Below are 72,089 nucleotides of genomic sequence, written 5' to 3'. Positions count from 1 at the left end.
CAGAAGAATTCTATTTTTGTGGAACCGCGAGTTTGCAATATAGGTTGGTGGCAAAACCCAACACTCGGAAGAGACACGAAAATACACAAAAACAGAGAGAGAAACCCAATCTTTGAAAGCAATCAAGATTGAGAGATAACCTTTACAGAGAGACAAGCCTGTAAAGAGATAGGAGTGATCTAATAAGGTGAGAGACTGCAAGGAGTGATTGTAATCTTTCTTCCCACTTTATAAAAGGATTAGCTCTTGTGGAAGTAGGCACCATTGGTAGAACTCACGGTATATCTTTGTGTTGTGGTATGCTTTTACTGCTTTACACTATTATCTGTTGTTAATAGTTGTTCAACGAGTTGGGCATGTAAGTTTGGTTGTAGGGAATATTTATATTGTTGTCTGGAGTTGAATTGAGTTCAAATACAAGTTATCTATGTAGTGGGGATCGATTGGTATCGGTGTTTAACCCTAACAAGTGGTATCAGAGCCAGGTTAGATTAGCCTAGGGTGTTATCCAAATCTTGGTCGGAAGGTGTTTGACAAAACTCCTGAGAGAAGATTTGAGTTTAAATAACTTGTAGAGATGGACAATTCCGTGAACACTCGCATGACGAGTCTGAATAGGAAGAACTACACCATTTGGAAAGCCAAGATGGAAGACTTGTTTTATTGCAAGGACTTGGCACAACCCATTGAGAATGGAGGAGAAAGACCGGAAACGGTTGCTGCGGCTGAGTGGAGCAAGCTTGACAGAAAATTAATTGGGTACATTCGACAGTGAATTGACGACAATGTTTTTCACCATGTATCCCAAGAGACTACAGCTTTTGGCTTGTGGAAGAAACTCGAAGACCTCTATGAGAGGAAATCGGGCAGAAACAAAGTGCTAGTCGTTAAGAAGTTTGTCAACACGAAGTACCAAGAAGGTTCTTCAATGTCTGAGTATCTTAACAAAGTACAGAATACCATCAATCAAATGCATTTGATGAAGATTAATTTGGGAGACAAAGTTGAGGCTTTGTTTCTATTAGGCTTTCTACCCGAAAGTTGGGAGACGTTAGCAATCTCTCTACACGGAGCAGCCAAGGATGGAATCGTTACCATGGAGATGGCTACCGCATCTTTGTTGAATGAGGAGACTAGAAGGAGTTCAAAAGGCAGCTCCTCTCACTCAGAGATCCTTGTCACAGAGAAATGGGGGAAAGGTAGAAACAGAAAACCATCTTGTCCTAGATCGAGTTGATAACAGAAGTAAATCTAAGGGTGAAGCTAGAACTCCTAAGGCAGAGATGCAATGTTACTATTGTGCCACCAAGGGTCACTTTAGGTATGAGTGCAGAATACTGAAGAGGGATGAGAATAATAACTGTGTATATGAAGACATGGTGCAGAAGAACGGAAACACAGGCATAGATATACTACCACACTAGTCGACGATCTAGTGGGAGTTATGTCAAATTGTGGTGTGTGGTGTCTTAGTACCTCAAGCCAGGATACAGAGTCGGTGATAGATACAAGAGCATCCTATCATGTCACACCATACAGGGGATTCTTCACTACCTACAGCTGTGGTGAATATGGTGAAGTGAAGATGGGTAACAATAGAGTCTCGAAAATTATAGACATTGGTGATGTTCATGTAGAAACCAATGTCGGCTACACCTTGACACTCAAGGATGTAAGACATGTCCCTGACATTCGGCTAAGCCTAATTTCGGTTAGGAAGTTAGATGACAATGGCTTTGTAAACTTGTTTGGTAACGGGGTATGGAAACTGAGCAGAGGTTCCATTGTAGCAGCCAGAGGGAAAAAAACTTGCTCTCTTTACAATACACAGGCTAGTTTGTATAAAGCAGAAGTGAATGCGGCAGAAGAAGAAGCTTCCTCCGAACTGTGGCGTAAGAGACTGTGTCATATGGGCGTAAAAGGGATGGAAGTTCTTGCTAAGCAAAAGGCATTGCCAGACATCAAAGGTACACATTTAAATACATGTACTCACTGTTTGGTAGGAAAACAACACAGAGTATCTTTCCAAAGATTCCCGTCTCACAGAAAGGACAATGTCCTTGAACTAGTGCACACAGACTTATGTGGTCCTATAAAAGTGAAGTCCCATGGGGGAGCTTTATACTTCGTGACCTTCATTGATGATGCGTCAAGAAAGGTATGGGCATATAATCTAAAGACCAAGGATGAAGTACTTGGCATGTTTGATAAATTTCATAGTATGGTGGAAAGAGAGACAGGGAAGTTACTGAAGTGTATTCGCTCAGATAATGAGGGTGAGTACATTGGGCCATTTGAAGAGTATTACCAGAGTCATGGGATTATGAGCAGACCGTTCCCAAGACACCGCAACAGAATGGAATAGCAGAGAGAATAAACCGTACCATTATAGAGAGGATGAGATGCATGCTGTCTCACTCTAAGCTACCTAGAACCTACTAGGTAGAAGCAATGCGTATAGCCGTGCATGTGATCAACCTATTGCCGTCAAAGCCTCTGAATAGTGACTATCCAGAGAGAGTATAGTCAGGTAGAGATGTTGATTATGGATACTTGAGGGTATTTGGGTGCAGGGCATTTGTGCATATTCCGAAGGATGAGAGATCCAAGCTTGATGACAAAGCCAACTAGTGCATTTTTCTGGGTTATGGAGATGAAAAGTTTGGTTACAAACTCTATGATCCGATTAACAAGAAAGTAATCCGAAGTCGAGATGTTGTGTTCTTGGAAGACCAAATCATAGCAGACTTTAAGGAGGGTGAGAAGCTACATGCTTTCACTAATGATCTTGTTGATTCAGAACCAGAAGTTTCTACTGTGGAACGTGCAGAAGGCATTGAGAATGCAGAGAACCATGAGTTTGAAGCACATAATGATAATCCTATTACTCATGATGGGATATAACCTATTGGTATAGAAGATGCAGATGAAGTGCATGAACCACCACCTGAGCAAGCAGAAGTGCATCCTCCTGAGGCACTAGTAAATGGGGCAAGGAGGTCAGACAAAGAGAGACTAGCTTCAACCAGGTATCCACCACATACGTATGTTTTACTATCTGATGGTGGAGAACCTATGTACTATCAAGAGACACTTGAAGGTACAAACAAAGAGAAGTGGTTGAAGGTCATGCATGATGAGATGGATTCTTTGCATAAGAATCTCACTTATGAGTTAGTTGAGAAACCGACAGGAAGAAAAGTTCTCAAGAATAAGTGGATTTACAAAATCAAGCATGAGGAGAATAATCCACACCCAAGGCACAAAGCTCGCCTTGTTGTGAAGGGATTTGGTCAAAAGAAAGGGATTGCCTTTGATAAGATTTTATAGTGAAGATGACTTCTATTCGGGTGGTATTGGGTATGACCTCAAGTATGAACCTAGAGGTTGAGCAACTAGATGTCAAGACAACTTTTCTTTATGGAGACCTTGAAGAAGATGTCTACATGGACCAGCCAGAGGGGTTTGAGGTCAAAGGTAAGGAGCACCTAGTATGCAAGCTAATAAAGAGCTTATATGGGTTGAAGCAAGCACCGAGACAGTGGTACATAAAGTTTGATTTCTTTACGGCAAAGCAAGGATACAAGAAGTCTACTTCTGATTATTGTGTGTTTATTCAAAATTTCAGATGGGGATTTCATAGTGCTCTTGTTGTATGTGAATGATATGTTGATAGTTGGCCCAAACATCAACAAGATATTTAAGCTGAAGAAAGACTTGAGTAAATCCTTTGAGATGAAGGATTTGGGTCAAGCAAAGCAGATACTTGGGATGCGGATCACTCGTGATAGAAAGAGTAGGAAGTTGTGGCTTTCTCAATAAAGCTACATTGAGAAGGTGTTGAAGAGATTCAACATGGATCAAGCGAAGCCAGTCAGTTGTCAACTTGGTGGCCATTTCCGCATGACCAAAGAGATGTGTCCAAAGGGTGAGCATGAGCAGAGTCAAATGGAAAAGATTCCTTATGCATCCGGAGTGGGCAATTTAATGTATGCAATAGTGTGTACAAGACCGGATATTGCATTCGCCGTAGGCGTTGTAAGCCATTTTCTGTCAAATCTGGGGAAGGAACATTGGGAAGGTGTTAAGTGGATATTGAGATATCTCAAGGGCACTTCCAAATCGTGTTTGTGTTTTGGTGAAAGTAAGCCCTTACTTGAAGGCTACACTGATGCAGACATGGCAGGTGATATTGACTCAATGAAGTCCACCTCCCGTTATCTGGTTACTTTTGCAGGAGAAGCAGTTTCTTGGCAATCTAAGTTGCAAAAGTGTGTTACCCTCTCCACTATAGAAGCCGAGTATATTGTAGCCACTGAGTGTTGCAAAGAGATGCTATGGATGAAAAGGTTCTTCGACGAACTAGGGCTAAAGCAGAAACAGTTTGTAGTTCTATGTGACAGTCAGAGCACCATCCATTTGAGCAAGAATCCGAGTTTTCATTATAGATCCAAACACATGCACGTGCGTTATCATTGGATTAGAAAGTACTCGAAGACAAGCATTTGTGTATTGAGAATATTCATACCGACAAGAACGGGTTGGATATAATGACCAAAGTCTTACCGAAATGTAAGTTTGATATTTGTTGTGCTACCGCTGGAATGGTAGCAGACTCCTCCTGTTGATTTGGAAATTGCATGGAGGTATCCCCCTCACTGTTTGGGAGAGGGAGATTGTTGGAGATATCCCTCACATGAGGAGAAAAGGAGTTCAACCTGCGTGGAGAAGCTTGAGCGCGCACGCGCTCAGATTAGTCTTGCTCAAGGCGCAACCCGCGCCCATGCCTTGGTTGACCTCCAATGTTTTTAGCGCGCGCGCCCGCGCTCATGTCTAAATTCAGAAGAATTCTATTTTTGTAGAACCGCGAGTTTGCAATATAGGTTGGGGTTTTTGGCAAAACCCAACACTCGAAAGAGACACGAAAATACACAAGAACAGAGAGAGAAACCCAATATTTGAAAGCAATCAAGATTGAGAGATAACATTTACAGAGAGACAAGCCTGTACAGAGAGGAGTGATCTAGTAAAGTGAGAGACTGCAAAGAGTGATTGTAATATTCCTTCCCACTTTATAAAAGGATTAGCTCTTGCGAAAGTAGGCACCATTGGCCGAACCACGATATATCTTTGTGTTGTGGTATGTTTTTAGTGCTTTACACTATTATTTGTTGTTAATAGTTGTTTAGCGAGTTGTGCATATTAGTTTGGTTGTAGGGAATATTTAGATTGTTGTCTGGAGTTAAATTGAGTTCAAATACAAATTATCTGTATAGTAGGTAGGGGTGTAATACGGGGCGGATCGGGTCAACCGCGGGTCAAATAGTGATGGGCCGGCGAGAGTGGGTCTAGGGGATACAAATCCAATGGTCCCCGACGGGATGGGGCGGGGCGGGGCGGGGCGGGGCAGGGCGGGTTGAAGTGTCATGTCTTAGTACCATCACCCGACCTGTTGGGTCAGCTTACGGAGCGGGTCATCCGGGTCGGGTGGAAATTATCATTCTAACCCAAAAAAAACTTTTTAATTCTGCAAGTAATATATTTCTAATTCACAACATAGAGAAAAAAAATGGAATCAATCAATAAAAAAAAAAAAAAAAAAAAAAAAAAAAAAAAAAAAAAAAAAAAAAAAACTTGAACCCAAAATCATATCTGTAAATTTGAAAAAAAATTCCCGTGATTTACTATTTGTAAATTGATTATTTTCCATAGCATGATAAAATGAAGATAGGAGCGAGGATCTATGGTACAAAACAATAAAATATAAATTAAAAGAATTCGAAATTAATACAAGAATGAATGATTCATCTTTTCCGAAATTTGAAAGTTGAATTTGAACTTTTGATATTTGCCCAATGTTCAAACTTGAATATGTGAAATTGATGTTGAACTCATAAGTTTGTATTCATCTCTCAAATTCCTACAAAAGTGAAAAGAAAATATAAACAAAATACAAAAATATTAGAGTTAAAGTCTTGAAATTGTGCGGGTCAACGGCTTTTGACACGGTCGGGTCGGGCGGTTTGACTGGTCGGGTTTGAGTATATAACCTACACCCGTAGCCCGACCGCGTAAAAACAGTGGCGGGGCGGGGTGGGTCTTTTTTCGGGTCAGTACGGGTTTGGGTGGCGGGTGAAAACTGGGTACCCTACTGGATGATGGGTCAAACGGTTTTTTTTTACACTCCTAATAGTGGGGATCGATTGATATCGGTGTTAAACCCCAACCATCACAAACATAAGTGAAATTTTTTATAACAATTTCCAACCAGCCGAATTTAATTTCTTCGGCAAAATAGAAGTGTCAAATACATGTTTGAGAATCGTCAAAGCAATCGATCAATAATAGCCTACCACCAAAACAACAAATACAAATCCACTGTAGATTTAACAAATACAAAGACGGCGCTATAAGTTATAACTGAACCAAGCAACCAATTCCAACCAAAAAATGGGAAAATACACTTGTAATGTGTGATACTAGAAATGCCTATGGTGATGATGCTGGTGCCTGTGTTCGTCCAATCCAAAGCACTGCAAGAGAGGGTAACAAGCAACAAAGGCGCATCTCCCAAGTCCTCTAAAGATCCAAGAAATTAAAATACAAGGACAGCAACAACAAGCCACGAAGGGGTTATCGTAAGAGCTATCATTTTCATGGTGGTGGTGGTGATGGTCGTGGTGTCCCATTTTCCTTCAATTAACTGCCAAAATCAGTAAGTAGATAAATTGAATTGAAAAAAATAATCCACTTCCTAGTTGCTACTATGCACTTATGCAGGGTGTACAAGAGAAAAAAAGCTAACTAAAATTTCCGAGGTTTGACACAAATAGTTAGCATTTACAGGGATTTGAGTTGTGATTTCTGGGGAGAACGATATTGTTGTCATGAAGTTCAATCATATGACTATTTCCCTTGCCAAATTGTGGAGGGTTGATCCTGGACATGCATGGGTGCCTACTGCCTACCTTCCAGACTTTGGACTGGTTCGAGAACCCATAGAAATTACAGGTCACTTAGAAGTTATAACTCCTCGGTATACGGACAAAAAAACAATCTACCTCAAATTTTCGATGGATTTACATATTATAGACTGTAAACTATTGCAGAAATTCTTCAGCAATTTTTGCATCATGTTCAAATCTTTTTGCAATCTATATATGACCGTATTAGTTGTAGATCATAATCCTACCTAATGGTTTGACACACTCGAGGATATTTGGATAAGCTAATAAGTTGACAATTTGTGGTCACGTACTTAGTTGACAATTCATGACATCTAGTTGATATAAATTTGGACATTGAATAACGAGATGATGAAAAACCGAACTTATTAGAAGCAATACAAAATAATCAAAGACAAAAATCTACCGAAATTCAAAAAGTCTCAAACCATTATTACCTTTTTGATACTTCTTGCAGCTGACAGTTGATTTGGTTACGAGAAAATCAACAAAAACCTTTTTTCTGAACCTCCAAGAACTTGGATGTTTGTTATGGAATTGGTTGTTCCAAGCTGGGCAAAGTTGAAGCAATCAGCCAACGACGAGTTTCAATAGTACAACAACTGCTGTCCATCAGGTACGCGGGATTGCGGGACCCAACAATCAATAATATGGGCCCGTGTGTTAAATAAACATTTTGAGGCTAAGGATGCAAGTATGCAACCATTACAGGTCACTTCCAACCAACCATAAGAGCATTCCCAATGTAAGTGAATATGGTGGGAATGTGACAATATTCACTTATTTATGGTTCAAAATATTTGTCCAATTTAAATGTGAATATCAAGGTGACTATTTTTTCAAGTCAAAACGAGAGTAAAACCTTCAACTGAGATAGTGATTGAGTTGTGAACTTCGGACGGGATATTAGATTCCGTTTCGTATGTTTTTTTTAAAAAAAAATCGGGTTTTTTTTTCAGACCGTGTTTTTTCGATTTTTTTTTAATTTCAGATGGGATGTTTAATTCCGTCCGGCGCGTTTTTTTCGATTTTTACATTCAGACGGAATCCAACATCCCGTCCGAAATTAATATTCACTTTTGCATTAGGCAACCTCACCTTATTTTTCACCAAAACGGTGGTAAAGAGTATAAATTAAGCCTATGTGGAGGTGAATAATATTGACATGCATTGGTAATGCTCTATTCCCAATGCGAGTCATTATTTTCCCCCTCTTTTCACCTCCACGTAGGCAGTATTTTCCATATTTTCTACCGTTTTGGTGAAAAGCAAGGTGAAATTGCCCAATGCAAAGGTGAATATTAATCTCGGATGGAATTCCGTCTGGACGTAAAAATAAAAAAAAAACCGGACGGAATGAAACATCCCGTCTGAAATTTTAAAAAAAACGAAAAAAAGTCGAAAAATCATGCGAGACGAAATGAAATATTCCGTCCGAAAAAAAAAAACCCCCACTTTTTTTTAAAAAACACACGAGGAATGGAATCCCATCATAAGTTCACAACTCAACCGCTATGTCGGTTGAAAGTTTCACATTCATTTTGACTTGGGAAAATAGTCACTTTAGTATTCACCTTTGCATTGGGCAAATGTTTTGAACCATCTTGAGGTGAATAAAGTCACAAACCCACCATAATGACTTGCATTGGGAATGCTCTAATAAGTGAAGAATTTTATAACACCCAACCAACCAAATTTAATTTCTTCAGCAAACTAGAAGTGTCAAATACATGTTTGAGAATAGCCTACCCACATTTAAAAAGACGCGCTATAAGTTGCAACTAAACTCACACAAAGGACAATATTTAATCACAGTTCAAGCTGAACTAGCCAATATGCTACATTGGAAATTTCCAAAACTGTTTCTCTTCATTTCTTCTCGCTGAGTAAAGTTCTACATCACATACAAAATCCTGTCATTGCCAAGTTACAAAATTGGTTGAAAATGATTCCAACTTCCAAGGCTAAAAAATAAAATGATTAATACATCAAACATTATTCACAAACTCAAGATCTTCATAGCTTCACTAAGGTTATTCAAACTTCTTCAACCTGCATTCCAATGACAATTTCAATCCAACAGTATTACAGGAATGTCATAGACAATAAGTATTCCAATGACTAAATGAAATCTAGGAATGGATGTTGCATGACTGTAGAGGACAAGTGCCTATATGTCTTAATTTCATAGCATTCATGACCTGTGATTCAAGTGGAAACTATTGTTACTGAGTTACTGAGTTACTTTTTTTCTGTAATCCAACAGTATTACAGGAATGTTCAAGTTCAGATAGGTTCTAGGACCTGGTTCTGATTGCGATCAGTGCATATTCCACATTGCGAATCCACATCTCACTACTTCAATTATAAAAAACGTTGCAGAATCTTGTCTTCTTCTTACCTGAGGGAGGCTCATCAATTCAAGAACAGCCTTCTGTGGTGTCAGTTCATTGTCAACTATCCGAGCAACGGCAGTTAAGACCGGCATTTTAACATTGTATTTCTGCGCTAATGCGATCACAGCTCCAGCTGTTGATACACCTTCCGCTACCTACATCAATACAGCACTAAACAATCAAAACAGAGAGAGCAGACTTGAAGCAAACTCGGGAAAATAATTTTTTAAATCACCTGATTCATGGAACTCAATATATCATCAAGCTTTTCTCCTTTTCCAAGACGCACTCCAACTGTTCTATTTCTTGATAGATTTACAAAACACGTAAGCATAATGTCTCCACTTCCTGATAAACCTGTAATTGTTGCTGACTTTGCTCCCATCTTCATATCTCATATGAGAAAGCAATTATAAGATGTCTATTCCAACAATATCAATTTCTAGAAAGCAATGGAGAGCAAAGAATTAGACTCAAAAGTCAAGACGGTCTGGAGGGATACTCAAAACCTGAAGAAACAGCCACAAAATCAAGAAGAAACTCAAACCAAAACTTCTACATTTTGAAATGGACGGTCTTCTGTTTTTTTGTTTTTTTTAAAGTTATTCTGAATTGCAAGGCAAGAAAAGAATTTGAAGAGAAACAGACATGAGATTCCTTCCCTTGTATGTGTATGCGTTGTACTTATGCTCTTTCATTAATGAAATATTACGTTATTATTTGTAAAACACACCAGTCTATTAACATGGACAAAACATCTGGGTGAGAAAATTCATGATTAGTGATCGATCAACCTTTTCAGTAAACTGTCTTTTATGTAACAGGACCAGCCCAAGTGGGAAGACAACAGCATATGAAACAAGCACTTAAGGTAGAAGATATTAACAACAAACTACAAAAACGATTGGGTGACATGGCAGAATCCGTTGCATACGTTCAAAGATCACGTTATGGCATAGTCTTTAAGGGCATCCTTTTCTCAATTTGCGCCTTTTCATGATAAACCAGACGCCAGAAAAATTAGACTTGCAAGGTTAACAAACATTGCTTCCTGCCTAAATGGGCGGTAGTCATCATCATTCTCATGCATCGCAATGCAAATCTCTATATGATGTTAAACTATTCCCACCAGAGTTTGACAGTTTGACCTCCTATTAGGATAGTTACCTGCAAATCCTAATTCAAGGTACCACTGTTGACACAACGAAAACATAGGATGAGAAGGATAAGGGTGAACAAACCATGTTGGATATGAGTCATTTAATAAGATTAAATATCTGCAAAATTGCGACTAGAATGGTTAAGAGGATGCAGGGAATGAAACAAGAAAACGTGAAAGGCCCTGGATTTTTGTTTTTCTTTTTTTTTAATTTTTTTTACATGGTAAATGCCAAGTATTAATAGAGGGGAAACGAATAGGGAACGACAAGGAAACAAGAATTGCATGATATTACTTGAAAGTTACACTAACAAATTTGACTTAGCCATAAATTTGGAGTAACATCTGAGGAAATGTGTTTTCAATAAAAATTCAGTTAGGTAAACAACTTTTACCAGCAACTCAGGATTGAGTTCTGGTGGGAACACAAACAAGTTTTCCAAGAAAACGACTAGTTGACTGGGAAACTGATTTCCAGGTAATTTTCAAAGAGAAGATTAACAAGTAGTATTGTATTATTCCGAAGTACACATCAGTATATTCCAAGTAGCTACAAACAAATTAAAGCTAAAGAATGGTCTGTAAGTAAATTGATACAAATACCTTTGTTGCTAGCCATCGTATCTCTGAACAACCTTGTGCAACAAGTGCTGCCATAGAATTATTTCCAAGCTCCATACCCTCGACAATACCAGCTGCTATGGCAAGAACATTCTTGAGGGCACCCGCAATTTCAACCCCTGTAACATCACTGGAGTACGATAGGTTATAAGCTGAACCACTGAAGTAGATATTTCCAAGAAAATTAAACTAACTCTATCCAACACAAGGATATACTCAAATCTATATAGAAAATTTTAAGTTAAAATTAAAATGGAGAAGTATAAACATGAAATTGAGACATGTACGGAATTGATATTTCTAGTAGATGTCATTGCAGTGAAAAGTTCGTCTCTAAACTAATTTAACTACACAAACACCCATACATGTGTTTGTCATTTCTATGTGAAATTCATAACTACCCTCCCACCTACTGTATTCATTAAAACTCCCTTCAGAAAATAACATTATTTTATTCAACAGTGTTAACAGAGACAGTTACCTAGATGTGCTTATCCTCAGATGCCGAGAAGCTAATAACTGCTGAGCAGCACTTGCAAGGTTCTTGTCTTTAGATGCTACCACCATTGCTGCAGGAAAACAAACCGGTTACAAGGAAATCTTTTCAAGGGGCTATATAACATGCACTGGTGACTAACGGGGCTTGAAATGCACGATGATGTAAGAAAAATATTCCAACTTTTTCTGAAAACATTATTTAGGCAACCTGTTGGCAATTTCTTCATCAACTCCAAGGCAAACGATGGACCAGATAATGCAACAAATGGTTGTCGAGGGTTTCCCAGTGCTTGCGGAATAATCTGAGACATCATTCTCAATGTATTCAACTCGAGCCCCTTACTGAGTGATATGAACGGCAAGTTCGGATCAACATGCTCTGAGATGCTCTCAAGAAAAGATGAACTGAACTGCATCAAGACAAACTGATTTAAGATATAAAATCCTCACCATGAGCTGATTTAATGGAAAATAGTGTCACACGAGATTGTTGTCAAGGATGTAAAGGAAATAAATGCCCAGTTGTCCAGAATTATCTTTTGTAACAGAATCACTGATGTAACATCAACAAAAACGTAAAATTGAGACCTGCACAGGTACAGCATGTAAGCAAAAATCTGCACCCAGTAAGGCAGCTTTGGCATCACTTGTTGCAACAACATTTTCAGGTAGCTTGTGTTCTGGGAAGTATTTGCTGACGGAGGGGGAGAGGACAAAAAATAAACAAACAAAAAAGTTTAATGAAAAATGACTATAACATATGAGACCCCTCCTCTAATAACACCATAAAACTGACGAACACCCTGTTTAGAGTTAGTAATTGTCCATTCATCAATCAAAAACAAATACGATAATAGCCATACAACAACACCTGAAGCCATGATGCCCCTATGACCACCACAACAGCACCATGACCACAAGGTTATATTAGGAAGAAGAGCTTAATTTTGCTTTTAGGAAGGTAAGGGATTTTTCAGTGGATATATGGAGTATCCCAGAATAAACATAAGCCAGACTAGGTCAAATACAATTACTAAAACCAGTCGTTGACTAGGACTTCACTCTATATCCAATACTATAGTATAAACATTACATGGAAATCTTTCTGTTGTCACCACAAAATCTACAAGGAGGATCTAGGCCCCCTCAATATCAAGATTTAGTGGGTTTAAACAGTTGTAAAATCTCTATATCAAAGTGTCATGGAGCAATAGATTCAAGGATTCCCTTGAGTAGAAACTTTCCGGTTTATGGAGAGAAGGGGTCAACAGAAAAGCAGATAGCATCAACAGTGATACATATAGAAGCAGATTGAGATACTTACCAGTTGTAATGATGTTGATTAATAGAGCCACAAACAAGAGGATCACGTAGAAGCAACTTAACCTCCATTTCAGACTTATTATTTGCAACATGAGCAGCTATAGCGGTACCAAACGATCCACCTCCAAGCACTACAACCTAATAAAGATCCTCACCTACATCAATCACAATGCACAAAACATATATCCAAACAAAATGTAAATAAGCAAACCAGTGGAAAAGTCCCACCGGTGCAACCACAAGTTAAAAGCCTAAAACACAACAATGCACTCCAATTTCATTTTGGAGCAGCATACAAAATATCTTTTCCTTTTCACAATTCATCAGAATAAATCTTCACATTTGTAAATGAAATTCATTATTTTTAGATTTTGAAGCACTTTCAATACCATGGATTAAAAGATTACGAAAACGTCAATAATGGTCTGTCCTACATATTTGTGCCCTGTCAAATTATACCCAAGACTGCACTAGTAAGTGCAACTCTTTAAATGGTCTCCAACATTAACATTCCGTGTGTCTATATTCAAGTATTTAACAATGCAATGTAATTAACAAACTACATTTAAAACACTGACTGGTTTCATCATAATTCTAGACATTGGCAATTGGACTTTGGGGGAAAATGATGAAAGCAGGAAGAATAAATTAAGTTGACCTTTTTGGTGCGCTGGAGAACATCAGTCTTGGACTTGGAACGCCAAGAACGAGACCACCTCACTAACTTCTCCCAAGCAACTCTTACAATCTTACGACTGTCTTTACTACGACTATCCGAAACTCTAACAATCTTGTTAGACTGAATGGAGTCACAGTAGTTTTCAGTCTTGTCAGTTTCTTGTTCTGGCGGGAAGTCTATACCCATAGGATTAGTAGAACATGGACATGGTTTGGTGGTAGAGAATAAAGGGATAAGTTTGGGGACTTTTTGGTGGAATCTTAGAATGTATGGCGCGTGTGCATGCGTTTGAGAAGAAGAAGAAGAGAAGAGAGGGTTGATTAGAGGTGAAGGTTCCAAGTAGAGAGCCGCCATTATTAAGAAGATTCTCTCATAGAAGTAGTAGTTTGTTAACTCAACACAAAACTTTTTTCATGGATAACTAACCAAGTAACCAACTGAACGTGCGTTCTGACAGCGCAGTAGTCTGTGTTGACTGTGCAGCCTTTTTTTAACTCCTCGAAACATTTCCCTGTGCAGGTTACACTTGTCACTCTTAATAGAAATCAGCAAGGTTACATTGACACTCTTCGAAACACTTGTCACTCCTCCTCGAAACATTTGTCACTCTTAATGGAAATCAGCTAGGTTACATTGATACTCCGTATCGGACACTGATCAAAATTATCGGACACGACAAAATATCAAAATTCGAAATAAATTACATGCAATATATGTCCAATACGGACACGTGGATACATATCTGACACGGATTTTTTTTCAAAATATGGCGTCTCCATGTAACCTAGGAAATCTGGAACCGGCTAGGTTGGGCTGTGGATTTGATGCAGTTCAACCCACTTGAGGAATTTTGCAGTGTCTTTTCGTGATGGAATTTGGACAGCCTATGACTATATCCAAGCCACACAATGCAAAGTATTTTAAGATCATACTAGGAATGCAGAACAAAATCGCGTTGGAGACTGATATCTGAAAGTGCTTCTACAAGAGTTTCATGGATTCCTGAAGATGAGTAGGTTCCTTCAAGACCAAGAGCACGATCTTTTTTGACATAAGAACAGGGACTGCTTCGATAGTTCAAAGTCTCATTGAAAACAGAAGGAGAATTGCTTAACTCAATTAACCAACATAATTTTCTAAATAGATCTTACCAACTGAGACGAGCGTAAGAAAAGCCTTATCTCCATTTTAAAGTACAATATACAATATCACAGAGCCCAAACATCTGAAGCAACATACAAGTTATTCCTGCTCCGAAATGAACTCACAAGTCTACAGAATATATGAGAGTATGAGACCAAAACCTGAAGAACGGGGCAGCTTAATGAGTTCTTGCCACCTGTTTCAAATTTTTATTGGCTTTCAACCGACCACATGACTAGTATTTAACCCTAAATTGAGTAATTTGTCTTCAACCGTCTTCTTCTGTCTTCACATACTTTTTCTCAGCTCCTCCTTACATGTAAAACATGAGGTACAACCGTACAACAGAGCATAGACATCATCTGGAACGAATAAGAAAGGTCAAACCACTAATTGCCAGACAACATGAGCAAACGAACAGACATCATTCTCGTTTATCCTCCAAAACATCTTCTCCCAGTCCAAACACATGCTCTGCAGCAGCAGGTACCTTTCTTTCTTTCCGCTCCACTGGGATGTCCCCCGGCAATTTCATCCCACTGCTTGTCAGTGAGATACCCTCCTCGTCAAAGTCATCCCCTGTCTCTTCTGTATATGCATATCTGCAGGGATTCATAGAGACAATACCAACAAAATAAGTTTCTTATTAGCCATCAAGACAACAAGGAAATTAGAATGCATTTGTATTGATGTCATTGATTATTCATAAGTATAAACTTGAAATTTTCAACAAATAAACAACTGTTTGTTTGTTACAGGAATTTATCATTCAGATCTTTATACAGGATCAATGGATCATCTAAAGAAGATGCAACAAGTACCTAGTTGGATTTTGTGAAGGAGCCCAGAGGATGCAAATGACCACGAGGAGTAGATATGCTAACACAGTCCAAAATGCAGAGATGATCCATGCTCTCCGCCAAAGTTCACTCAATGGATCAGTTGCATTGAAGTACAGCTGCAACAACACAAATAAGGGAGGTTAAAAATATTTACATCAATTAAAAGGGGAAAAGAATACATGACCTTGACCACTTGACACCCATTATCTGAAAGTCCATACAACAATTATTGAATCTAGTTATGCATATAAAAGTGTATTCTATAAAAAAGTTGAAATATAAACAAAAAACTTGTCAAGTTTCAATAGAGACTGCTTACTGCTTAGCCATTGATGCACAGAAATTAAATGGTGTCCAGAATAAATGTCAACTTCAATATAAAAAAGTTCACATCTTCTAGAAGACAGCTTTTACATATCAAACAGCCTGTTCTAGAAAACCATGGTCTTAGTTGATTATGTATAAAAGAAAAGAAGTCTTGTGAGATGAGCAAAATATACAACTTACCTCATAGCCAATCCAAGCAACAGAGACCAACACAGATATGGCCAAAGAATTGGTGAACTTGCGATAAAGCTCTAGTTTAGCCAGGCTTCTCCTCATCTGTAGAGATAGGATAAGATCAATCCAAAGACAACTTAACTGCCACACAAGACTTCAAGTGCAGGATTGATGTGCATTGTATTTTTTTTCATACTTATCAATAATATCTAATTTACCTTATTTTAATTTTGTATTCTTATCAATCCAAAAGTTACATAGCAAACCAAACATAATACGAAGCAAAAGACTAGCATAGCTATTTATCCGACAAGAGAGTTACAATCGCATCTGAAGTCTTGATGTGTACATTGTATTACTAAGAAAAGAATGAACAAATTTATGTATATCTTCGCAAAAAAATAACAACCAGACTCCCAAAGCCTGCAGTTAAAAGTTAAGATCTCAAAATAAAGTGTACAGCTGAAATGACGCAAGTAAGAAGAATATATGCCTACTTATAAAAACGAAAATGTGCATCAATGCCAATATGTTCATGTGAATGCTATTCCTCACTTGAAACTTTTCGCATTGCTTTCATACATTGATCTACTTTCATTAATTATCTTAGTATAATTAGAAGAATAGCGACCCAAACATATTAATCTTCTGAACACAGTAAGTTAGAGATTATAATAACATTTCCAGTTTCTAACGATTTTATGATGACCATGTTAGGAATTAGAGATCACAGTAATCCCGACTAACGACAATTATCCTCAAGATCTTGGAATCAATGACAAAACAAGAATACCAATACAACCACTAAAACAATAATGAAATAATAAAGAATAAACGAACACAAGGAACTTACGAGGTTTGGCAATTGCCTACGTCCACAAACGCACCAAAATCTACTATAATCAAAGAGTTGTTTACAATGTCACGAGCCTCACACAAACACCAATCTTTCTCTCACACGCACACTTTTGGCACTATCACAATGCACTCACAAATTTAGCTATTGCCTTACACTAATTACCACTCCAATAACTCGCTACGCGCCCCGTACACTATAAGCTCTATTAGTTGTGTCTTATTAATTCTCAAATACCTTGGGGTATTTATAGAGAACGTGAGGAACCAATTTACTTGTTCATCACCGTTTAGGAGAAGTAGTGCTGGTGGGTCCATGTTTCCAATTCAGATTTGGAAACTAACCACGTGGTGATCATGCTCCATACTTAACAGACCAATCTAAGAATATGCATATAAAGTGAATCAATGCTAAATGTTTGTTGACACAGTATTCTACCACTTTACCTGAAGCTTTTCTAGAGTTTTTGACAGGGATGAGAAGATCCAAAGGATAAAGCAGGCATCTAAAAGAGCCACAGGAAGCACTAGAAAGAGCTTTGCTTTACCCGAAAAGTCATTGATATTTCCCAAATGTTCAACAAGCTCAAGTGCCTCTGAAGCCACAAAATAGATTACTCCAAGAAGAAGTACTTTTGAGGTTATCCCACCAAGGGTTGGTCTTACAACCCCATAGCCCATCGAAACCACTAAAAGTAGAAGACGAGAAACAGTTTTCTTAACCGCACTGGAAGTAACAGCCCAAATTGTAATGCCCATTGGTCTGCTCCCGGTAGAGTTAAAGTTTGCATATTCAAAGTACCACAATGCCATCTCAGACATTCCCAGAGCAATAACAGCCGTAATGTGGTAGTGCAGTTGAGGTACATCTTTCCAAAAACGAACAAACTGAAGAAACCAGATTAAACCAAGTACAAGGTAAGCTAAAGACATGAAACCGTAGAATGTCATCAATGGTGCCATCTTTCCAGGCAAATACCCTCCCGGGTTTCTCCAAACGGTTCTACCACTGATTGTCGTGCCCTTTAGCATTGGATCACAAAACATGAAATATAAATAATACATTCCTGTACTAGTTATTTCAACAGTCTGAGGTACCATATTAGCTTCTTCATTCTTCCCTTCAAAGAAAGTCTGAATTCGTTTTGGCCACTCCGAGTTGTCTGGATTTTGGTGAATAATTACTTCACCAGTCTTGCAAGATTTAGTCTTGGCAATTTCTGGACTGCAGCATAACGCATCAGAATTAACAAACGAACCACCAATTCTCCCTCTGTCTCTCACCTCAACTATTATTGCTTCAACGAGCCCAGTATGTGTTTGTATGGGATTAACCTTGACAGTAGACTCATTCGTCCTCCGAAACGTAACAGATTCAAACCTGAAATGATCAAAAACTTAAATAAACAGACCACTAATTATTATGTTCAAATCAAACGAATTGTGAAAGAGGCATACCGAATGAAAGACTTGCCATTGTAAGAATTATTATTGTCTTCAGAGGTAGCAGCAGGTTTATTTGGAACCTTTAAAGAAGAAGAAGAAGAAGAAGAAGAAGCATATAGGCCTTCACTGCCCCCATGAAAGAAGAATGATGTTGATTGTGGCATAAATGATTCACTTGAATATTCATGGATCGAAGCTTTGGTTTCAATAATTGAGTTGGAGATTAACAATAAACACATAAACATAAATAAAACGTTAATTGTTTCATTGTATTATTACTAGTCATCATCATTCCTTTCTCACTCTCTGTGGAAGGCGACTTCACTCGCCGACATTTTATTATGGGGATGTTCCAAAATCTCGATACACATATTTCAGTACATGACGCAGAAATATCGACCACTTAATAATATTCCTCACACGAAATATCAAACAATGTACATATATAACAAACAAGCTTAACAAGTTGATAACAAGCTGCTCAACAGATTCTTGAGCAAGGCATTTCCATAGGGTGGTGGGGTACTGGGGTGCATATACTCTTTGCAAGTAAAAAACAATGTGAAGAGTTTGATTACTTGGTTCATAGAGTTCATACCAAGATTAAAGGCTACATAGCAAAAGTGCTCTCTCAAGCTGGCCGTTCTGTTTTTATAAAGTTTCACCTATGTTATTCCAGCTATGACTTGTGTCACGATTGACAAAGCGTGTAGGGATTTTTTTATGGAAGATAAATCAACTATCCACACTCTAACTGGGACAAACTATGTGCTTCTAAGGCCATAGGGGTCTTGGGTTCAGGAAAACAGCATATATGAATAAAGCATTGCTAAACATGGGTTACATGGGTGGAAACTTTTTCATGACTCTGACTGTCTTTGGACCATATATCCATTAAAACCATTTATCACAACTTGTGGCCCTTGGATGGGGCTAGGAATTACTTTTATGATGCATTCTATTTTTGGATGGGCATTTCAAAATCTATGGAGTTGGTGGATAAGAGCATCTTTAGGAGTGATATCAACCTGATATCAACCTAAATTTCATTTGGTGTTTTTCACACCAAATTTCACTTTCCAAATCGCCAATTTTGGTTCCAATGGGCTTCTAATCAAATCATTATATGGTTTTGCTAATGGGCTTTTATATGGCGCGGTTTTGCGGTTTTTGTGAAAACCGCTAGAGATGGGAAAAAAAAAAAAAAAAAAGTTTATGTATGCGATACATGGCGCGGTTTTCTCAAAACCGCGTAGAACTGAACTTTATCGGTTGGGCTTTTTAGTGGCGCCGTTTTGGAAAAAATAAAATTTATATTCTTAGTTTATCCAAAACCGCGTAGTTTGATGTCGAAAATTTGATGTTGCTCCTAAAGTTGCTTGGTGTTTTTTTGGTTTGGTGTTTTTTTTGTTCAAAATTTTGAGTGTTTTTTTTTCAAAATTTTGGTGTTTTTTTTGTAGCTCTCCTAAAGATTCTCTAAGGGCTCCATTTGGAGCATTAGATATGACAAATCAATACAAGTCTTTCACAACCCATGGATAACTATGTCTGGAAATCTTTGTCTTTTCAGTGACTATACCTATACTAGGCCCAATAGTTATCACATGAAAGTGGCTGAGCTTAAGTTTGTGAATGACTTTGAATGGAATGAGGAGTTGCTCAAGGAGCTTTTTCCTAATCCCATAATACAAACTATCAAGAATATTACCATCAGGCCAGGAAAGAGATGAGGAGATAAACTCTCATGTTTAACTCTAGAAAAGGTCGTTTCTCTGTTAAAGAGGCATACCGATGCCTGATAAGTGATCAGTTGGAGAATCATTGTGCTGAATCAAGTTTCAGTAAGATTACTACTAGCTATTTACTACTAATATAATCTTGAAACTTGACCTTGCTTCTAATTGGCAATTCTTTATTTGGAAACTTTACTCTGGTGGTTTGTCAACTGGGGATACTCTGAGAAACAAGAAACTTAACTCTAATCTATCTTGCCCTTTATGTTTTACGCAAGAGGAAAATGCAATTCATCTATTTTTCTCATGTGAATGGGTAAGGAGTGTATGGTTTGCATCTTGTCTTTCCTGCAGAACTGATGCATATGCTTATTGGAACTTAAAGGATTAGATCAATAAAATAATCATCAACTTGTGCTTCAATCCAATCCAAGAAGTGACCAGTAAGGGGGTATTTGCATGTATCCTGCTACATCAAATATGGACTATAAGGAACAAAGTTAAGTTTGAAGGTTGTATACCTAACAGGGAAGGACTTCTCAGACAAACTACCAATCTCTGGACCAAGTGCACGGAGGCCTATCAGGAGGAGAATTGAATACATTTGAATGGGGAGTAACACTAAACCCAATTCATAATTGCTCTACTAGTAATAATGCTCATAAGGATCGGCCTAGCACTAGCTGTAAGCCTGTAACAATGATAGAATGAGGTCTAATGTAAGTACTCAAAATATGCATAACACAACAGTTTATGTATGTTTTGATGCTGGTTTTGACAGGGCATCAGGACTTGGAGCAACAGGTGCAATTCTATGGAACTCAACAGGTGAAGTAGTAAGAGCAACTCACAGAAGATATCGAGCTAGAGATGTGGAAGAGGCAATCCTAAAAACAGCTTGGGTGGCCTTAATACTTATAAAAAAAATGAGTGTACATGAGGTGGATATAAATGGTGACAATCAAGCTCTAATGAGTGCTCTTGTAGAGCCTGAGAGAGTTTATTGTAGTAAGTAGTTCAGCTAGTAGATGTAATTTCCTTTGGATTAAGAGAGATCAAAACTCTTCTGCTCATCTGTTTGCCAAGTGGGCTGCGAACCACTTGGACAACCCTATCCCATCATTTATTAGTACTTGTAATGTCACAGTTATTGCTATTGAATGAAAGAAGGGCAGTATTCAGCGAAAAATGAAGTTCAAAATGTATTTCATATTTATTACCAAAATGTAGTCCAAGAGCGAGAGTAGTATCCCTATATCAGGAAGAAGCAAATGTGCAATTGTTGAATTGTGCAACCAGTCGTAATTACTCGCTTGTTCAGAATCAAATGTAGTGTAGCCAGAGGCATCTTCCACAAAATTCTAGCTCCTCTAGATAACTATTAACTACTAAGGTAACTGGTTGAGATTGAGCTTAAAAATTTAAAATGCAGCAGAACAAGTGCTGAGCATCAGCTTCAACTTTCAAAGAGAAACATTTGTGAGCCGAAGAAGTTGCAGAAACATATGTAGGGTCATTGAGAGTGCCAAAGTTTCAACAGTCAAACAATGTTGATCCTCGACGAAATGGTGGAGCAAAGCGTAACAGACAACTGTTATATTCATCTCTAAGGACAGTAAGACCCTAGCTAATCCATCTATGTTGAATTTGAAATTACAAGTAGGATACGAGTGCCAACAGGTAGGCACTGCACATTAACAGGGGATTATAAGGAACTAGTGTTGGGAATTTTAACATGCAAAAATGTTCACCTTTTCAAACCTTTGTTGTTTATCTTTAATACTTTAATAATCCTACAGTGCCACAATAGTGAATAAATATTAAAAAAGTGTGACTTTTGGTCACTTTTTTCATGCCAATTTTGTCCCTAAACAATTTGTTAAATTTCGAAAAACTATTCAAGTATAAATGTAAAAATTGTTGTATTATAGGATTAAATTAGTCATTCTCTCTCAGCCATTTTTTTTTTACTTTTTTGTACTGAAAGGACCAACATGGGTGTGTATAATCTCGGCATGCGTAGCACGTGCACCATATTAGTAAAACTTAAGATTGTTATAATGTGCACAAGCCGAATTGTGAGGTCTGATCCACATATCCGCTAGTATAGTTATGGCTATGCCACTGAGCAAATGATGAGGTCGTTTGGCTTTTGGTCATTTACATTTAGTCATTTAGATTTAGATTGCATCTAAAGTAATACTCCATAGAGAGAGAGGGAGAGTACAAGCAATGAGTGGTACATTAATAATCCGAGTGTTATTTCATTTCACACATTCATTTTTACACATTCTCAATATGAGATAAATGACATCCATTTTAGTTATTTTGTATTTGCCCGTGGATTCCCATCAAAATACAATCACTACAATTTGATGTCTGAACAAGACAAAGCGCAAGATACAACAATGATGACAAGGATAATGAGTGAAGACTCTAAAACACTCTGGGCTTTGCGATGATACTGGAATGCTTCAATATGTGCAAACTGAATTGACCACCTTTCTCAGTTGTGTCTATCTTCTTCTGTCCAAATGGTGGCAAAAGTTCAAAATTCTGCACAAGACGTCCCAAAGTGATACCCAGTATTGGCAATGCAAGTATAATTCCATGACAACTCCTCCTCCCAACGCCAAATGGAAGATATATAAAGTCATTACTGTTTGGAATATACAATTTAATTGTACTTACTCTTTATCAATTATCAAACTATACAAACATTTTGTCTTATACGTGTCTTGTATTTCTTAGTTAAATCCGAGCCTAGTGTAGATACACTATGTTCTTAAGACAGATTTTTCCCCTCACGATGTTTAAAGGTTGATGAAAAATTGTCTCCCAAGATAGAACAGATTTCTTTCTATAGAAAGCTAGTACTTCAATTCTATAGAATCAGCGAACACAACATAGTATTTGACTAAGAACAAAGGGAGAAGAGAAATATCATAATTCTGTGTAATTTGGTGTGTCTTTCTCTCTAAATTCATCTACTATTTATAGGTGAGTAGTGTCTCTTCGAAACAATACAGTGACTATTAGGAAAAAGTAAGCAACTCTTTGAAAAGTCACATGTTTCGAAAGGACACACCATTTCGGCATAAAGCACTGTTTCGAACTAGTGCTTCTTTCAAAAGGTCACACTTTTTTGGCATAATGCACTGTTTTGAACCTGTGTACATTTCGAAAGGTCGCACTTTTTGGCATAATAATGCACTGTTTCGAACCAGTGCACCCTTTTGAAAAGGTTTTTTCTCACTTTACATACTGTTTCAAGAGAAACCTATTTCATCTCAAGTGGGGTAACTTGGGAGACAAATTACTCATTCATATCTCAATGGATTTGTGCAAATTCATTTTTCTAACAATCCCCCACATTAATGAAGATTTGGCTTCTTCTATCATAAACATTGGATTTCTGTTCTTTTACAAATGAAAAGATACCGCATCAGGTCAAGTAGTATGGGAGGCCTTGAACTTGCCTTAGTGAAAGACGATCGGATTTAATTGGACGATCAGTAGACTTCAATTAATGCCTTTAAACTGTCAGCCGTTTGTATAAACCTAGACAATCATCTTCATCGCAGTACCTTCTCGAATACTGTTGGTTCTCACGTTTGTGTTTATTTTGGCCTTGAACACTTCTTGGTTTCAAAGAGTGCTTTTGAGACATTTGCCTTAAAATTCTCATAGAAGCGGCCTCACTTCACACTCACATAGGTGATTTCTATAAAGAGTGTTTCGACCCCCACATACGTGGCAAACTCCATTAGTAGGGGTCTCCATTTTATTCGTTTAATCGACAGGGCTAAAGCCCAATTCGCAATACCATGGATCAATGTACAGGCCCATTAACTCATGTGTCTAAGGCTGAACCTTAGCCATATGGCTTGCCACTAATGCACGTTGATTTATGTCCAGATTCATTTCTTATCAAAGAGATAGTTATCAGTTGACAGTTATATTCTATCACAATTACTCAAGATACAAGATTACTTGAGCTACAAGGACTCTCTACTCTACCTCTATAAATACCAAACTATTTTTCATAAGGAACTACGTTAAAACTTGATCCCTAGATAATAGATCTTGGGTACGTAGGCAGCCATTATTTGGTTCAGTTTCATCTCCCCCAACATCAAATTCATCTGTTTCTTAGTGTGTTTTTTACCATTGCTCTCGTTGTGTTGAAGCAGTTTACTGCCGAAATATAATTGGCACCGTCTGTGGGGATTTTAGAATTCATTATCACGTGAAACAATCAAGATGGTAAGCACAAGAAGCAAACCAAATAGTCGACATATTCCTCCTGCTAATAATACTCGCAACCCTCGAAATTCAAATCTGCCAATGCAAGAACCGTTGAACAATCAAGTTGATCCTAGTGGTAGGATCAATTCTCAACATCCGATTGTAGCAGCGCAACCGCCACCGCCATCGCAAAGGGCCGTACAACCGCCGGCACCAACCCAAACAGCCTTGCAACAAGAAAACTGACAAGTCAGTAATCCTCTATGCGGTCCGCGCCGTCATCCATCCATGTCGATCCTTCCGGTTGACATGGATATGGACGTGGACATTACTCTCCGCGCCAACTAATGGAAAAGGTGATAGTAATGTTTTAATTCACCCCTAATACGGTTGAGCGGGAGTTACGACAAGTCAAAAATTTAAATAGGAACTTGAAAAGGAAGCTGGCAAATAGGCAAAGGCCGGTGGACAATGCTGCAAATTCAACAACATCAAGGCGACCACGAAGGGACGCAGGCCATTCCAGTGTATGGGACCGTCTTGAAGAACCACTTCATCGTCCTCAACAACGTGTTATTTCTCAAACACAATCAACCAGTGCACGCTCTAAGAGTAATGACCCTATTACCCGTACTTATGGGAAGAATCGGATTGGCAGGGATAACTACTACCCTAGACATGTCCGATCTCAAAGGGAAGATTTACCTCTGAGAAGCAATTTCAGGGAAGAACGCCATCCTCCGAGATATGTCCGACATGATTGGGAAGGCGGGCATCCCAGACAAGAGCAACAAAATATGGAGAAGTGGTATGATTATTCCGACCACCCGACCAAGGGTGACTACCGGCTTAGACAGGCTGGTTACAGGGATAGACAAAGACAATCACCGGTCGGAGCTGATCGTGGGTACCGCCAAAGATCTCTAACTCCAATAAGAGATAATGGAAGGTATCCTTCTCCACATGGGCACGACCGGGGGCATCCAGTTGTTCGAGCCAATACTTTAACTCTAACAGAACAACAGTTGAAAGAGTTGATTGCAAAAGAACTTAACGATAGAGAGTCAAGGGATGTAAAAATGAAAAACTTGACAATCAATGATGGCGTACTTGATAAGTTTTCGATCGACATTCAAGAAGCTTACCACCATCCCGACTTCAAACAACCCGATTTTGAACTTTATGATAAGTCCGAAGGAGATCCTGGCTTGCATGTTCTATCGTTCAAAAATAAGTTGGTGTTATGGGGTGGAGATGACCCGCTTATATGTAAGCTCTTTCCATCAACTCTAAAGGGAGAAGCATTACGCTGGTTTAGTGAATTGCCTTCAAGATCAATTCACCAATTCAATGAACTAGAAAATCAGTTTGTTAATCATTTCCGCCACAATTGCAAGACGCCAAAGGATGTCGACTCACTTTTGAACATCAAGCAACAATGTGACGAAAAGTTAAGTACTTTTGTTATTAGGTTCCGAAAGGCAGCAGCAGATGTTCCAGAAGTTTCTGATGGGATGCTTCTTTTCGCCTTTAAAGAAGCATTATATTATAAAAGAGATAGAAGTTCGAACTTCATTGTAAGGGACCTTTACCACTCTCTAATTAAAGATGTCCCTAAAACTTGGTACGATCTGTATGTGAGGGCTGAATAACACATCCGTATCGAGGAGAACCTATCGGCGAAAGTAGCAAGAGACAAAGATATTCGGAGTAAAGATTTTTCTGACAGCAAGAATTCTAAGCCGAAGCAAGGACAGTCAGATCAACAGCATAACGATGGAAAGAATGACAATCAGAAGCAAGTTAGTTTCAATCGTGGATGGAAAGACTCTACCCGAGCTAAAACCCGACCCCGCCAATGCCAAGTACTCATTATATATATGAGAAGTTGAAAAGTGGGAATCTTCTTTCCCGCCTTATCCACTTCGAGAAAATACCAAAGGGACAAGGGACAAAGCCTTGCGGTGTAAATTCCATAATGACTATGGCCATGAGACAGAACTTTGTCGCTCTCTCCGGGGTCGGATTCAGAAATTAGTGGAGAAAGGACTTTTAAATGAATATCTTATTAAAGACTCTCAACAGTGATTCTTTGCGAACTTATGAGCATGTCATTAATGTTTCCCATTCTCATGTTGAGTCTCTTTCCAAAAGTCAGAGTAAGAATCAAAAGCGTTTGAAAGTTAGTTATGTTGGTGAGTTTAACCGTATCAACAAAGTCGATTTTGTCAAAGGAATCCAGACTGAGACTTCTGAAGAAGAGCCCCTCCGATTCAATGATGATGATCTCCTTGGTGTATATCACCCTCACTATGACGCAGCTTATAATTTCGTGTCTATAGGTGTTTCTCGTGTTCAACGGGTAATGATCGAACCGCGGGGGCCACCTCCAAATGATCATTTTCAATGGATGTTATTCTCAGATGCAACTTCGCGAGGGTATGATCATCGCCGAAAACAATCCTATCATCGGTTTTGATGGGACAACATTTTCAGTGGTTGGAAGAATTACCTTACCAATCAAATTAATGAACAAAGAAGTTGAGCTTCGATTTCTTATTGATGGATATCGATCCTACTATAACACAATTTTGGGCAGAGATTGGATACATTCCATGGGGTCAGAGTCTCCACATTTCATCGGTGTGTCAAGTTCCCATTCTCCGGGCATATTTGCAAGGTTAAGTAGTGACCAGGTATCTGCCCATTCTGTCATGACAAAGCAATGGATGACTATAAAAAATCTGAAGTTTGAGATAATACGATCCTTGCAAAGCCACCCTAATTCTGGTTGCCAAGCGTGCCCTCCATCTATAATATTGAGGCTTATGTGCAAGGGCTGCCTACAGTGGATCGACTTTTGGAAGTACAAGTAGGAGATTCAGCAGAAGAAACCACTTTTATTTATGTTGAACTTTCGAAAGAAACAACAAGAGTTGGTTTCCCTTTACAGACAAAATAAAGCGTATCTTCGCTTTGAAAATTGAGGAAATGCCGAATAGACCCTTCGGTTGTCTGCATCATAAACTTGACATTGATCCAAGTTTCAGGGCCGGTTAAGCCAAAAAAGAAGAATGGCAATGGCACCTCGATCGAAGCTCAAAGTTAAAGAGGAGATTGATAAGCTACTTGCGGTTAACTTTATCCGACGAGTTACTTACCCAAAATGGCTTGCTAATGTTGTCGCAGTGCCAAAAAAGAACGGACAAATCAGAATTTGTATTGACTTTACAAACCTTAACGCAGCTTGTCCGATTCATCCGTATCCATTGCCACTAATTTCCGAACTAGTGGATGCCACTTCGGGATTCCAACGCCTATCTTTCATGGATGCTTCTTCAGGGTACTACCAGATCTCTTTGAATGTTGATGACCAAGAGTTCACCGCTTTCATTACCGACCAAGGCATTTTCTGCTACACTGTTATGCCTTTTGGTCTGAAAAATGCCGGTGCAACCTACCAAAAGTTTGTCAATACAATTTTTTTCCGATCTGTTGGGGATAATAATGGAGGCTTATATTGATGATATAGTCGTTAAATCGAAGCTTACTGGTGATCATCTTTCCGATCTTCAACTTGTTTTTGATAGGTTTAATAAGTATAACATGAGACTCAATCCCGCCAAATGTTCTTTTGGCCTCTCTTCTGGAAAATTTCTGGGATACCTCATGACTCGTAGAGGTATTGAGGCTAATCCTAATCAGATACGTGCCGTTATTGATATGCCATCACCAAAAAATAAGAAGGAAATTCAACGACTTACTGGTCGGCTTGCCGCTCTTCATAGATTTATTTCTAAATATTCCGATCGTTGTCATCCCTTCTTCCGGACTTTAAAGGGGCAAAGAACTTGGAATGTTGATTGTGAGATGGCATTGCAACAACCGAAGAAATATACTTGGTCGGGTCTCCTATATTGACAAGTCCTTCAACGGGTCAACCTATTGGCATATACCTAGCAGCTACAACTCAAGTTGTTAGTGCTGTTCTTTTCGTCGATGATGGTAGACCCGTCTTTTTTATCAGTAAGACGTTAACCGGAGCTGAGTCTCGTTATTCAAAGATGGAAAAAATTACACTTGCATTGGTTCATGCCGCTCGTCGGTTAAAACCATACTTCCAGGGGAGGTTGGTCAGAGTTTATACTGAGTATCCCTTACGCAAGATCTTTCGTAATGCACAGGAATCAAGCAGATTAGCCGAATGGGAAAGTTATCTTAGTGCATATAGCATTGTCTTTGAAAGTCGTACTGCTGAAAAAGGACATGTTCTAGCTTCTTTGATAGCTGATTTTCCGATTGATGATTCTCCTATTGACGATTTCTTGCGCCAAGAAGAATCTATGGAAGACATTCGCCACCAATAACCGGGGCGAATTTAAGACCAACTTGCAAACGCAATTCCTAATCCCATTGACCTATGGATTGTTTATTCGGATGGCTCCCATAATAAATGGGTCCGAATTGGATGCATTTTTGTTAAACCCGGCGGAGAGAAGATTGAGAAATCTGTGCGACTTGGCTTCGCCGCTTCAAATAACGAAGCCGAGTATGAGGCTGCCGTTTGTGCCTTGAGAACAGCTTTGAAACTAGGGGCACGAAAGCTCCAGTTATACATGGATTCTCGCCTTGTGGCCAATCAGTTTGGCGGGTCTTTTGAAGCAAGAGATGACCGTATGGCGGCTTATCTTGGTTTGATACATAGCCTTGCTCGACAATTTGATAGCATCTCTATCACTCAAAGACCCCGAAATGACATACGTCATGCTGATTCATTGGCTTATCTCTCCGCCGCCGTTAGAAGCGAAGAGTCAAGACACATCACTGTGGAGTTCCAGAAAGAGCCAAACATTGACTTTACCGAAAAAGAATTGCATGACTTGTATGTACATGAAAGCAATTACTTGTTTTGCTTGTATGCAACAGCGAAATACGACCCACGTATAATCGCACCAATCATGACTCGGAAGCGGAAAAGGGAGATGGAAAATTCACAACATGACCATACTTTGGATCTTCCATTAGAATCTGTAGATCCGTTTGTTCCTCCTGAATTCGCTCCCGAAACAGATAGTGAGTTGGTACATGAAGCAGATGATAGTCATGAAGTTCCCAATATGATACTATCGAGGCCGATGATGATCTCCGATCCAAGATTGGTGTCTTCCTTATATCCACTACTTGCAAGTTTCTTCGCTTCGCCCGAACCAAAACTTCGCTGAAAATAATCAAACGATGCATGGAAGTTTTGGTGATATCTCATTCTTGACGGAAGTTTGCAATTATATTGCAAAGGCTCAAACTTAAACCCTATGTTGCGATGCCTCTCAAAACAGGAAGGACTTCAAATTTTGGAAGAGATTCACTCCGGCTTATGAAGCCACTCCAAGGGGACGAAGTTTAGCTCATAAAGCTATGACCGCGAGGGGCTATTGGTGGCCAAAGATGCAAAAGGATGCAAAACACCTATCGAGAGGTGTGAGCCATGCCAAAGCACGACAATATGAGAGTAAACTCCCTATTACTAAGTTGCATCCCATGCTAAGCCGTGGCCATTTACCAAATGGGGCTTAGACATTATTGGTCCTTTTACCTAAAGCTCCGGGTAATATCGATTCCTTCTTGTGGCAACCGATTACTTTACCAAATGGGTAGAAGGAAAGCCTTTGGTCCAAATCCATGCTTCCAATGTCAAAATGTTTTGTGGAGAAATATTGTTTGTCGTTTTGGCATCCTGCGCGTACTTGTATCGGATAATGGTAAACAATTCGATCTTTGAAGAAATTAAATCGGTTAAATGCTAATTTGAAGATACGGCATAACTTCTCCGCACCTTATCATCCAAGTAAGCCAATGGGCCGGGCGAAGCCACCAATAAGGTGATTTTGGCCAACCTAAAGAGGCGTTGACCGTAGCCAAAGGAAATTGGGTCAAGGAGTTACCGGTATCTTGTGGGCTTATAGGACAATGCCAAAATATTCAACTGCATTATCTCCTTTTAACCTTGCATATGGTGCTGAAGCAGTTTTACCTACAAAACTGATTTCCAGTACATCTCGGTCAGTTGCGGTTGAAAGTTGAAACAGGTTCCAATGACACTACTTTGGCTTAGTCAAAAGCTCTTATTGATGAGGTTCGCTTCTACGAGGGACTCTACAGACTTATTAAGTATCAAAGTCGACATGAAACGGAACTATAACAAGAAGATCCGTCCTAAGTCTTTTGCTACTGAAGACTGGGTTCTCTGTAGAAACCCAAAGCTTATAGAATCAGGAAAGTTTGGAGAAAATTGGCAAGGACCCTACATCATAGATCGTCCAGCATCTAAGGGGTCATATTTCCTCCGAACTATTTCTGGAAGAATGATAGAGAAGCCATGGAATGCTTACCACCTTCGCAAGTTTTACCGTTAGGAAATGTTTTGCATTTTTACATTACTCCATCAATAACAAATCTATCCATCTATGTAGTTCGTTCTATTTTATCCATCAATAAAGACATTCAACTTCCATTCTCTTAGTATGGTTGTCATTTTACATTACTCTATTCTTCTGTACTCTTACTTTCAACAATGTCATTCATTAACGTTCATTCCAGAAAGGTCATCCATATTATGCCTTTTTCGGTCAAAGTAAGTCGCATTCATGCCTACTTGATGGAAATCCGAGTCAATAAGATGGTTATTCTTGCTCGGAATAATTATTGCAATACTCCCACAATACAATATCCGTGTTGATTCCACTACTAAGGCAATGGCGTTGTTTTTTACTTTGGTCCCAGTGCACGGATAACGACTTTGCACCTGTGACAACTCCAACAGTTGTCAAACCTTGCTTCACGTTCGGTACAAATATTTTGACACCTGAATAGCTAGGTTCATTAAAGATGATCATGTCCCCTTTGCCTTTCAATAACTTTCTCCAATGGTTCTATATTGGGAGGTTTTTCTCTCTACATGGGGGCGTCTCGTTCTTTTACATTCATAAATTAACAACACTAAGTTTTATGCAGGTATGTTATCTGACATCACATGATATTCAATAGCAAACACATACTTTATTTTTATTTTCATAAAAAGAATTTTTAGCTCTATGGTATTACATACTCGCAATCACATGATCATTGGTTTGGGAAAATCCAATGGTTCCTTCCCAACTTTTCGCATATACAACTCGTACAAATCTTTGTAATTCATCTTTTCACGTTCTAGTTCATCTCCCATTTCTATTAAAGTCTATGTCAATTGTCTTACGGACAATTCACAGTGTGCCATTTGCACATGATCTTGGCCGAGCCGCTCGTTTAAATCTGTCATTCGCTTGTTATTTTTCTCTACCTCTTTTTGCGCACGTTTAAGTTCCTGATCTTTGGTCGCCACGAGTGACTTCAATTCTATCACATCTGCTTTTAAGTGTTTGTGTTCCTCCATTATCTCACAGGCTTTCCCAAATTCTTCGTACGATCTCTCCTCTGCTTCTTCCGTCCGCTCGGTTAAGTTTTTGTTTTCGTCTTCTAACTCTCTGATGGTTCCGCTTAACGCTTTGTTTGCCTCTTCCAATTTTTGGTTGAGTATCTTCACTTTCTCTATTTCTTCTAAGGCATTGACTTCATTCGGAACGATATTTTTCTTCGCGACTTTTTCATGAATTTCTTTGGCCCGTACTACCGCCGTTTTAACCTGTGGCAAAAAATATCTGATTTTTTCAAACTTAAACACAAGTTTGCAATAACTGATAAAAATAATACTATCATACCTGGTTTATACTATCGAAAATCATTAACATTGCTCTGTCATATTCTCCGATGTTCTCCGTATTCTGGTCACATTTTTGATATTTTTCGAGCCCTTCCATTGGCGTAATCCCGGGCGATCCCTTCACTTCGTCTTCCAAACTTGAACATCTCTGCTTCATCTGCCATTTTCATCGGTTTAGTGTTGGACACAAATTTCTTTACCATCCTAACGCAATAGTAAAAATCAACGGTCAACTTACTGTTAACAGATTCTGTGGTTTTCCTCCATGAGTAGTATTACCCCTGACAGTACTTGCCAGTGGTTGTTGGATTCTTTGCTCCTGCATTTTGCTTTGCCGTTTATTTTCTTTCACCGACTTTGTGTTCTTCGCTGCACTATCTTTTGTAAGTATCACTGTTTCGTTCTTTTCCTGTATATACCAAACCAGAGCGAGATATTACATCTCTCTACACTTTTACATATCTATGTTTTCTACGGTACATACCTTTTCCTCTTTGTGTTGAGAATGTATTATTTTTCGTTTGGGCTGTTTTGTGCATTGTAGTCTCGTCCCTCGAGGCATCATACATTGTGACGTTGGTTGTCTCTCGTAGTCTCCGTTCGCCCGTTTTCTTGTGGAACATCTTCTTTTGTACAATTCGCTATTTGTATTTGGCAAGCTCAGCACTAATTCTCGTTGTGTTAATTCCGTTCCATCTTCTTTTTCACTATCGCTATCGCTGCCAAATATTGCATTTCTGAGACTCTTATTCTTCTTCGCCATTTCACTATGTGTTTCCATGGACCTATCGGGCCGTTGTTCGATACCCCCATAGTGTCGAAAATCAACAATATCATCAAAGTAGCTCAAATCTACCAATCTTTCGTCAGAACATTCATGAAAGAAGAAACAAAGGTTGTTCTCCACTTCCTTGTCCAATTCAATGTCTGGGAGTGTACTCGTGTCTTCTGTTAGACACAAAAATAACTCGTGTTAGTCAACAATTTACTCGTAGTACAATTTTCAATACTTATGTTTTGGCTTACACAACGCGAAAATTTCGGTCGTATCAACGCGAAAATTTCTTGAGCCCCGAACCTTCTGTTAAATTCATTTTGTAAACGGTGCGCTCTCGTAAATATTAACCAGAACGATATTGGCAGTTGTCCCGGTGCTATTTGCCACCACTCCAATAATTGCGCAATTTCTTTGCTTAACGGAATTACATTCCTACAATTTAATTGTGTATAAGCCATTACTACTTCATCTTCTTCGACTTTCGTTTCAAATTCTTACACTTCATCCATCTCAAATTTCTCGAGTCCTAGTATTTTCTATATTTCCTTAAGCGACCATCGACGCGGTTCCAGGTAATCGCTGTATCTGTCACCTTCTTTCCACCTCACCAAGTCTGCGATCGTCATCGAGTTTTCTTCTCGAGTGTTTTTTCGCTTGTTTGATACGGTCGTTTCTCCCTGTAAAAAAAGGTCAGAAAGCAACAAAATCGGGTTCACTGGGCCATATTAAAGGAGCGCAAGTATGGTGCCCCTCCTTTACTGGCAGTGCACGGTATCATATTTTATTGAAACAAGTTTTGAATGAGGCGCCATCGTCTGTATCGTCTGTTTCATGTTTCTTCCACATGCAACTTCAGACAAACAAGCCATAGTCTATCTCTAAATGCTTAATGGAAAGAGAGATATATAAAAACGCATGCAAGAGTTATGGAGACTGGTTATATGACCAAAGACGTGGTCAACAATCATCTACAAAAACAAAACAAAAAAAAAAAACTTTATCAAGGGGTTCATGGTCTTCACGACCTGTTGGGATATGCTCGCTGCCGGTTCCTTTGAGAAACTTGTGTATACATGCCAGGTGTTGTATAGCATCTCTCAAATCTTCTTTGTATCGGGCAAGATGCACAAAAGATTTTTGAAGCGCCCGATGCGGGGGTGTGCTTTGTGAATAAGCCGTTTTTTTTTTCGTGATCTTTCCGATCAGTTTTACGGGTGCGATAGAAGATTGGATGTAGAAGATGAGAAGAATGTTTCCCTGAAACCAGAGGACCGTATAAATAAGCAAACACAGTACTAACCTTTTTTCGTCTTCAACACCAACAACGGCACAGTACGGACGCTCGATCACTCTCACAATGGTTTACTTGTCTTTTCTTCTCAGTTTACTGCTAGCTCGATCACACATATCTCTCTTTGAGGTTTGTGGTACGTAGGGGTTTGTTTTTCAGAACTCTCTACTTATGTTCTCTGTTTTTTTTTTTTTTCATGAAACCATCTATTTTTATAGTTTTTTTCCGAAACTTGCGATGGTCCAGTGTCTAATTCCTTGTGTAAGTCTATTATACAAACCGACTTTAGATGGGTGACGCAATTCTAAGCTTTATCCAATCCGGATTAAATTTTGGAGTCCTAGTTTTATGTGCTGTACACTTCTTTTATTTTTCTTTATGCTCATTTATCACGCTACTCGTGTTCATATTTCGGAACAAATTTTTGACTCTTGTACATTTTTCGAATTCCAATTATTTCGTTCACAATAATTCGCGAATTTTTTTCAACAGTTTTCAACGGTCTAATCCTAGTCTCGCTATTCTACTGGCACGTGTCGTCGACATCACTTTCGCATTGTTACGTAATGCGTTCGGTACAGTGTTCGTCACTCAATTTCTTTTGAAATTTTATTTATGTGCATCTTTTATTCTATCTGTGTGTTTTCGGCCGTTTTTTATTTAACTACGTCATTGCATCCCGTATACGTTAATTTGACATTTTTTCATTTCCGATAATTCACGAATTTTTTCCGATTATCAAATTTCCTATCGTTTACGTTCACACGACACTTTATTATACATTTCGCTTACTATTTTCGTATTCCATTTTTTCCTTGTTTTTTCTTCTCTTCTTTGCCATGTGAACTTTGTTCTCATAACAAAAAGGGGGCGGTGTTTCGACCTTCACATACGTGGCAAACTCCATTAGTAGGGGTCTCCATTTTATTCGTTTAATCGACAGGGCTAAAGCCCAATTCGCAATACCATGGATCAATGTACAGGCCCATTAACTCATGTGTCTAAGGCTGAACTTTAGCCACATGGCTTGCCACTAATGTACTTTGATTTATGTCCAGATTCATTTCTTATCAAAGAGATAGTTATCAGTTGACAGTTATATTCTATCATAATTACTCAAGATACAAGATTACTTGAGCTACAAGGACTCTCTACTCTACCTCTATAAATACCAAACTATTTTTCATAAGGAACTACGTTGAAACTTAATCCCTAGATAATAGATCTTGGGTACGTAGGCAGCCATTATTTGGTTCAGTTTCATCTCCCCCAACATCAAATTCATCTGTTTCTTAGTGTGTTCTTTACCATTGCTCTCGTTGTGTTGAAGCAGTTTACTGCCGAAACAAAGAATATCCTGCAATACTCCACTTGGATAACATAATTTTCCAAGATATAGTAAATCATTAAAAGCTTGATTTATCCTGGGTCTCACAGCAGATATGCACTGTCTTATATAGGAATAGGTTAGAGTATATTATTACTCTTCAGTGCTAACTGAGTCACAAACATAATTTAGTTGGCCTTTTGAACCTAGATTTTAGGATCTCCAGTCAACTAGGTTGGTTTTTCTATTATGAGGACTCTTGATTGATTATCTCAAAGACTTTAAGCACATTCCCCTTGATAATCTTTTCACTTGCTCTCTTGTTAAACATTTTGTAAGTAGATCCGCAATGTTATCTTTTGACCTTACATAGTCGATTAAGATAACTCCATTTGAGAGTAATTGTCTAACGGTGTTATGTCTACGACGTATGTGTCGAGAGTTCTTGTTATACATGCTACTCTGTGCTCTACCAATAGTAGATTGATTGTCACAGTGTATACACACTGCTGGCACAGGTTTAGCCCAATTTGGAATATCCTCTAAAAAATTTCAAAGCCACTTCGCTTCTTCTCCAACCTTGTCCAATGCTATGAATTCTAATTCCATAGTAGACCTCGCTATGCACGTTTGTTTTGAGGATTTTCAAGAAACAGCTACACCTCCAAATGTAAAGACATCCACTTGTGGACTTTGAGTCTTTAGTGTCAGATATCCAATTAGCATTGCAGTACCCTTCTAGAATGGCTTGATATCTTGTATAGTACAAACTAAAATTCTAAATATACTTTAAGTATCCCAAAACTCTCATTATGGTAGTCTAATGATCTCTACTAGGATTACTCGTATATCGACTTAGCTTGCTCACAGAGTATACTATGTCATTTAGGCCTTGTATAGTTCATGACATACATTAAACTGCCAAGTATACGAGAGTATTCTAGTTGAGATATGATATCTCTAGTATTTTTGGCTTAATGAAGATTTACGTCAACTGGTGACCTTTTTGGTGTGATGTTATATTTCTTAAACTTTTCAAGAATCGTCTCAATGTAATGAGATTGTGATAGAACAAGTCCATCCTCCGTCCTAGATATCTTAATTCCTAGGATAACATCAGTGACACCTAAATCTTTCATGTCAAACTTATTAGACAATATTTGTTTGGTAGATTTTATGACATCCATATTACTACCCAAAATTAATTAGCATATCGTCTACATATAGACGTACAATGACACATCCATTTTGAGTGATTTTGACATAGACACACTTATCACACTCGTTTATTTTGAAACCGTTTGACAACATTGCATTGTCAAATTTCTCATGCCATTGCTTAGGTGCTTGCTTTAATCTATATAAGGATTTAACAAGCTTGCAATCTTTCCTTTCTTGTCCAGGAGCAATAAACCGTTCGGGTTGTTCCTTGTATATTTCTTTATCTAACTCACCATTCAAAAATGTCGTCTTTACATCCATTTGATGTATCTAAAATTCATGTATTGATGTTATTGCTATTAGTATCCTTATGGAAGTTATTTTTGTCTCAAATCCAATCTTTCCTTTTGTTTAAAGCTTTTAACCACAAGTCTAGCTTTATACTTGTCGATTAATCCATCAGTCTTAAATTTCTTTGTGAATATTCACTTATATCTCAAAATCTTGGAACCTGGTGGTAAATCCACCAATTCCCATGTATGATTTTGCATTATGGATTCAATCTCGTTATTTATTGCTTCTTTCCAATAAGTAGCTTCTGGAGATGACATTGCATCCTTGAACGTTTGAGGATTATTTTCAAACAAGTATGTTAGAAAATCAGGTCCAAAAGACGTTGATGTCCTTGACCTTTTGCTACGTCTAGGTTCCTCATCAATTTCGCTTTGTGTAGGATGGTTGATAAGCACCCAAAAGTGTATTATGAAACCCCGTTGAGACATATAAATTTGGTTAACTATGTGTTTAATAATCATGAAATAAATATGTTTTCATACTTTTGCAGGTATTCGCAGTAAACTTGGAAATATGGTTTAAACCTGCAATAAAGCACGAGGAACGACATGTATATGAATTCTTCCAAATCCAAGATTTAAGCATCAAACTTCGAAAGCTCCTACCTCTTGAACCAGACTCGAATCGACAAGTGAGCTGCTTTCGGATAATCGAGGCGATGAACTTTACGCGATAGGCGGAAGTTGTAAAATTGCCCAAAGACCGGACCGCCAATCGGATTGCACATAGGACCCACTATACGAGCCCTCAAGATTGGATGAGTCATCAATCATGGAGCATGTCAAGACAAAAATGACAAATTATTGGTGCAAAGTTGACACCTTGCATGTAATTAATTAGATTAGGTGTTAATAGTGAAAAAAAAAAAGCAAGGTGTCACTTTGTTTTAATGTGGTGGATAAAAATGAAGTAAATGTGGTTTGATGTTTCACATGGGAGGAAATGAGATGTCTCTCAAATGAAGAAGAAAAAATAAAACAAGGGGGACACTCCATTTACTCCCTCGACTTCTTTTCCTTACCTTGATTATTTTAGTTCCTTAGGCATTCTTATTATTTAGTTTTTAGTTTTTAGTAAGGGGCCATTTGTTTTTACCTCTTATAAGACTTTGAGGTCTTATAACCTCTTATAAGATGTGGCCCGATTAGGACATTTTTTAGTTTGTTTTTGCCTCTTATAAGTTCTACTAGAAATGTCTTATAAGAGGCTCCACTTCTATAAGTACAAAAAATTGGATCTACTTCAAATAAGTCTTATAACTTGAAAAATGACTCAAACACCCCCGTCCATATACCCCTAGCCTCATTTCTCTCTTCTTCTTTTTTCATTATTTTATTTTCCAAATAACTCTATTACTCTAGCCACCACCGGTTACCACTACCACCACCACCAAACTATTAAAATCACCACCACCACTGCCGCCACTACCACTACCACCACCACCATCACCACAACCACCACCACTACCACCACCATCATTACCTCCACCACTACTATCACCGTACTATTAAGACTATCACCACCACCACCACTACCACTGTGCTATTAAAACCACCACTACCACCACCACCACCACTACCACCGTACTATTAAGACCAATATCATCACCTCCACTACCACCACCACCACCACCACCACCGTGCTATTAAGACATCCACCACTTTTACTACCACCACCATCACCATGCTATTAAAACCAATATCATCACCTCCACTACCACCAGGGCACCGCACTCCAATTAAGGTAGTTTTATAAAATCGATATTCTAATTATCAAAATTGATTTGAAACCTAAAAATCAAACTATCGTTTGTTTTTCAAATTAATATATTCAAGTTAAATGTGATGTAAAGTAGGGTTATATTTATCAAATAACCATCTATAAGATGTCATGTATTTGTTTTTATATTTTACAAGTTTATAAGAGGAACTTAAAATAAAAACAAACCACTTTATAAGACCATCTTATAAGACCCTCTTATAACACATGGTCTTATAAGACCCTCTTATAACTTAACCCAAAAAAACAAATAGCCCCTAAGAAAGCTTGTAATAGTTTTAATAGAGGAAACTTTGGTTTTCTTCTAGAGAATAAATAAAAAGCAAGTGAGTTTAGTTAGTTTTTCTTCTTCCTTTTCCTCTCTCTCTTTTTGTTCTTCAAGTTTGTAATCCTTTATTCCAAGGATCATGAGCTAACTTCCCTTTTGGGGAGTTAATCCAACTCATGTGAGGGAAAATAATTGTTGTTGGCTTGGTAGGTTGTTAGGAAGAACAACTAGACCTACATCCTATCCCAAAATGATAGTTGGTGTAGTGTCTAGTTAGGAATCAAGTAATAAGTTTAGAGATAAGTCATTACTTGATTCCAATTGCTAACATGTATGAGTTTAGAAATAAGCCATACATGTTAGGGATCAAGTTTTCTTCCATTAGGGCTTGCCTATGAGTCTAGGAAGAATCAAATTCACCTTTTCAAATCAACAACTAAATGTTATTTTCACATGAGGAGGATTAGCTCTCCACCTTTTCTTTGTTAAATTGTATTTTTGTCTTAGTTTCATATTTCAAATCTTAATGTTTTTCTTTAATGTTTGTGTAGGAAATAAACCTAGTATTAATATAAACTTACTCACTAGTTCCCTAAGAGTAACAACCAAGTTGTAGATGTCCTAACCTTTAGGTTGGTTCGATCCTTACTTCATCTTTACGAACGCGAAGATCGTGAGTAAGGAACTTTGAATTCGCTTTTGCACCAAATTAGAGAATCAATCTTTAAATGTAGTAAAAGTGTAATATCAATGGTTACTAGTTGCAGCAACTAAAGTTCTCTTTGTTGAACTTGGCTCTATACACATGTTATACGGAAACACATTTTCAAATAATAAAGCATTCCTTGACTCAATAATCGTATTAATATGTATATCTTGAATCTCTGATTTATGAACCAGAAAATGATATGCACTACTATTGTTTACATATCCAATGAATACACAATCAATAGTCTTGGGTCCTATTTTCACCTTCTTAAGTTTATGGACTTCCACTTTAGCAGACACCCCCATACTTTTAAGAATTTGTAAGAAGTCTGATGACCTTTCCACAATTCCTATGGTGTTTTAAGCACCTTCTTGTTAGGAATTTTGTTGAGAATGTAATTGGCGGAAAGCAAACCTCCCCCCCATAAATTATGGGGTAAACCAGAACTTAACAACATAGCATTCATCATCTCTTTTAGAATTCGGTTTTTACGTTCCGCAATACCGTTTGATTGAGGTGAATAAGGAGCCGTAGTTTGATGAATGGTTCCATGTTCATAACAGAAACCTTAAAAAGGTGATTCATATTTACCCCATTTATCACTCCTTATAGCCTTAATCTTTTTGTTTAGTTGATTTTCAACTTTATTTTTATAGTGTTTAAACACTTCAATTGCCTTATCTTTACTTCTCAACAAGTAAACATAACTATATCTAGTGATATCGTCAATAAAAGTAATGAAATACTTTTTACCATACCTCTAGTTTGCATGTACTTAAGATCACATATGTCTGTGTGTATTAAGTTTAGAGGTTTAGTACTTCTTTCAATGGAATGAAAGGATGATTTGGTCAACTTGGATTCTACACAAGTTTCACATTTATGGTGTGGGTCTATTTTTATCTTTGGCATATAGTCCAAATTAATTAATATATGCAAAATATCATAATTAACATGTCCTAATCTACCATGTCATACATGTGAAGACTCAATCAAGTAAATAGAAGATTCAACCTTATTGGCGCTCTTTGGCGCAATAGTAAAACAAGACATCCTAAAGAGCCCATCCTGAAGATTGCCCTTACCCACGAATACATCATTCTTAGTTAGTACAAATTTATCATAAACAAAGACTAACTTAAAGCCATTCTTGCTCAGCAGCGACCCAGAAACCAAGTTCTTGCGAATGTCATGCACATAGAGCACCTCATTCAGAGTTAGTTCCTTCCTAGAAGTTAACCTTATCACGACCTTTCCTTTGCCTTCAACCTTGGACGTAGAAGAGTTTCACATAAAGAGTTGTTCTTCCTTTTCCACAACATGATAACTGGTGAACATCGACTTATTGGAGCATATGTGGCGAGTAGCACCAGTATCCACCCACCATTCCGTTTCATTTCCAATCATAAGACATTCAGAAACTACAAAAGGTAGGTTCATGTCATTAAGATTGTCAGAAAGCGTGTCCATTGTCATATTTGCTTAAGTCCTTTGCTTCTTGTACTTCTTTGGCTTGCGACATTCACTTGTCTTATGTCCAGCCTTCCCACAGTTGTAGCACTTGCCCTTAAATTTAGTAGGCGTACTACTCTCTTCTCCTTGAGCTTTGTCTTGGCGCTTCCTCTTTCCCTTAGCACTTGATCCTTCCATAACATTGCCCTTTGCCACCATGGGATCCTTGCCCTTTTTCTCAGATAGACGATTATCTTCCTCACCTTTAGACGGACAATCAGTTCTTCAAGATTCATATATTTGCATTTATGCTTAAAATAGTTCTTAAATTCTTTCCAAGATGGTGGTAATTTCTCAATCATATATAGCAGCCACTTGGAGCGATTCTCCTATGGTCATTCCTTCAGCAATGACATCATGGAGGATTATTTTAAGTTCTTGGACTTGGCTTATGACGGTCTTACTATCCGTCATTTTGAAATCAAGAAATCTGCCAACTATGAATTTCTTCATGTCAGCATCTTCACTCTTGTATTTCTTGTCCAACGAATCTCAAAGTTCTTTAGCATTCTTGAACACACTATACATATTGTATAATGATATGAGTCAGCCAACCCGCTAAGGATATAATTTCTACACAATAAATCAGCATGAAACCAAACATCTTTGGCTAAAACCTTCTCCTTGTCGGTTTCATCAGGGCTTACATCAGGAGCCTTATCCCACATAAATCTTGTCATGTTAAGGGTGGTTAGATAAAAGAGCATCTTTTGTTGCCAGCGCTTGAAATAAGTTCCATTGAACTTTTCAAACTTCTCCCCATGAAGAACATAATGGGGAACATCATTAGGAACAGTAACAACAGGAATAACTGGTGGTGTTGCCATATTCTGAAATACAACTACACTTTGTTATTTCTTTAAACCAAAACAGAAAAGAAAACAGACACAAATTCTGTTCGGTAAAGAAGAAGAAGGAAAAGAAGATTTGTCTTAAGTTGTTAGGAATATACAACTTAATTGTACTTACTCTTTACCAATTACCAAACTATACAAACTTTTTGTCTTATACGTGTCTTGTACTTCTTAGTTAAATCCGAGCTTAGTGTAGATACACTATGTCCTTAAGACAGATTTTCTCTCTCACAGTGCTTGAAGGTGATGGGAAATTGTCTCCCAAGATAGAATGAATTTCCTTCTTTAGAAAGTTAACACTTCAATTCTATAGAATCAGCGAACACAACATAGTATTTGACTAAGAACAGAGGGAGAAGAGAAATATCAGAATTATGTGTGATATAGTGTGTCTTTCTCCAACTTCATCCACTATTTATAGGTGAGTGGTGCCTCTTCGAAACAACACAGTGACTCTTAGGAAAAAGTAAACAACTATTTGAAAAGTCACATGTTTCAAAAGGACACACCATTTTGGCATAAAACACTATTTCGAACTAGTGCCTATTTCGAAAGGTCACACTTTTTCAACATGATATAATGTTTTGAACCGGTGACCATTTCGAAAGGTCGCATCTTTTCGGCATAATACACTGTTTTGAACCAGTGCACTCTTTCGAAAAGGTTTTTTCTCACTTTACGTACTATTTCAAGAGAAACTCATTTCATCTCAAGTGGGATAACTTGAGAGACAAATTACTCATTCATATCTCAATAAATTTGTGCAAATCCATTTTTCTAACAATTACCACTTGCTTCTACATTTGTTTCTTCTTCCAAGAACCTCTCTGGACCGAATTCTTCTAGGTTCTTCCAGTTTTCTGGGTTATTTGCGAGCCGCCAGGAATTCACTAGAATTTTGCTTTCGGCAGGAATATCATACCCATAAAGTTTGGCATCATGGAGGTTCGTGTGTGGGGACCAATAGTGGGATTGCCATACGAAGTCTGAGGGTCTCTTTGACGGCGGCTTGGAGGTAAGGCAATTTGTTTACGTCTGGCTCAGTGACCTTCCCGGATCCAAGGATAGTGTCTAGCTCATTGCGAAGCTTTTGTTGGACTTCGGGGTGATTCACAAGTACAACAATTCCCCACTCAATCGACCACAATGTCGTCTCAATTGTTGTATTACAAACATAACATGAAGAATTAGTCACAATAATCTCCTTTCTAGTGGTAGATCTTTTAGCAACCTCAAATCTATTCCTTTGGAACTAAGATCATTATATATTCTTCTTGTTACATTTTTCTGGCTTTTGGCAACTCTAAATATTTTACATTTGCAAAACCCAATTTCTTCCTCCGATCCGTATGAGTTAGCTCAATATTTCAAATGTATTCAGTATTTCGGTGTAGTTTTAACTGCTTTAAGTTCCTGCCACCGTACTTGGGAGTACCACATTTAACAGGCAAGGGTAGAGTTCAAAGGTTTTCTCCTCTTTTGGAAAGATTTCAAAGGAAACTGGCAGGGTGGAAAGCGAAATTGTTTATCTAAGGTCGGCCGACTTACTCCTCGTAAATTCAGTTTTATCTTCATCGCCTACTCATATGATGATGTCCTGCATAATTTTACCTCCTCGCACGGATCCCGGATCGAATGGAGATTATCCGAAGATCTTTCTTATGGGGTCATACACCAGAGACAAGGAAACTACATTATTTTCCGTGGAGGGTAACATGTATGTCAAAGAATAATGGTGGACTGGGCATCAAGGAATTACAGTTACAAAATTATGTTTTACTGGCAAAGAAAGGATGGGATCTTCTGAATCCCACATCTTTATGGGCACATCAAATGAAACAGAGGTACTTTCACAACTCCAGTTTTTTGATGGCAGAAGTCAAATCTAATTCATCTGTTATGTGGAAAAACATTTGTGCAACACGAAACATTCTCAATGCTGGATCGGTCTGGAAACTGGGTAATGGTACTTCTATTAACGCATGGGAGGAAAAATGGATTCCACATACTGAGGATTTGCCTGAAATTACTGGGAAACCATTTGACTGTCCTTTTAGCTTTGTTTCTGACTTCATTAACATGGACACTAATACTTGGGACTGGGAGAGGTTAAATGAATTTTGGCCTGTAGAATATGTCGAAAGAATTGTTTCGATAATTTTAACACCAAATGAGAAGGATACTTTGATCTGGAAATGGGAGGACCATGGAGAATACTCGTGAATTCTGCATATAATGGTTGCATTCATTGATTACACCAACGTATTACACTTTAGATCGATAACAATTTTTATAGACAGTTTGGAAGATGAAAGTCTCATTCAAACAAAGATTTTTCATATGGCAATGCTTGCAAGGTGTCGCCCCAACAACGGATTTTTTGGCATCTCATCATTTTCAAGTTTATCCGTAATGCACAATGTGTGAGAGCTTTACTTGAAACTCAAAATCATGTTTTCTTTGAGTGTTCCTTTGCTAGAGCTATTTGGTGTGGCACAAATTTTAGTGGCCTTGTTGATCGAGGAGGAGTATGAATGTTGGTAGTTTTAAGGACCAGCTTATTATGTTTATTAAAATATATAAGGACGAGGGGCAAAATGGGGAAGTACAAAGGTTTGCTACTTTGTTGGGGTTTTGTGGTTTATTTTGATCGCTACTAAATGAAACAAGGTTTCAAGGTAAGCGCCCGATCCGCCTCGATACATCCACAGGCGTTGAAACACATACACCGGGTTATGGAAGTCATGTTCCGTCAAAAGCATAAAGAACAAATGCTTGTATATATTAAATGGTTTCCACCAAATGCGGGCATGGTTAAACCGAATACGACGGGGCTTCTATTGGGAATCCGTGATCTGCAGGGGGAGGATGTATTCTCAGGGATGCTGCGGGTCGTTTCATTATGGGAGCTTCGATTCCAATTTTCTTCGCAACCAGTAATGAAGCGGAATTTGTAGCTCTCTTATATGGACTCCAAATTGTGGTAGAAGCGGGATATCTGAATGTGGAGGTAGAAACAGATTCTCAATTGCTTTATAAAGTTTTAAAGGATGAAATCCTGAATTGTAACTGGTTACTAGCTCGAATTATTATTCAGATTAAGTTAGTCTTTGCGCAAAATTCCACGGCGTGCACTTCAGTTGGGTTTATAGGGAAGCAAATGGTGTCAGCAGATGCAATCGGCTTCGCATGCACTCATCAAGTAAAGAATTTTAGTATGGCGGTGTCACCAATGTACACTTTTCATCCGGACTCGCCGAGATCTGTCTTTCCTTCCGCCTTTCTCGCGGGTGTGGTGGCATGATCCCCAATGGTTGTAAATATGCAAGTCCTTTATGATGTATTAGGGTTATGTACATTACGTTTGGTATAATAAAGGTTTATTATTAATAAAAAAAAAAGTTTTCACAGAAGAAAGTCATGTGGGTGACAAATTCTTACATGTGTGATGTGTCCGACTATAGAGGGAACTAGTCAGAAATTATATAACTTCAAAAAACATTTTTCTCAACTTCCTATCTTTATTCTTTTAAAAAAACAGTGTTATTTTACTATATAAAAAAATATGGGGAATGGGTTCAATGAACAGTATTTTCACGTGCGTCCCGTCACAGAGACATTTTCGTCTTTTTGCGCTCTCAAAGGTGGGTAGAATGGTCTTTTCAATGCTTAAAATTATTTCTCTAGATTTCTCAATTTTTCCTCTATCTCTTCGGTCTCTCCCTTGGTCTCCCTCTTTCTGTCTGTGTAAAAACTTTGAGCTCTCCTCCCATCTCTCTTAATTTCTCATCTCTCTATAAAACTATAACTCCTTTCATCTCCCCTTTTCTCTCTTTGTTCAGTCTTCATCAGCCAAGTTCATACGAAATTATTTCTGCTTTCTGCTACATTGATCTAATTCGACAAAACGGTAAGATTTTATATTGTTGTTTTATTTTATTTTATTATTATTATATATATTTTTTTATCATTTGTCTAATTTCTTATTTATTTGATTGTTTGTTATATTATAGTTTAGTGGAGTTCACTTTCTTTGCTTGATAGCGTTCGGTCATCACCTCCCCCCATCTCACTATCTATACTATACAAATCACAAATCACACTTCACACCTCTCTTCTTCTTCTTCTTCTTCTTATTTAAACCATGATACCACCATTTAAGTTATTTACACCAAACCATACAATTTCTATGATAAAATTTAGCGACAAATAAACTCAACGAATGTGAATCAAATAAAATTAAAGAAAAACATAATAAAAGAAGGGTCTGGGAAGTCACACGAGCTTGCACAATCTTTCAAGAATGTAAACGAATTCGTTCTAGAATATCATATTGTCATTTTCATATAAAAGACTCAATTCGTAGTACCAACAGCTAAACTAACATACTTTTAAAGTCAAGACAGATGAACTAGTAACTTTTACAAAGGAATAAAGTTTAAACTGGATGACAGAAAAGAAGCAAAATTAAATTAACCTGAATAGAGCTTGAACCCACCTGTGGAAAAGCAACTTAAACAGAGAAGAAATAATATTTCCATCAGCAAAATTTGAGTAGCAATAAAAATACAGCGCTTGAGGAATTGAAAAAATGAAAGTAAAAACAATTATAAGATGGGGGAAACAATTATTTTGTACCTCAAGTGTCGATTTTCAACAAATCCTTCAAAATCAGTTATATGTAAATTGAAAATAAAATAAAAAACCGTGGAGGGAGAGATAGAGAGAAGTGAGAGAGGAGATCGAGCAGATGAAGAGAGAGATGTGAGTGAGAGAGAGAGACAGAAAAGAGCGACTATCTCTTTTGAGAGCGAGCTGTGAATGAGAGAGGGAGACGAGAGCAAGAGATGATAGTGGCAAATTTTTTCTTGACCTAGTGGACAAATTTCGACTGGCAAAAGAGTTTAGGGGAAGAGGTGGATTCTATTTTCCCACTTCTAGTTGAAAAATATCATTATCCGGTTAAAAGATAATAGTGTTTGTCAATGTCCTTAAATGCATCCAAACACTGGTAAATGGTGCCACTAGTAGGAAAATAAAATTCGTCACCTCCATTTGCCACTAAACAAATACAGCAAACGTTAGAAAATAGAGGAGAGAGTGAGAGACAAGTCGACCACATTTACACAAGTCTACCAATTTAATTGGTAGATGCATTCATGCAATTATGAGAGTTGCCTCATAGTACCGGATATTGTGAACTGACACTACCCATCACTGACATTGCAATTAAGGAGGAGCAGTGACCAAGCGAGTCGATGCCGTGGCTGATTAATATTGACTCAATTAACTGGTAACGTGGCAAATTCTCTCATTGTGTTTCTTTTTTAGTTATTATATATGGAACTTAGCAATCAAACACATACTCGATTCTTTTTGCACCACGCGCTTTAGTTAAATTAAATGTCATTTTTCCTCACAGATCAATTATTTGTCGAGAAAATTACGGTTCTTCACATTCACAGATCAATTATTGTTGAGAAAATTCTTGAGAAATTTATTTATTTTTCAATAATATTGAGAAAATTAAGGTTCTTCACACTCACAGATCAATTAGTGTATACTAATGTTTGACATATCATCACTGCTACAATTAAATTCACAATATCTCAGTATCAATTTTGAACGGAATCTTATATAATTTAATTTGAAATGCTGAAACTTTGAAGTGATTTATGAGATTCTAGAAATTCAGAATATCTTTAATATTTTAATAATTTTGCCTCCCACCTACCGTGATGCAATAGTAAATAAATATTTTAAAAAATGTGATTCTTGGTTTTTTTTTATGCCAGTTTTTAAATTTCTAAAAAGCTATTCAAATATAAATATAAAAATTATTATACTAAAAGGTTAAATTAATTATTCTCTCTCAGCTATTTTTTTTTTTCACTTTTTTGTATGTATGGTAACATGTGCACCATAATAGTAAAACTTAAGGTGGTTATAATGCGCACGGGCCGAATTGTAAAGTCTGATCCACAGATCCACTAGTATAGTTATGGCCATGGACCAAAATATCGCCGATATATCCGATATATCGCCGATATATATATCGGTATTTTGGTACACCAATATCGATATTTCCGATATATATCTACTGAATATAAAACCCTTTTTTTCCGATATATCTCGGAATTTCCGATATGAAATTTTATATTGCCGATATGATCGATATTTCTGATATAATCGATATATATCGGTTGATTTTTTGACTATTTTAAAATATAAATCCGATATTTCCAATATATTTCTGATATATATCTGATATTTTCGATATATCCAATATTTCCGATATTTTAAATAGTTTGGACTGGTTACCAAAAAAATAGATATATCCGATATATATCGGTTTTTGGGTACACCGATATATTCATCGATATCAATATTTTGGGCCTTGGTTATGGCTATGCCACTGGGCAAACGATGTGCTCGTTTGGCTTTCGGTCATTTACATTTAGTCATTTCGATTTAGATTGCATCTAAAGTAGTACTCCCGTAGAGAGAGAGAGAGAGTACAAGCAACGAGTGGTACATTAATAATCCGAGTGTTATTTCATTTCACACTCACCTTCATTTTTACACATTCTCAATATGAAATAAATGACATTTTAGTTATTTTGTATTTGCCCATGGATTCCCATCAAAATACAATCGCTACAATTTGATGTCTGAACAGGAGGAAACGCAAGATACAACAAGAATGACAAGGAAAATGAGTGAAGACTCTAAAACACTCTGGGCTTTGCAACGATAATGGAATGCTTCAATATGTGCAAGCTGAATTGACCACCTTTCTCAGCTGTGTCAATCTTCTTCTGTCCAGGTGGTGGCAAAAGTTCAAAATTCTGCACAAGACGGCCCAAAGTGATGCCCAGTATTGGCAATGCAAGTATAATTCCAGGACAGCTCCTCCTCCCAGCGCCAAATGGAAGATATTTGAAGTCATTACCACTTGCTTCTACCTTTGCTTCTTCTTCCAAGAACCTCTCTGGACGGAATTCTTCTGGGTTCTTCCAGTTTTCTGGGTTATTTGCGAGCCACCAGGCGTTCACTAGGATTTTGCTTTCGGCAGGAATATCATACCCATAAAGTTTGGCATCATGGAGGTTCATGTGTGGGACCAATAGTGGGATTGCCATACGGAGTCTGAGGGTCTCTTTGACGACGGCTTGGAGGTAAGGCAATTTGTTTACGTCTGGCTCAGTGACCTGCCCGGATCCAAGGATAGTGTCTAGCTCATTGCGAAGCTTTTGTTGGACTTCGGGGTGATTCACAAGTTCAGCAATTCCCCACTCAATCGACCACAATGTCGTCTCAATTGCTGTATTACAAACATAACGTGCAGAATTAGTCACAATAATCTCCTTTCTAGTTTGTCATCATGTATAGATCTTTTAGCAACCTCAAATCTATTCCTTTGGAACTAGGAGCAGCATATATTATTCTTGTTACATTTTTCTGGCTTTTGGCAACTCCAACTATTTTACATTTGCAAAGCCCAATTTCTTCCTCCGTATGAGTTAGTTCTCAAATGTATTCGGTATTTCGGTCTAGTTTAACAGCTAAGTTTTCACAGAAGAAAATCATGTGGGTGAATGTCATTTTTCTTCACAGATCAATTATTTGTTGAGATTTTTTTTTTTTTTTTCCGATAATATTGAGAAAATTAAGGTTCTTCACATTCACAGATCAATTATTGTTGAGAAAATTCAATAGTTCGGGAAATCCAAAAATCAAAATTCATCAAATTTCGACCCCTATCATATTCAGATTGATTTCGGAATAATCAATATTTCAACTCTATATTTGGAATTCCGGTTTTTGAAAAACTAAAATATTGGGTGGAATTCCAAGATTTCGTTCAGAATCACCAACACTGAAAAATCTTGAGAAATTTATTTATTTTTCAATAATATTGAGAAAATTAAGGTTCTTCACACTCACAGATCAATTAGTGTATGGTTACTAATGTTTGACATATCGTCACTAGTACAATTAAATTCACAGTATCTCAGTATCTATTTTGAACGGGGTACCCTTTTGAACGGAATCTTACATAATTTAGTTTGAAATGCTGAAACTTTGAGGAGATTTATGAGTTCCTATAAATTCGGCACCGAATATGAATATAATACTGACAAATGCTTACTGGAATCCCCTCAATCTCGGAGTTTCGGTTAAAATTTAAGAGTTAAATCATCGACATATATGGGTAATACCCAACTCTAGTCTATGCTAGTGTCCGCGTCGAACAATCTAATTGCGATTTATAGCAAATAATCTAGATATGGCCGAGATCGAAATCACGTTTTTTTTGGTAACTGAGATCGAAATCACTTAGTCCAGAACTCCAGATAACAAGACAAAATTGAAGATTTTGCGTACAATCGGCATTTAACAAAATTTGATACTGCCGCTGCTGACAATCGGGGTAGCACCACAAAAATTAGATACTAAATTTTGTATGTCGACGCCAACCTCACCTAAAATTGACGGCTTAAAAATAAAAAGTCGGACAGTCGACCATATAGCTCATTTAATGCTCCTCATTTAATACTTCTTACATAAGAGTGGAAAAAAAAATATGAAAGCTTATTAACAACGTTGAAATATAAAGAAAAATGTAATGGTGAAGAGAAAATTACCTGCAACGTTGATATTCTCAACGATGTACAAAACATTGTCCTCGTTAATCTCTCCCTTCTTCTCAGCATCAAGAATATGATCAATGGCACATTTCAATCCATCATTATCAGTAGGTTTAGTGCTAGCAAGCTTCCTGCAGCACAAGTCCAAAAATCAAAGATTAAGTAACATAATAAAAAATTAATCAGAATAAGAAGAAACTAATACTTACTTTCTCTCGTCAAGAAAATAATCCTTAAACAGCTTAATTCTTCTCTCCTTAACTTCTCTACAAATCTTCAAGTACCCTCTTAAAAACGGCCTTAAAATGGGAATAAAATCACCATAGTTATACTCAAAGCTTTGAGCTAGTCTACTTCTTTCACCATTCAAAGCTTTAAGTTTAATAAACAAAGGATCCTCCTCACTTTCAAATCTTCTGTCAAACATAATCCGATACATATTATTATACATCATAAGTTGTAATCTTCTTCTCAACACAATCCCGTTCGTTGAAGCTTCAGCGTTCATTTTCACATCTTCAACAACTCTCGCTGCTTCATCTTCCCAACCATATCTATATTGCTGCACCACTTTATTTGTGAAAAATGGTACGGTCATAATTCTACGCATTTTTCGCCAATGTTCACCGTATACAGTGAACACCATATCTTGACCTTTACCTGTGAATATATCGAAAACAACGTTTCGAGTACGTGATCCGAATTCTACACCTTGGGTATGCAACACTTCTTTGGCCAAGTCTGGAGATGAAACCACTACGAGATTTCGTTGACCCATACGAAGGAGAAATATTTCACCAAATTTTCGGGCTAAGTCAGTGAGATTTCGGTGGTTTAAATCATCTCCGACTTGTAGCCAATTACCGAAAACTGGTACGGGGAATGGACCGGGTGGTAGTTTAAAACGCTTACCACGTAATTTAGCAACAGTTATAGCAAGAACAGTTGCTATAAAAAGAGCTAAAAGAACTTTTTCTAAGAACAAGAGATCCATTATGAAATGAGGAAGGGGCTTGTTGAGAAATGAGGAAGGTGGGCTAATGTCTTATATAATAAGTTAAGTGAAGGTGTGAGAAGGTAGATGACCGTTCATTTTAACGGTGGACGTTAATTTAGCGGTCTGCTTTTGGGTTGTGTCATGGATGACGGTGTCAAAGTTGACGGTGATATAGAGAGGCATGGAGATTGAGACCGGGCGGGGGTAGGTAAGCCGTGAACAAGTGGGTCACTGAGTTTACCAAGAAATGAAGACAAGTGCGGCTTAGTTTAATAGCTTTTCATTATTTTATTTTATCTTACTTAACTGTGGGCTAACTGGCTGGGTTACTAGTTTTCTTTGATTAATGAAAAGGGGGCTAAACCTTTGAGTGAATTAGTGAAACATGTAGAAACCACAGTTTTTTCTATTATTTCTTGAAAGATTTTGTGATATCCATATAACAAGGAAGGGAAGTTTTGTGATCCACGGTTGAGATTTCATCTTATGGTGGGCTGGGCTGAGTGGTGGTTGGAATTACATATAACGCCTCGATTACTGTGTTGGAGTTTGATGGTAATTAAGACTTTCCATTAATTTAGCAAATCAATTAATAATAATTAAGACTTTTATTTATTAAATCAATAAATAATGATTGTTAAAATTTTCTATTAATTAAGCAAATCAATAAATAATGGTTTAATTGGTAATTAAAATTTTTTATTAATTTATTAAACCAATAAATAATGATAGTTAAAATTTTCTATTAATTTTGTAAATAAATAAATAGTGGTTTAATTAGGTAATTAAAAAATAACTTTCTAATAATATCAAATTAATTAATGTTTTTAGCAATATTTCAAAAATTAAAATAAATAACTCAATTCAATCAAAATTTTCAATTTTTTTTTTATAAAAGTTGATATTTAAGGAATCAAAAATATCGATTGTTCCCACATAGTCATCATAGTTGTCAGGAGGTCACCCGTCTTATGACTACTCCTCCATTAGCAAGCTTCACTACATAGTTCCCACAAATCCATAAATCCGGAAAAAAAAAAAAAAAAAAAAAAAAAAAATGTTGGGATTTGGCAAGGAAGGGAAGTTTTGTGACCCATGGCTAGGATTCCATCCTACAGTGGGCTGGGCTGAGTGGTGGTTGGGATTACATATAATGTCTCGATTACTGTGTTGGAGTTTGATGGTAATTAAGACTTTCCATTAATTTAGCAAATCAATTAATAATAATTAAGACATTTATTTATTAAATCAATAAGTAATGATTGTTAAAATTTTCTATTAATTAAACAAATCAATAAATAATGGTTTAATTGGTAATTAAAATTTTTATTAATTTATTAAACCAATAAATAATGATAGTTAAAATTTTCTATTAATTTTGCAAATAAATAAATAAATGGTTTAATTAGGTAATTAAAAAATAACTTTCTAATAATATCAAATTAATTAATGTTTTTAGCAATATTTCAAAAATTAAAATAAATAACTCAATTCAATCAAAATTTTCAATTTTTTTTTTATAAAAGTTGATATTTAAGGAATCAAAAATATCGATTGTTCCCACATAGTCATCATAGTTGTCAGGAGGTCACCCGTCTTATGACTACTCCTCCATTAGCAAGCTTCACTACATAGTTCCCACAAATCCATAAATCCGGAAAAAAAAAACTCTATGTTGGGATTTGGCAAGGAAGGGAAGTTTTGTGACCCACGGCTAGGATTCCATCCTACGGTGGGCTGGGCTGAGTGATGGTTGGGATTACATATAATGCCTCGATTACTGTGTTGGAGTTTGATGGTAATTAAGACTTTCCATTAATTTAGCAAATCAATTAATAATAATTAAGACATTTATTTATTAAATCAATAAGTAATGATAGTTAAAATTTTCTATTAATTAAACAAATCAATAAATAATGGTTTAATTGGTAATTAAAACTTTTCATTCATTTATTAAACCAATAAATAATGATAGTTAAAATTTTCTATTAATTTTGCAAATAAATAAATAATGGTTTAATTAGGTAATTAAAAAATAACTTCCTAATAATATCAAATTAATTAATGGTTTTAGCAATATTTCAAAAATTAAAATAAAGAACTCAATTCAATTAAAAGTTTCAATTTTTTTTTTTTTTAAAAGTTGATATTTAAGGAATAAAAATCTTATACATTGATTGTTCCCACATAGTCACCATAGTTGTCAGGAGGTCACCCGTCTTATGACTACTCCTGCATTAGCAAGCTTCACTACATAGTTCCCACAAATCCATAAATCCGGAAAAAAAACTCTATGTTGGGATTTGGCGGTCAATATAACAAGGAAGGGAAGTTTGTGACCCACGGCTGGGATTCCATCCTACGGTGGGCTGGGTTGAGTGGTGGTTGGGATTACGTACATATAACGCCTCGATTACTGCGTTGGAGTTTGATGGTAATTAAGACTTCCCATTAATTTAGCAAATCAATTAATAATAATTAAGACTTTTATTTATTAAATGAATAAATAATGATAGTTAAAATTTTCTATTAATTAAACAAATCAATAAATAATGGTTTAATTGGTAATTAAAACTTTTCATTAATTTATTAAACCAATAAATAATGATAGTTAAACTTTTCTATTAATTTCACAAATAAATAAATAATGGTTTAATTAGGTAATTAAAAAATAACTTGCTAATAATATCAAATTAATTAATGCTTTTAGCAATATTTCAAAAATTAAAATAAAGAACTCAATTCATTCAAAATTTTCAATTTTTTTTTATAAAAGTTGATATTTAAGGAATAAAAAATCTTATACATCGATTGTTCCCACATAGTCACCATAGTTGTCAAGAGGTCACCCGTCTTATAACTACTCCTGCATTAGCAAGCTTCACTACATAGTTCCCACAAATCCATAAATCCGAAAAAAAACTCTATGTTGGGATTTGGCGGATGAATTACTTATGTCTTAGATCTCAAACAACTTCATAGATGCTAGAATTCATACATGAGGCGACCCTTCCCCCACGGGCTAGGCACCTTTCCAAGTACATGTTTCAACCTCGCTTCACGGGCTAGGTGCTACAATATATTCCCACGGGTCCGGGTATTACACTATATATATGCCAAAAATTTAGACTATCTAAAATATTAAAATAAAAGTAGCAAATTATTTAAGGTTTCTACCATTTTTCCAAAAGTAATTTACTAAAAGACAAGTCTACAAAATTGTAAGTTATAAAAAATAAAAAATAACAAGTTTATTGAGAATTTCTTATAGAGATGATCAACGCTTCAATGAGACTTTTTCACGGTATTTTAATTTCTAAATTGATAGCTTACAATAATTTAAAAACGGATCGAAAAATTATGATAAGTACGAATTGGATATTACTACAAAGTTAACTGGTTAAAATATGTGATGAGACATACTCTAAAAGAGTAGGATTTCAATCTCAGTCAATAACATGCAAGGCGTTAAAATATGAGGACGACAAAACCATTATGCAACATTTTAAAATGGATAGTTGGTTTACATCGTCTCGATGAACAATTGGAATTAAAGAAAAACTATGAGTTAACAAAAATAAAATAAACAAAAAAGCAACTAAAAAACCATAAAATGAAATCAAATTATGAAATTTAGGAAAAGTACGTACCTCCAGTGCATGTAGTATTAGTTTATATATATATATATATGGTTATATAACTCCACTTTATATATATATATATTTAAAGTTACTCCAACTCATAAAATGAACTTACAAGATTAGTGAGGACTAATTTTTTGTGGATGTGTACATTCATGATGGAGAACAATTTGAAAAATCAGCTCAATTGAATATGTCTAACCTTGTCAAAAATTGTATCGAAATTAAAAATGAGTCAACCACGAGTTGGATAATTTCATAACTTTCAAATGATTTTTGATGAGGTTGTACATCTTCAAATGAGCTGATTTTTGTGAGGATGATCTCTATTTTGAAAAATCATCTCCACCAAAAATCAGCTTCTAGTTCATTGAGTTAAGTGGTGGAGTTCATTTGGAGTTCGTTTTAGTGGAGTTCATATAACCATCCCATTATATATATATATATATATTTATGAATTAAGTTTTTTTTGAACTACAAAATTTCATGTTCAGTCTATTGAAGTATGTTCAAAATAATTTGTGTAGAGTGAATTTGATACAAATCTTTTTCGATTTTTTTTTCCTTCTTGCAATTAAGAGATGAAAATACATGAATGAGTCGAACAAGAGCAAATTAACATTTATTGATATATCCTTACAATGTGCAAATAATTGCTCAAAGTGTAGTTAACCGTTGCATTGAATATTCTCAATTATATAACATGGTTCAATTACTTGGCCAGTAACTTTGTTATATTTACAATTTGCATAGGTTTTTTGTTTACATTTTCAGTGTCAACAGTGGCTATGTTGCTTCATTCCAAAATAACAAACACAAGGGAGGTTTTGCCAAAATTCTTTGTGACATGGCGTTCATGGGCGTGTAGAGATAAAATACAACAACATAATTTGTGCCTTCATAGCCAGTTGGAGCATTTCATATTCATGTTTTGTAATCATTTTTTTTTTTCCAATATCGGAAACTAAATCATAGCCAGTTTTGACTTTTGATACGAATTATTGCGCGTATAGATAGAATCATTTTTATAATCCTTCATTTCAGGTGAGAAGAACTTTCTAGTTAGCAGTGCAAAATAGGAAAAAATGCGAGCTAAACCAAATGCTCAAAGTTTAAGGTGTTTTAAATATAAATATCGCAATCACCACTTCCTAAATTTCCACTCATAGGAAGCAATCAACTCAATCATCTAATACCTGCTTCAATGTATATTGCCACTAAGTCTCCAAATGTACACGATTTGTTAACTAAATTTTTCATATATTTAGTAGAAAAGTGGCTTAACTTGTGATATTGTTTAGACTTGGCGGGATTTAATGAAATGCATGGTACCAAACAATTCGATGTGTATACTGCTTGACCCGATACAATATATACACTGAAATTAATTATAAAATAGAGTTCTGTATACATCTCCAAAATACATTATGGTCGTCCTTGAAATACTCTCGCTTATTTCTTTGTGAAGAAGACCAACTTATCATCAACGCATAACTTGTAAAAACACCCCAAGACATAGATGGATATTAGTTGTATGCAGTGTTCACGATTTCAAAATGAATGTCGGAATTTCACTAGATATTTTGGTTTTTCAAAAAAAAAAAAAAAACAAAATAGGGTCGAAATATTGATGGTTTTGAAATTAGTTGAAATCAAAATATGACATGGGTTGAAATATTGTCAATTTCAATTTTCTAGATTTTCAGAATTTTGAAAATTCCAAAATCCCAAACTATAGTTGTATGTGAATTTTTATAAATATGACCCCCCCCAAAAAAAATGTACTGATACTTGTACCACCCAAAACTATGCCCGGCATTGTCCCTATAAAGTTAGTATTAACCATAGTTAACAATTCGTAATGCGACAAAAATTCGATATGGAAAATATTTGAATAAAATTCGAGCTTCGATAAGAATTTGTTTTTTCAATTTGGATTATAAAAAACAGAAACAACAAAAGTTCGGTTCGTAAGTAATTCGAGTATAATAAGAAGTTAAAAAAAAAAAAATATATATATATATATATATATATATATATATATATATATATATATATATATATATATATAATGAAAAATTTGACAAAGATATCCAAAGGACTTTTTAGTGAAAATACGAATAATTCGCGAATAATTCAAGAATTAATTATTTCTGACCGAATTAATGAATTATTCTGTATCATTGAAAAATACGACCGTTTTAAACATTTTTCGAATTAAACGAATAATTCACCGAATTGCCAACTATGGTATTAACTAAATTGTGCAACATATGAGCTCTCAAATTTATTGTTGCCCCTTTAAAACTTGACAACGGATGATGATTTGCAATTTTGCAATTTATTAGATTTATTATTATTATTATTATTATTATTTAAGAGTCCGGCTATGCAATAACCGGGTACTGGGGTCCCAACCCAGTAACTGTGCGAAATCAGATGCCATGTGTCTTAGCTGCTAACGACAAGTTAAACAAGTTTTTCTTTTTCTTTTTTTTTTCCATTTTTCAACAATAAAAGATAAAAAAAACCAACGAATAAAAAAACCCCACTTCGTCTGCCTCCTCCTCCAAAATCTCACATCCTTTCTCTAGAAAAAAAATATATACGAAAATGAAAACAAAATCGTGTTTGTTTTGAGAGAGAATCGGTTTTGTTCTAAATTATTCATAATGTTTTTTTAGAGGAAAAGATCAAATACTTCAACAACCCAAACATCTTTGTCCACTGTATGTAGTATATATTTGACAACAACCAAGAAACGGATCAAAATCATCAACCAGATCGTGTGTTTTTTCTCAACTAATCTCTTATTACATACCCACGAGACCACAATTTCTTTTATTTTTCTTTCTCGATTCTTTTTTTTTTTTGTAAGAATATTGGGTGTGGGGATTATTTAGAGGCCGAGGAAGACGAGTTGTGGAGCGTGGGAGGTGGTTAGCTTCCTTGGGTTTTTTAAGTTTGCGATTTTTGTGTGTTTAAAATAGAAAACTGAAAAAAGAAACAAAAAATTGGGTATAGGTACACAGACGCAAATTTCTTAAGTTTAGAGGAAATAACAAACTTTTTTTTTGTTTTTCCTCCATAAAAACTGAAATTTGACATATGTCTCAAATTTGAGATTGACTTTTACAATTTTGACATCTTTTATTAGTCCCAACTAAAGAAGCCAACTACCAACAAAAAAAAAACTACAAACTAAATCAGTTACCAAAAGAGTAGTGGGTTAATCAAAATAACTAAAATTCATCCGAAATCTACAAAATTCCAATTAAAAGTGAGATGAATTTCTGGAGAGACCAAAACAATATGGAAAACATCAACTTCAAAAACGGAAAAAATGTATGTTAATTACAACTAATTTCAATACAGCTTTAATAATTTAAAATGCATCTCTGATAATTTTGAATAACATGTTTAAGCTTTGTTTGATGTAATTCAAATTGTGAAATTGTGAAAGGACAAATGATTTTTTTTTTATAAGACAATTGTATTATTTGATTGCAGTACATCTTGGAGCAATACACACGCACCCTTGCCTGATGAGTGGCCTCGATTGACACACACACACCTACAGCTTGTGCACATTAAATTTTTGTATTATTTATTTGTGGAAGAAATTGACAGTTACAAATGAAAGGGTAAAAAAAAGAAATAAGAAGTTTTAAAAACAGTTAATACACCCAAAAAGTGACATGTTGTTAAAATTGGAGTATAATCAAAATATAATATTGGTCTTTCTCTAGACAAAAAACACACTAAAGAAAGTGTCTAGAGCCCAATTTCTAGAAAAAAGAAACGTAAAAAATGAACAAGAAAACGCAGGTTAACTTCTGTTAGCTGCTTGGACACGTGGCCTTAGATTTTACACAGTTACTGGGTTGGGATCCCAGAAATCGGTTATTGCATATCCGGCCATGCTTAAGTTTGAATTCTTCAATCATCGGTTATGCACAAAATCAAATGCAGATGCCTTTTTCTATTCCCCGCCATCCCCAGTAATACTTACCTCACTCCTCAACTGAGTATCCATCCCTAGTAATACTTTAAGGACTTTAACCCTACTCCTCAATTGAGTACATTTACACAAGCCACTCCCATTAGTAGTTCTACTGGCAAATATTATTATTATTATTTTGGTATTATTAGTTTGGTAAAGTTTGTGTTAAATTGTCAAATTTATGTGAATAATCAATTCTATTAATATTATATGAGACTTAGGAGGGGACTAATAATATAAGTCAACAATCCTTCTCGGCAGGACACGTTGGAAATACACATGTAGAGGATTGGACATTCTCACCTGACAAGAGTTGAACTGGAAATACACAGATATAAGGATTGGACATCTTCAGATGGTAAGAGTTGCACTCGAGACCTTTCAGAAACCAAAGACTCCGATACTATGTTAAATTGTCAATTTCTCCATAAGCTCGAACTTATGTGAATGATCAATTATATTAATATATTAGGGGAGGCTCGGGGATACTCATATAAATCAATAGTTTGCATTAGAGATAAAATATGGGAAATCATATCGTCGAAAGACAAATTTTAGTAAACCAACAAATGCAAACATTTTTACACACCTAATAATTTCATAAACTAGTTTTCATACTCGATCACCCTACGAATGGTTCCGTTCTAAAATTTGATAAATGAATTATAACAAAATACAATTTTAATAAACTAATACCTTAAAAATAAATCACTAATGCAACTAACCAACTATTTATTTCTACTCAATAAAGGTTTGAGTTTTTGGTTGTGCAACTAGATCTAAAGTTAAATGGTGTGATATTTAGATTTAGTGTTAGATCTAGAATTTCTTAAAGAAAAAAATTTATGACTTTTTGAAATTTTCATCGAAAGTTTGATATGTTTGAAACGGCCATTTGAAATTCCTTCCAATCCAAGTTAACAAATTTTATTAACAAGCTTGTTATATGAACTCTACCACTAAAAGTTGATTTATAAGATAAATTGAGGGCTGAGTTTTGGTGAAGATAGTCTTTTCATAATAAGGAATCTTTCTACAAAAAATCAGCCCAAACGAAAATGTTTAATCTTGTCAAAAGTTGTTTTGAAATTTAAAAAATTTGGACCGTTAGATAATCTTATAACATTGTAAGTAAATTTCGATAAGTCTAGACATCATCAAATGTGCTGATTTTTTATAAGGATAATCTATATTGTAGGGAGAATATCTCCACAAAAAATAAGTTTCTATTTCATTGTTTTTCATAGTGGAGTTTGTATAAATTGTTGGTTCTACGATCAATTGTTAAAAATTGAAAGTTCACAAATAATCAGGCAAGAAAAATAACACATTATATCTAAAATACTTTAAAGAATTTAGGTCATATTATCTTTGAGTCCCCTGAAGTATTTTAATATTTTTTTATGTAACTCTTGGTCTCTTCAACCATTTTATTTGGACGGAATTGCCCATATCCATTTGATTAAATTACAAAACACCCAATCAAAATATTAAAGTAAATTTGTAATTCTAATAAAGACAATTATGTCATTTAAACTCAAATAACAACTACTAAACATCATGTGCGGAGCACATGCATCATGCTAGTTTAATGTAAAAAACGCCCAAAGTATATTTAGGTCATATGTCTTTTTGATTTGACCTGAAACCTGATTGTATATTTTTGTATTGGCCGTATATATCAGAAACTTAAAATATATTTACCCCTATAAACAAAAATCAGAAAAATCTTAGATGACATCATTGAAAACTTCAAGCTTACAAAATTCAAACGTATGATTTGATCTTTCGTACTGCAAGCGTCACACATGTCTATCATCGTCGCTAACTTTGAAGAATATATGCCAAATTGCAAATACGAGTACACGACAATGTTATTAGCTAAGTTAATAACTAACATACAACACCCGGTGTCTGACACTATAATGACTAAACCATCATAGTTTGACCGTGGGTGGCTTATATTTTCTGTAATATAAGTGTGTATGTCAACCCCACGACCACCCCCACCATCCAAAAGGCTACACCAACCACACTCTTTTATTCTTTTTCTTACGAGTGTGTTGTGACCATTTCTTTCTTTGCAACTTACCCACTCCTTGGATGGCAACGTGGAATCGTGGATATATGGTACACCTAACCTCAAACCAACCAACACCAGTTGAAGAAACACCCCAAATCCCAGATGTGACCTACCACCACCACTACTACCAGTCTACCACACGATTGGCATTTTGGCACATCATATTTGGCTAGCGTAAGTTTTTGTTTTTTCATGACGTGTGAGAGCTTTCTCAGAGTAACTGGCTCTAGACTCCAGAATTGAAAGTTCCATTGTGCCAGTTTTATGATTTGATCTTACAAATTTTCATATTTTGCAGATGTTTGGACTGTACTAACCTGGCTCTTTATTTGAAAAAATGTCGGGTCACTCACAATTTACACGTGCTATGACAGTAAGAGCAATCACAATCTTCGACAAAAAAAAACAGTTAAAAAAAACAAAAAAATGTGAAGAGTGATCCTGAACACACTCATAAAAACATTCTAGTTCTCTAATTTTAAAATAAATAAATAAAATAATTTTAGACACATTTAACTTCCTAAATTACTCTTCTTTTTATTAGACGTATTTAAAATATTTATTAAGACCCATACTAAATCCTACGTGATTCATTTATAGAATATATGGGGATGGTTATATGAACTCTACCTTATAGCGACTCCAAAGTTACTCCACTCATAAAAATGAACTTACAAAATGAACTGAGGACTAATTTTTTGTGGATGTGTACATCTCATAATGGAGAACACCCCCACCAAAAATCAGCTCAATTGAATATGTCTAATCTTGTCAAAAATTGTATCGAAATTAAAAAAATCTGGACCGTTGGATAATTTCATAATGATTTTTTATGAGGTTGTACATCTTCAAATGAGCTGATTTTTTGTGAGGATGATTTCTATTGTGTGGAAAACATCTCCACCAAAAATCAGTTTCTAGTTCATTGAGTTAAGTGGTAGAGTTCATTTGGAGTTCGTTTTAGTGGAGTTCATATAACTATCCCCTATATATACCCCTATATATATATATATAGCCCCGCTCTTTGATCTCTGATCTAACTCCTTCAAAAAAGAATCGTAGATACAAGCCTAACAACTAGATAATACGCAAGTATGTCTATTTATAAAAAAAATAATCTTTTCTGCCACAGATTCTACTTGGAAAAGTGTTCTTTCATCTTTGATCTCCTCTTTTGTTCATCTCTTCATCTTCAATTGCTTGGACTTGGTAGATGTATCTCCGGCTGGGGAAAACTGGGAGAACAGAAAAGATTAAGGGTTCGAAGAAATAATACAAACGAACCTATTTCTTCTATATTATAAATATTCAATCTGGTTGAAAAGCTGGTTGAAATAATACAAACGAACCTGGTTGAAAAGTTGCTTTTCTTCTTTGATGATGTGATGAAGGTCGAATCAAAGCGGCTAAAGCTTTTTTAACCAAATCCCCTTCAACGGTACCGATTCGAATGAGTGAATTCGTCATAGCAGATCTCCTAGCATTAAATGAAAAACGAAGGAGATCTGAGGAGATTGAAACGAATATGAGTATGTGACTAAGAAAATGTAATTATTCTTTTGTTGGGATTTCAGTGTTGAAATTGAAATCTTTACTGTGATTCTTTTCTTCTTTCTATCAACTCTCTGTCTCTAAAAAAAAAGAAGTTGGAGAGAGAATAGGAGAGAGGGAGCAAGCGAGAGAGTTTTGAAAAAACCCTTTGCGAGATTATATTTTGAAATTTCGGTTTTTAACTAAAGTCCGCAAACGGACGTCTGTCTAGGAGCGGGGCTATATATATATATATATATTCAAAATAAAAGTGCTCTTGATTTCTTCTCCAATAACTCTTTTTTAGCAACATTTCTCTCACCAATAAAAATGCAAACACCTAGGCTGTGTTTGATTACCCCAATGCAAAAAATCATCAATTTGCGGCAATCTTGGATTTGCCACAATTTTCGTGACAAAATTTACATTAGGGGAGGTAAGCAATTTTGCCATGCCAAAATAACACATGAATTTGCCACAAAACAAAAATATTTGCCACAACAAAAAAAAGAAAAAAGTCCGATAATATATCTCTCCACCCCACCTTTGTCTCTCCTTCGAAAAAAACTCAGAGAGCTGTGATTTTCCCAGGAAGAGGAAATAACTTCATCTCCTCAACATATTCATTCATCTCTCTTCTCTCTTTCATCTCTCCTTCTATTCGCCTCTATTAGGTTCAAGGTTAGGTATTTTTTCCAAGTGAATATCACCAATCACACTCGATTACCACCATTTCGAATGTCTTCATATTCAGGTTATGTGCAAATTGAGGATTGATAGCAACTTTCAATGTTGTTATTGTTTATGTATTTACTTTAATTTTTTCACATTTTATTAGTTTTAGCACCTAATAGTTTAAATAAAAGAGATAGGTTAATAATAGGTTTGTGCTGCCTACTATTTTTTAAGTTTTTTTTAATGAATTATGCTTCATTTTTATGGATATTCAACCATATTATTCAATGTCAATAAATAATTCAAGGGCCACTCCAACAAGGAACTTTTTGAAAGGCGTATCTAGCCCTTCACCGTAGATTGCATTGCACATTACACCAGATCTGTTGAAGAAAGACATGACAGATGCGTTGTTTTTTTTTTTTAAAAAAAAGACACTTTTAAGTGTCATATGGTGACCCATTTTTTTTTGCAGTCGTTTTTTTTCTACGACACTTGACATGTGTCGTTTTTAATTTTTTCAATATTTTTTAAAATAGCCGAATCAGGGCCAAAAAAAAATCCCTAGCCCAAAATCTATTGAATCATGGCCAAAAGAAACCTACCCAATACAAGCTAATTGGATCATCCTCTACCCTAGTGATCCAAAATCCCTTTAGAAGCCCAACCAAAACAAGACCCACAACATACAAGATCAAAGAAGATGATGCTTTATATATTTTGAGTTCTGACAATTATCAACTATCAAAATAAGAATTTAGGATATCCCAAAATACCACAAATTTCGGCATTACCAATGAAACAACAAGTCTGTTTTATTGAAATCCCCAACAGAAAAATGGAACTGTTCATAATAGAATCATGAGAAATGTAGTGACCAGCATACCAATAATAACAACTGTACCTGCAGCACAAGATAAGAAGTTAAATTTACAATATTATGAGCTTAAAACACATCAAGAAGTAAGAAAAACAAGAGAATTTGAAAAACAGAAATATAAGAATATGTTATACATTTATAATTCTGACTGTGTACACATGAAACTTCAAGAATTCTAAATACATGGCATAAACTGCAGAAGCAATGTTGGAACCTAAAATATCGAGTATGCAAGCCCCATATGCTGTTATAAGTATGTTGGCTATTTGTAATAATTCATTTTGTAAACTTTGTAACTCAACTAAATCTTTTTTCATTTTGTTTCTGTATGCAAGTGAGGCAAGTGGTTACCGTGGGTACTCTGCAAAAGAGGAGACCTATGGTGGATGGAAGGAATCTTCTTAAAAAAATGTGTGTTTCTTGTTTCGGTGTGTGACAATTTCTACTTGAAAGCAAGGCCCAAAATATCGTCGATATATATGATTTATCGTCGATATATATCATTTTTTTTGTACACCGATATCGATATATTTGATATATATCCACCGAATATTGAATCTTTTTTTCCCCCGATATATATCGGAATTTCCGATATAAAACTTTATATCGCCGATATAACTGATATATACGATATAATCGATATATATCGTTTGACTTTTTGACCATTTTTTAAAATAAATATTTCTGATATATTCGATATATATCGGCGAGATATCCGATATATATGTGCACAATGTAATGAGAATATCGGAAGTGATGACGAGACACAAGATAATTTATTCGAGAACATCTCAGGTGATGATGAGACACAAGAACCTGATACTGATGATGATGATAGTGGTGGTGATGATGGTGACAACAATGGTGGTGGTGGTGGAGGTAATTTTAACGTTCAATTGCATGACTCAACTGATGAGGAAACTCTATTGGACCCACAAGTATATGAGGTTGTACCCAGAAACAATAGTGGTAGAGGAGTTATTAATGACAATTCCCAAAGAATGTATGAGCCAGGGCGTGGAAGTGTTGGTAAAAAAAGACAACGATGACACATTATACGAAATGATGTTGATATTGATTCAGTTTCTTCTAATTTTGAAGCAATGAGTATGAGTTCAGGGACACACGACCATGACAATGAGAGGGTATATATGGTAGTGGTTGGGGATACAACCAATCAAGAGATAACGATTCTTCTAGTGGCATGATCAGTCACCCTGCGAGTAGTGCGTCATAGGGTTCTTTATATGGATATTGGATGGAGGTTGATCAACAACCTTATGGCGCACCACAACCTAAACCAACATATGGACAACTCTATCCAAATTATGAATCTGTTGGAAGTCTTGGAACTGCACCTGGATTTGTTGCATTGCGCCCAATGTATACTTACACCAACACTCCTCAAATTGGAATCATGTTAGAATTTCCAACACAAAAATATGAGTGACATGTTCGACAATTTCTCGACGGTGGATATAACTCTGTATACACTTGGGTAGGGTATTGTGAAGCAATTAGGATTCAAGAATCGGGTATGGAAGTTGACCAGCCACATCACTCGTTTATGTATTGATGTAACTTATTTATCTTATTTTGTAATTTGAGACTTTGAGTACATTAGATTATGACATTGTGGTTAATTATTTGTCAATATTTTTTTTTTTATGGTTTTTTTTATTAAATGTTGCAATTATGTCCTCCAATATTTCCGATATTTTTGATAGTTTGAACTGGTCACAAAAAAATGGATATATCCGATATATATATATATATAATATATATCGGTTTTTGGGTACACTAGTATATTCACCGAATTTGGGCCTTGCTTGAAAGTGTCTTTTGGTTTGACTGATGCATGTGTTTTTAAAGATTGTTGTACCTTTAGTTCACAGATAAAGAGTACCATTCTAATAGACAATTCTCTATTAATGTTGCTAGTATATTGTTTTGTGAAAGTCTTGCTTATGGTCCGCCAATGAAGTTCACCTGAGGTGTTGCCAGTATACTGTTATATTTTTTGATGTTGGTCCTGACACAAGGTGGGTCGGGGGATGAGGCTGGATTTGCTCGCTCAACTTGCTGGTCCCTTTTCAATTCGAGTGCTTCCTTAATCGGAAACACTAATTCCAAGTGAGTTATGTTTTCTTTGCTTTATATTCAACTGACAATTTGAAACCTTTTATTATTTGGGAGAACCTAGCTTCTTGGAGGAGTCATCCTTCATAGTTGTGCATGAATTGATTGCCCGATCTGTCTGTTGTATATCACCCAGAACGTGGATTTTTACGTTGTTTATGACTAGTATTTGCCTGTGTCGTACTTTGCACAGATACGGGCGCCGTTTGGCGCCCCCTTTACGGCACAGATTCGCACGTCTTCGCCGCCTCTCTCCCCCTCATTTTTTTTTAAAATGAGCTCATACTCATATTTTCAGAACCCAACAACCCATAAAAGTTCAGCCCAAAAACAGTCTAGGCTTTTTTTGTGTGGGGTGGGTAAGGTAAGAAAAAAAATTTAAACTCACCCCAAAAAAACTTGTTAATTCACCCCAGAAAAACATTTTAGTGGCTATGATTAGAGAGTGGCACAACCACGTATCACCTTATGAGATGGAATTTGTCAATCCACTCCACCCTTATTTGTTATATAGACTAGTTAATGTTCGTGCTTTCGGTACAGATTTCATAAAGTTATTGTGTCTTTTTATTGTAATTGGCATTAACACCTGCAAAATAGTTGTTGTAACTTTGGCATGGATAGCTCTTATCAAATGTCTTCCTCTAACAGAAACAATTTGTTGTGTAGAAAAGCTCTTATCAAATGTTTACTACCATAAAAAAAAGTAACTAAAAATAATAAAATAAGAAATAAAACAAAGGCTCTTATCAAATGTCTGCCTCTAATGGCTGAGTTTGTTGTGCATATAATGGGGCAATGTCAATATAATTCCAAATAACTAATCGTATTTAAAACCTCTAAGAAACTGAATTTTGTTTATGTCAATAATATTTCCGTTTTGTTTTGAATACATGAAAAACACCAAAACTAAAAAGAGAAATATGAGGTGGAGGATTGGCATGATCTTTTTCTTCGACTAACTGTATACAAAAGTAGATATCGAAATGTTAGATTACGTAGACTTCTTGTCATAAAAGTGGTTAACAAAATAGGGCAGCTTCGTTAATAAACCAGCCTAATAAGAATGTATAGTCATGAGATTACATAAAAAAAAAATCCATCACTTCCTCACCATTCGAGCAATACATAATAGTGTCTACAAACTTTTTAAAAAAAACAGGAAAAAAAGTTTTAGGCCAGAGTTCCACCAAAGATCCTAGCAAAGAAGCACCCTACAAACGCCTCGCACCATATTTCCATGCTTGTATAGTACTTTTAGCTCTCCTCCATCGCTAGTCCAATTTCCACTGGAAAAGTTTTCCCCCTGAAAAGCATATAGAGTTCCTTAAATATGTTTGCAACTTCACCAGAACAAATTAAAAACCAAAAAAGTACATAGTCATGAATTGATCATGGACAACCTAACAATATAATGTCACAGCAACAATATAAAACCATGATATTGTTTGAAGGGATTTTAAATGTTCTAAAATATCCACTTTGCTTGAGGCTAGTTTCTAGTTGAAAACCTGAATTGGAATTAAAACAATAATAGCAATAACGAAAATAAAGGTGGCAATGCATACCTAATTTTACTTCAACAATTTTTTAAGGAGTTCTTATATGAGTTTAGTAAAAGCCATGGCCTGAAACATAACATAAATGAAGTATAGTTTCAATCAAGCTAACATAAAAGTGCAAGTTATCTCAGAGTACATTGGTAAAGAAAGGTTTTCTGCGGAATAGTAAATCTGAAAACAAAGAAAGAATAGAAAAATAGATTGTGTTTTTTTTAACCAAATGGGGTAACAATACAAAATATACTAAAACAAAAAGGTAAAAATGCCATCAAACAATACACATACCTTATTCAAAATAGCAAGGCATGCACACACGTACTCCGCCACCCAATTTGTCTTTGAATATGTTGTTACTATTAAACAAAGTGAGTGTCTAATGCAATAATTATTGAACTCATTCACAATTCAGAACAATGTTTAAAGAAAAAAGTGCAACGTGCTCGGTTAATTAGTTAACTACTCTGACATTTCCATCTGCCCAAATTTTGGAAGGAGAAGAAAGATAGTGGGGACGAATTCATAAAGCATTATATAGTCAAACTAATTACATCGTGTCACGTAAAATGTCTATAGAGACAATTAAGAAAAAATTGTCTTATGACACTCATATAGTCGGCTTCTACTTGCAGACAAAAATTCAACTAAATAAATTAAGAAAAAGTCATTCTCTAGTTAGCATTTCCCTGCAAACTATTCCTAAGCCACAACATTTTATATGTGTTGTCCACACAATGTATTGTTGACACAATAAAAGGGGAGGGCCTTAGTCTTTAGGGAATCAATATCATTAAAGGAATTCTGGAAAATAGTTGTGGCAAAGCTCATTGGAATGAGACAACTCTAAATTTCCATTTTCTGGCCCCAATTTTGTTCAATATGATATTTGAAAATCACCTTGAGAGTAATAATGCACTTGCCCCGAATTGAAAAAAGCATATACACACAGGATATCATAAATAACTATTAGTGATTACTACTATGCCAATCAACAGATATAATAAAATCGAATTTGGAAAAAAGGAAATACTTTAAGTAACTTCTTTTGCCAAATTTTAAAAAGAGCATAGAAAAATTGGAATCCCTTAGGAAAGAAAACAAATTACCAATTACAACAACATAAGCAGGGAAAAAAATGCATGTATTCAGCACAAATTTAAAAACACACCTATTTCTATTTTAAATCATAAACGGATACAAAACCAAAAGAAATGAAGCTACATCTGGTATAGAAAAGTAACACTAATCTTTAAATTGGGTGTAATAAACCATATAAGTGGAGGCTATGATGCTGCAACAATAAAACATAAACATTCTTCTATTTCGTTCAGCAAAATTATAGTAGATAGTAGAAGAGTATGAACAAAAAAAGATGCCTCAACAAAAGCCATATATATGTATGTAAACAAAGAGGAAGAAAGCATCATGTTAAGTAGTATGATGCAAATAACGTTAGTAATGAAGATGTAGGTTATAAGGCTTTTATGCACGCAGAATAATGTGTGCATAAAAAAAATGAGATGAACAATCTCAGAGTGAAAAGAACATGAAAGACAAAGTAAGAGTAGATGCATACGTCCTAATAATAATATAAAAAAAATAACTATTTAACACAGATTGCATTTCAACTGGTCTTGACCAAAGGGGGTTTCCCGGCTCTGATCCTCATTGTACTCGTCTCAACCTATAAAAAAAAAGGGGCCAAAGGTCTCGTAAATTATTGAGCAAAAAAAAGGCAACTACTCGTGACAAAGGTTTCCTCAACCCCAAAAACCCAGGAAGAAAGCACCATGTTAAGTAGTATGATGCAAAGAGCGTTAGTAATGAAGATGTTGGTTATCAGGCTTTCATGCACGCAAAAGAATGTGTGCATAAAAACAATGAGATGAACAATCTCAGAGTGAAAAGAACATGAAAGACAAAGTAAGAGAAGATGAATACGTCCTAATAATAATATAAAAAAATAACTATTTAACACATATTGCATTTCAACTGGTCTTGACCAAAGGGGGTTCCCCGGTTTTGATCCTCATTGTACTCGTCTCAACCTATAAAAAAAGGGGGGGCCAAAGGTCTCGTAAATTATTGAGCAAAAAAAAAGGCAACTCCTCGTGACGAAGGTTTCCTCAACCCCAGAAACCCACCACAAAGGCGGAATCACAAACTTTTGGAGCTTGGTCCTCTACCTTTCCACCCAACTTTCTACACTAATTCAACATAGGTTTTTGAATGGAGCGGCTTAGTATTTTGACAATGCAAGGATTCAAGCTACAGGAATAGCAATAGAACATAGTGTAATGCAGATACAAAGATACTCTTTGAAAATTAACCGGAAAAAAAAAACAATAACGTAATGTGCGGAAAAGAAAGTGTTAAGGATGGGAAAACAGGTAGGAATTGAAGAGTCATACCTGGGAGAAATTTAGAAGAAAACACAAAGGGTGAAAAAAGTCTTTCTCTAGAATTGATTGTACCATGGAAAAGTTGAAGGCTGCGTAATCAACAAAAATGAAACTGCATTCATGAAAGGTTCTCATGTTTGAAACTAAATAAAGAAAAAAAAAAATAGGACAAAAAAATATAACATAACTTACATGAGATTCATTGATCACAGGTGGTGCAAGAGATAGAAACATGCATACCAAGTACTCCCCATGAGATTATTTGAGCAGGCAATGCTAAGCTAACATAAAAAAATAAATGAAAAAAGGGAAAGTCAGAGACAAAAAAACACAATAGAAAATCTGATTTCTAACGGAAGTATCAAGAAATATAATAAACAATTTGGAAAGAATAAATAATGGAAATACATACCCCTTGTTATGCAAAGCTTCCACTCCAAAATGGGTAATAACATGAATGAATTAAAAAGCAAACAATCAGAAATGGCCATGAATCCAATACATCTATGATTCACTTAAGAAGAGTATGATTTCAGGGGTTGGGAATAGAGAGCGTAAGAAGAGGAATTTTTATGGGAGAGGAAGCTCTCGGGGTGTGGGGAATGGGGATAGGGAGCGAATGCGTTTTTTTTCATAATTCTCACAATTAATGACTATTTTCTCTCAGTGGCGAGGGAATGACCAGACCCTTGATTTATCCGAAGGGTTTATTGGAAAAGAGAAAGGTTATTGGAACCGAATTAATTGCTTAAGTACGCCATTAATTCTTTTTTATTTTCTTTCCCATACACGTCTTGAGTCTTGACCCTCAATTTATACCCCCCGAAATCGAATCCCAGCCGCTAATCAGCATGTAGAATTCCCTGCTCTTCCACCAAACTCTTATAGCAGTGTGTACCAAACCCTGATCTTGTTGGCCCCTTGTAGTCCATATTCATGCCAGGCTCCTCAGGTAAATCCCCGCTGTTATTACATCTCAACCTCATCTGGTTCTAAAATTCTGGTTTAAGAGAAGGGTCAGGTCCACCACTCCCTACGAAGTTGTATAGACGATTGTGGAAGAACTGGCAGTGAATTATTCCAATACTATGAGAACCTGATGAACAACCATGACAGTTCCATTAGGACTGCATGTAACAACCAATACTGCAGTACCAAGCACATGCATTTAATATTCCCATTGACAACATGGACAAAATGTATTAATTATTAAGGCATCCTACTCAAAGAAGTAAATCCCATACCATGATAAGGGTAAATGTACTTTCAGATTATGAAATATATATAACTTCAATGATGCGCACTCTAATTCTAAACATTTAATTTGGTTT

General features: G+C 36.2%; 4 protein-coding genes and 1 long non-coding RNA gene across 6 annotated transcripts; all 5 read right to left on the bottom strand.

The window, feature by feature from the left end:
• Positions 1 to 6,234: 6,234 nt before the first annotated feature.
• On the bottom strand, positions 6,235 to 7,720 carry LOC147490280 (uncharacterized). The gene is made up of 2 exons (XR_015201834.1): positions 7,403 to 7,720; positions 6,235 to 6,703 (listed from the first exon to the last, which is right to left on the bottom strand). It is a non-coding gene; the product is annotated as an uncharacterized LOC147490280 (long non-coding RNA).
• Positions 7,721 to 8,783: 1,063 nt separating this feature from the next.
• On the bottom strand, positions 8,784 to 14,091 carry GLY1 (NAD-dependent glycerol-3-phosphate dehydrogenase family protein). Of its 2 annotated transcripts, none has more exons than XM_086572141.1 (9): positions 13,621 to 14,091; positions 12,964 to 13,100; positions 12,228 to 12,333; positions 11,848 to 12,049; positions 11,623 to 11,710; positions 11,124 to 11,271; positions 9,597 to 9,746; positions 9,367 to 9,516; positions 8,784 to 9,017 (listed from the first exon to the last, which is right to left on the bottom strand). In XM_086572141.1, the coding sequence occupies exons 1-9, from the start codon at positions 13,993 to 13,995 to the stop codon at positions 9,003 to 9,005; spliced, it is 1,371 nt and encodes a 456-aa protein (XP_086428267.1). In that variant the 5' UTR covers positions 13,996 to 14,091; the 3' UTR covers positions 8,784 to 9,002. The 2 variants fall into 2 exon arrangements, with proteins under 2 accessions (XP_086428267.1, XP_086428268.1); XM_086572142.1 differs by having other exon boundaries at positions 12,964 to 13,117; positions 13,621 to 14,090.
• A 716-nt stretch (positions 14,092 to 14,807) lies between these two features.
• On the bottom strand, positions 14,808 to 19,175 carry LOC147490278 (Lung seven transmembrane receptor family protein). Its single transcript, XM_086570290.1, has 5 exons — positions 18,441 to 19,175; positions 17,430 to 18,363; positions 16,134 to 16,229; positions 15,606 to 15,742; positions 14,808 to 15,386 (listed from the first exon to the last, which is right to left on the bottom strand). The coding sequence occupies exons 1-5, from the start codon at positions 18,671 to 18,673 to the stop codon at positions 15,209 to 15,211; spliced, it is 1,578 nt and encodes a 525-aa protein (XP_086426416.1). The 5' UTR covers positions 18,674 to 19,175; the 3' UTR covers positions 14,808 to 15,208.
• Positions 19,176 to 31,443: 12,268 nt separating this feature from the next.
• Positions 31,444 to 47,424, bottom strand: LOC147490277 (uncharacterized). The gene is made up of 7 exons (XM_086572056.1): positions 46,837 to 47,424; positions 46,676 to 46,710; positions 33,244 to 33,620; positions 32,650 to 33,113; positions 32,404 to 32,574; positions 32,164 to 32,322; positions 31,444 to 32,087 (listed from the first exon to the last, which is right to left on the bottom strand). The coding sequence occupies exons 3-7, from the start codon at positions 33,257 to 33,259 to the stop codon at positions 31,644 to 31,646; spliced, it is 1,254 nt and encodes a 417-aa protein (XP_086428182.1). The 5' UTR covers positions 33,260 to 33,620; positions 46,676 to 46,710; positions 46,837 to 47,424; the 3' UTR covers positions 31,444 to 31,643.
• A 1,369-nt stretch (positions 47,425 to 48,793) lies between these two features.
• C4H (cinnamate-4-hydroxylase) lies at positions 48,794 to 51,946 on the bottom strand. The gene is made up of 3 exons (XM_086571569.1): positions 51,059 to 51,946; positions 50,847 to 50,980; positions 48,794 to 49,522 (listed from the first exon to the last, which is right to left on the bottom strand). Exons 1-3 carry the CDS (start codon positions 51,841 to 51,843, stop codon positions 48,927 to 48,929), a joined length of 1,515 nt encoding a protein of 504 aa, XP_086427695.1. The 5' UTR covers positions 51,844 to 51,946; the 3' UTR covers positions 48,794 to 48,926.
• Between the last annotated feature and the right edge of the window lie 20,143 nt (positions 51,947 to 72,089).

Source organism: Coptis chinensis, chromosome 7, assembly GCF_015680905.1.
Source record: "Coptis chinensis isolate HL-2020 chromosome 7, ASM1568090v1, whole genome shotgun sequence".
Lineage (NCBI taxonomy): Eukaryota > Viridiplantae > Streptophyta > Magnoliopsida > Ranunculales > Ranunculaceae > Coptis > Coptis chinensis.
This window is presented reverse-complemented; position numbering and strand designations above follow the sequence as displayed.

What these genes read in the sequence shown, in the direction of transcription:
- GLY1 (XM_086572141.1), bottom strand. Translation starts at nt 13,995, where the DNA reads ATGGCGGCTCTCTACTTGGAACCTTCACCTCTAATCAACCCTCTCTTC. An exon ending in TACGATGGCTAGCAACAAAG is followed by an intron (nt 9,747 to 11,123) that starts GTATTTGTATCA and finishes TGAGATATGAAG; the next exon opens with ATGGGAGCAAAGTCAGCAAC. An exon ending in TATTGAGTTCCATGAATCAG is followed by an intron (nt 9,517 to 9,596) that starts GTGATTTAAAAA and finishes GTATTGATGTAG; the next exon opens with GTAGCGGAAGGTGTATCAAC.
- LOC147490278 (XM_086570290.1), bottom strand. Translation starts at nt 18,673, where the DNA reads ATGTTTATGTGTTTATTGTTAATCTCCAACTCAATTATTGAAACCAAA. An exon ending in AAACTCTAGAAAAGCTTCAG is followed by an intron (nt 16,230 to 17,429) that starts GTAAAGTGGTAG and finishes CTATCTCTACAG; the next exon opens with ATGAGGAGAAGCCTGGCTAA. An exon ending in CCTTCACAAAATCCAACTAG is followed by an intron (nt 15,387 to 15,605) that starts GTACTTGTTGCA and finishes GAATCCCTGCAG; the next exon opens with ATATGCATATACAGAAGAGA.
- LOC147490277 (XM_086572056.1), bottom strand. An exon ending in CTCAACACAAAGAGGAAAAG is followed by an intron (nt 32,575 to 32,649) that starts GTATGTACCGTA and finishes TGGTATATACAG; the next exon opens with GAAAAGAACGAAACAGTGAT. An exon ending in AACCACAGAATCTGTTAACA is followed by an intron (nt 32,323 to 32,403) that starts GTAAGTTGACCG and finishes TGAAAATGGCAG; the next exon opens with ATGAAGCAGAGATGTTCAAG.
- C4H (XM_086571569.1), bottom strand. Translation starts at nt 51,843, where the DNA reads ATGGATCTCTTGTTCTTAGAAAAAGTTCTTTTAGCTCTTTTTATAGCA. An exon ending in TATTTTCTTGACGAGAGAAA is followed by an intron (nt 50,981 to 51,058) that starts GTAAGTATTAGT and finishes CTTGTGCTGCAG; the next exon opens with GAAGCTTGCTAGCACTAAAC. An exon ending in TGAGAATATCAACGTTGCAG is followed by an intron (nt 49,523 to 50,846) that starts GTAATTTTCTCT and finishes TTTGTAATACAG; the next exon opens with CAATTGAGACGACATTGTGG.